The sequence below is a fragment of the Pinus tabuliformis genome, chromosome 5_1, assembly GCF_031772625.1.
Source record: "Pinus tabuliformis cultivar Carrire ecotype Pingquan chromosome 5_1, CPIR1, whole genome shotgun sequence".
Classification (NCBI taxonomy): Eukaryota; Viridiplantae; Streptophyta; class Pinopsida; order Pinales; family Pinaceae; genus Pinus; species Pinus tabuliformis.
Window position 1 is genome coordinate 342919771 of NC_142305.1, and position 72089 is coordinate 342991859.

The following is a 72089-nucleotide window of genomic DNA, read 5'->3' on the forward strand; positions in this document are numbered from 1 at the left end:
CTCTCTCTAGCTTTGTAGTAGTACGAGGTCTATCTTACAAACTAATTCCCCCAAGCGGAGGATCAATCTTTAATGTGCTTATGGCCATTGGTTGAAAACCACTGGTAGAATCGCTCCTATGCCTTCTAAGAGAAGGCTCTCAACTCGCAGGTGAAAGCCCACAAACTCTACGAGACCGCCGAGGTGGTCAGTCAGCCACTTTGAATTATTTTTATAAGATATACTTAAAGACTCAAGAAAATTGAAGGCTAGGCCGACTAGGAGCACAGAACACACATTAAAAATGTCCCTAAAGAATTCAACAATCAAAAAACTTCCAATTATTTCCACTCCGGGTGATTAGGACTGGACACCAAAATACAAGAAAGTTAATAATAAGTGCCTTCCGAAAATAGACTAGGGTAATTACGCCCTAGGTCTACTAGCGAAGGTATCAGAGGAAGTTACGCTGACCTTCAAATAATAGCCTTTGTCAGTGCAAGCCCCCAAGCTTCACAAAGGTTCCCTCCAGAAGTACCCTTGAATGTGATGCAACGTCAACCTCAAGTGCTCTAGGATTCCCATCCACATCCACCTGTTTAGATCCCTAGGATAGGCAACTAAAGATACCAACTCGTATCATAAGCTAGGTAGAATAGTCGTGAGGTAAGATCCAACAAGTAAGAGAGGGGGTACCTCTCGTCCTTCTCTTCACAAACCCTCGTGCTTAACTCCCAGTCACGGAGCTTTCCTAGTATCCCTAACATTATTGGATTTCACTCTTTATTCAGACTTCTATGTTTTACAATTTAGAGTGGCCTTGGAGATTTTACTCTCCTCTCGCCTAATCCAAGGCCCTAAATAAACCTAAAACTTGTTGGTGTATACTGATTGACAATACAAAAAGTTCTAGTTTATTTTATTAAGCGCTTTATTTTAAGTGATTGTTCTTTTAATTCAAAGGGACAATATGGAAATGAGACCGATGGTGTTTGTATAACACAAAAGAAATTAATGAAAAACTAACTTATATGCAATGCACTTGTTTGTTCTTCGATGAAAATAAATTTCTACTTGGTGTTACCGGGAAAAGTGTCTATTTAGAACTGCTCTATCCCACTAAGGTGTGACAGCTGCCTTAGAAACAAACAGAGAAAACTACTTTTGTATTTCCTCTACGAACTATAGATAGAGAGGAATAGGAAGAACCAACTTGTGTCTTTCGCTAATCCTTTGATCCAATCTCTCTCTCCTTTGACAGCTTTCAGCTACCTGCTCCCTTACTTGCCCAGCTTCACCAAGTACCTGTAAGATCACAGAAGAAGAAAATTATACAAAGACATGGATCTATATTCATAAATAACTTAGGATCAGATTTAAGTTAACCATACAAATGTAACAAGCATCAATGATACAGAAGCATGGAGGAGAAACTCAAATAGTTTTTATTGATAAATAAGAAGATCCAGGAGGAGTTACAACCGATGATTCCTGACCGAGCATCAACCTCCCAGCAAAGAAACCCCTCTTCACCTCCAACAAAGCATAGATCACCCAATTCTTTGATGTTTGTCTGAAAACCAACAACAATTCCTTACAATGTGCAAAATTCCAGCCTCTGGATCTCTGGGATGAGGGATCCATATATAGATGTATGCAAGGAGGATGAGTCAGCTTGTGATTTGATTAGTGTCTTCTCTCTGTCAGTTCTTGCTTCCACTTGGAGACTGAAGGCCTCTTACTCATCCTTGGTCGAATTCAGTGAGGAAAGTGTCATAGGAGAAGATTCCGGAAGCTTCCATTGTCTCTCCACCTCGTGGAATGACACTGCCATTTGTCATTTCTTGCTCAACGCACCCTCATAGTGCATTTAGGTGCATTGCAACGCACCTAGCCAGTGGATTTAGGTGCTATGCGACGCACTTAGCTAGTGAAGCAGCTGAAATGATCCTGTTTTGACTTATTCTGAGCAGTTCTGGTGGAGAACTTCTAGGAGAAGCTGTAATTTGTTGACCTTGTTCCTTTAGGGGTTAGAACAACACTTTTAGGGACTTAGGAGCCCTTGGTTTACGGACATTTCATGCTTGGAGCAATAAGGCACAAAAATGTCTATAACAGTTGCCCCCTAAAGTATGAGGCCGTTAATCAGGTGAAATGCTTTATTATGAGGATCCGAAGTACTTTCAATGTTGGGAGGAGACCTGTAATAAGATACAATACAATACATTATCTTCAAACTATTTTCATGATCTAGCTGAGGCGGGCATTCCCATGCTCAGCTTTATAAATTCATTTTCATGTACATAGGACAGACAAGTGTCTGATGGTAGACTGATGATTCTGATAGAGCCATCATCCTTTTGGTAGGATGATTATCTGTGCTGCAATTGCTATACATTTTAATGTTTTTATTTTCCTGAATATATATCGCAGCCCGGATGGATGAAACTAGATCCGGGGTCTTCAATCTCGTCCGATCTTCACTCGAAGTACAAGTCGATCCATGTGAGAAATGTTTTGAAGTCGAACACAGAAAGACATCGCTTGATTACCAGTCAATGATGTAAACTGTTAACAAGCGCGAGAGGAATCACCGATAATGATAATGATACTCAAGGTACTACAGTACAATTCACGTGGTGTGAATAAAGGACTTGGCGTCAAACACCACGCAAAATCTTTCGGTCGAAGGTCATTGATGTAAACCTGTCGCCAGAAGTGAGAAACTTGCCATTGAGGCATGCAAGCTTCAAAGTACTGAATGGGTGTTCCTAGACCAACTTCTTGGATAATGAGCTGATGTCGACAAGAAGTGATCCGTCATAGGAGGGCCTTAATGAATCCCACATCAATGACATGGAACGGAGCAAATGATTTTGATGGAGGTGAAAACGATCTGATGATATACGGTTCAGGGTGGCGGTCATGAAAGAATGGAGTATAATGTATGGTAGTGGGTGGGACACAGGTGGCCTTTCTGGATGACTTCTCTTGAACATGTCGACGACACTGATGTGATGGATTGGTAGCATTAACCCCAAAAGTGGATGGTATGGTGTGACCATGGCGATGTGACCGGTGAATGAAACAACCCAACCCGACTCGGGCACGGAGTGGAAGTGTCATGTTCAAGAGCGACTTGCTACCAATAAAGATTCTTTGAGTTTTCTTCCCAATTTTTCCCCAGTCATTGCTGACCAGTACCTCTTTATTTTTGTCAAGCTTGAGGAGGATAACATATGCTTGGTCTATAATTTTCCCTTCGGGCAAACCCATCGCTATGTTTTAACGAGCCTAGCGATAGTGAAACTCGTTCTCGTCTAAAGACAAGTTTTTCGCTATTAACCTTTTTAACGAGTTTAACGACAAAGATAACTCGGTCCTTTTCATTTTTAGAGACTCTGAAAAGGTACGTAAAGGTAACTCCAAAATTCCTTTTTCGTCATCTAATCCCTTAAGTCCGAAAGAGTATAAAACAATACAGAAGGGATGAATTTTCGATAGCTTTAACGAGCCGAACAAAACAAGCGCTCGATCTTTTTGTGCAATAATCCCTCAGGTCCAAAAATATTAAAATATAGATGAAGGATAGCACTTCCTATCCCTTTAACAAGCTGGAAGGCCAAGGACTCGGCAATCTTTTCATATTTTACGAGTCAGTTGAAAAGATCTTAAAGAAGACTCGTCTTTTGAGGAACGAGTGATAAAATGGGTAGCAGCTGATTCCAGGTAAGGTTTGGAATTTTCCAATCACGGTAGTGTCACAAGGATGGCTATTGAAATCACTCTTCGCAGCTGTTCCTCAAAATGGGTAAACAATCAAATGGAGGTGAATGATCGGCCAATGAAAAAGTGGAGGTGACGGTGCAAACACGACCAAGGCTTTAATGGCTGAAGTGCTACATTCACGGTGGTTATTTACCAGGGAATAGTTCATTTTTTAACGAGCTTAAACGCGGGTGGAAACATTTGCTCAGTGTGGGTTTATTTTTTAACGAGCTTCAACCTTGCGGTAACACTGCTCGATTAATCCAGTCATATGATAAGAATGTCTCATATAAAACGGAAATTTTTAGAGTTTTGCCCCACATCCTTTCTTCATGCAAGTTAGGTGACGACCAATCCTACGAGTTTAAAGGGTTAGAGGTCCTAAAAATTTTAAAAAATAAATAGTTGTCCATCGCTTGCACTCAAAAAGGTTTGCATGCCCCCAGGTATAAAACAGAGTTTCAAGGTTACCTCTACTTCTTTCCGCTAAAACATTTGTTTTACCAAGAGAGGCCTACCTCTTACAGGTCACCCAAAGATTGTTCTATTTCCGGCGCAAACAAAACACTTCTCCGGCGATGTCTACTGAGATAAACAAGGTGAGTGGCGACGCTCGCCAACTCACATAACTTTTGACAAGAGAATCCTGTACTAGAATAACCCCCTCTTCCAATCACGGACGGGGATACAGACTAGGCATATTCTCCCGCGGAAACCTACTCTATACCTGAAGTTTTCCTGCTGAAGCAGACCAGGATGGATGCCCCCTGGGTTTCAGTCATATCCCTCTGAATTACTCGCGCTCATCGGGAGGACGGACTGGAGATTGAGACATTTCTTGCGTGAAAAGACCATTCAGGGATGGTATATGACTATTTGCTCTGTATGATCCGGGAAATGAAAGTTGGTCCATGAGCTTGACCACTCTTCCTTCGTGCGGAAAACACATTACTCTAAAGAGTGAGGAGACAATTGTCCCCATGCAATAAATATAGTCTCGTCCAAGGAGTAGATTGTAATCCAGGGGTCCTTGAACTACCATTACGTTCATGCGAACTGTTTTCCTTCTCAATGTTATGGGCAGATCGGGAAGGATCCCTAAAGGTCGACTGGTTCCTTTATCAAAGCCCGTCAGATTTCTCATCTCAGGCAAAAGCGATGGCGAACCAAGCGCTTTCCAAGCAGTTGAGGAAAGGATGCTCACAGAAGCCCCCTCATCTATGATGGTACCAGCCATAACCATTCTGTATATTTGAATGATGATTCAGAATGGTACACTTGCTGGTAAATGGGGTCTGCCTAGTTGATTCCAGTCGAAGGAGACAACTAGGTTGCTTGGAGGTGGGACCGAATAGACGGTCGGGTATGGCTCTGACGAACTTCCTTCCTGCGGTAAAGGATCAGGTAAATTGCCCCCATGTTCGTCGGAGTCTGTGTTTATGAAGAGAATTTGGACAGTGTCATCCTTGTTCTCTTCAGTGACTGTATCATCTGAAGATAAAACCTCTAAAGGCAAGACCGGGTCAAATGCCACCTCGACCTTTTGACTTTCATCTGGTATGGATCCGGATGGTTTATCTTCAATATAGGTGCTTCAGCCGACCACCTGAGTGGGCCAGCTGGATTTTCAACTAATAACGGACTCGGCAAGAGTTTTTTATATCCAGGAGGAAGTCGTAACGGTGAAACCAGACGATCATCCAACACTCTTTTAGCTTCGTCTAAGAAGGGACAATGGTGGATGGCATGATCGCCTTCGCACAGTTTACAAGGAAATCTACATTTCCCTTTTTGTCCTGGGGCTTCACTTTCACTAGTTGACGGTGTGCTTTCAACTTGATCATCAGAGGTTGACGACACCGGGTTGTGCAAACGAGGAGACCAGTCCCTTAATATCTGAGGGATGCAAGGACAATCTCTGTGAAAATGGTCTCCTTTGCAAATGACACATGGCGATTTAGGCCTAGTCGGTGCAGTGTGTGGATTTTCATTAGACGACACTCGTTTTCCCCCATTCGCCTTTGGCTCCTTCTTCTTCTTCTCTTTCTTCTTCTTTTCCTTCTTCTCCTTAGGAACTTGACTTTTGGCTTTACCAGCCCCATCAAGCAAAGAGGAAGGAGGAGAGGAAGAATTAGAGGAAGTAGAAGGCTGGTGGGCAACTCTGGGCTCGTCTAATTGTTGATTTGATTGTTCAGGAATAGTGGTGTTCTAAACGACAGAGGTTGAGAAGAGCCATACAGGCAAACCAATTGTCAGCCCTGGAAGTGACAATGTGGCCATATGGGGTGCACCAACATCTCCCCAAGAGGAGAAGGGACTAGGATTTCCACCAAGGGGAATTCCTTGGTTGGTAGACTCCATTTTATCAACCCAAGATCAATGTAGGAAAGGGGTATGAATATTACGTTTAAAATAAATTTTAATACGCTTTGACACAACTTGCTTTTTCAGTTTTTAAGAGTCGAGAAAAAAAAAAGATGACTCTAGTCTCCTTCGATTTTTAATGAGCCTGAAGTGACAAGTGCTCAGATGGACCTTTTCCGTTAAGGAGTCTGAAAAGGAACGAAAGGGACTGCTCTGGAGGTCTAGATAGAGGGAGTACCAAACCAATCACAAAACTGCAGAATACTTTTTACGGTACGGCAGTCAATCTTCCCGAATGCTGTGTTCAGTGCATTGCAATCAGTAGGGCGGCCGACACGGCTTCCTATGGATAAAGGATTTAAGCCTATAGGGGTCTCCCAAAATATACTCGACGGCACGTGGGAGCACAAGTCCATACTGGCACTTATCGTCTCAAAGTGGAGGAATCACCCAACCATCAGTGAGGACAACAGTTACCAGGCTTTACGACGCCGGAATACGTCTCTAGTCTAGACCTCTAAATGTTGTGCGTTAAGTTCCAAAGCGTTGTTAGATTCATTAAATTTACTTTAATTTGATCTTTCTTATGAAGTTTGCCTTTTGGTTTCACCACGAGATGTAGATGTAATTCCTAAAATGCAATCTAAAGATGATAAACAAACTTTTATCTCTTTTCGGCAATGAAAATCCTAGCTACTAGGGGAAAAGAAAGACACAATCTTTTCTCAAAGAGCAAAGAGCACACTGTAAATGCACTTTCCTAAATCAAGCCAAACAGACTGTCTATATGCAAATGCACATGCATGTATTTTTTTTTCACTTTCTTAGTATTGATGCTAAAAAGAAAGTTGATGTACAAATCTAAATTTTCTTTCAAGCGACAAACACAAACAAGCTTCTTTTCGAAATCAAAAGGTAGAGATGATTACGATACTTTATGATTTTGAAATAAATACTCGTTTTGACACTAGAAAGTCACAAATTCAAACCAAAGGCAATAGTAAAAGCATAATCGACCATCAACAGCAAATAAACATTCTCCTATGATCGAAATCGACACTTGCAACAGATGTAAATCAAAGGACGACAGCACGATTATTATACTTTTGCAATGGAAAACTATAAATGACTCAACAAACACACAAAAACATCTACAGTTCTTTTGTACAAATGAGGCAGAATATCAGTAAGGAAAAGGGGTTTGAAACAGTCATATACTGATCACAGGCTGCAAAATTCAGAGACAAAACTGGAAAGAATGAAGCACAAGAACCTCAGCTGCACAGGGCTAGGCTGATCAGTGCACCTGTTACACAGAGAAACTGCATTGCAGTGCAGGTTGCCCTTTCGGGAAGTGCGTTGAAATGCAGGATCTCTTCACAATACCTGCGCTGGGCCAGAAACGAGAATTCTATCCGGGTTCTGGGTCACAGTTTGCAGTTTACTCTTTGGTTTTTGGCCGAGTAAAAGCAATCAGTAATGCACAATCAGGGGTAGATCTAAGGAGGGTCTAAGAGCTATCACAAGGGCAATCAGATAGTCTGTGAATCAGCTGTTCAAATCATAAACAAATTCAGTGAATGGATTGAAGCAGTAGATGTCTATTTTGCATTTGTTATGGCAAATGCAGTTCGAATGCTATTTATAAGTTTATGAAATAAACAACGAGAGATACACAAATAAACTAATTACACATTCTCCCCAGTATGGTCGCGATTTTGTTACCGGGAAAAGTGTCTATTTAGAACTGCTCTATCCCACTAAGGTGTGACAGCTGCCTTAGAAACAAACAGAGAAAACTACTTTTGTATTTCCTTTACGAACTATAGAAAGAGAGGAATAGGAAGAACCAACCTGTGTCTTGCGCTAATCCTTTGATCCAATCTCTCTCTCCTTTGACAGCTTTCAGCTACCTGCTCCCTTACTTGCCCAGCTTCACCAAGTACCTGTAAGATCACAGAAGAAGAAAACTATACAAAGACATGGATCTATATTCATAAATAACTTAGGATCAGATTTAAGTTAACCATACAAATGTAACAAGCATCAATGATACAGAAGCATGGAGGAGAAACTCAAATAGTTTTTATTGATAAATAAGAAGATCCAGGAGGAGTTACAACCGATGATTCCTGACCCAGCATCAACCTCCCAGCAAAGAAGCCCCTCTTCACCTCCAACAAAGCATAGATCACCCAATTCTCTAATGTTTGTCTCAAAACCAACAGCAATTCCTTACAATGTGCAAAATTCCAGCCTCTGGATCTCTGGGATGAGGGATCCATATATAGATGTATGCAAGGAGGATGAGTCAGCTTGTGATTTGATTAGTGTCTTCTCTCTGTTAGTTCTTGCTTCCACTTGGAGACTGAAGGCCTCTTACTCATCCTTGGTCGAATTCAGTGAGGCAAGTGTCATAGGAGAAGATTCTGGAAGCTTCCATTGTCTCTCCACCTCGCGGAATGACACTGCCATTTGTCATTTCTTGCTCAACGCACCCTCATAGTGCATTTAGGTGCGTTGCAACGCACCTAGCCAGTGGATTTAGGTGCTATGCAATGCACTTAGCTAGTGGAGCAGCTGAAATGATCCTGTTTTGACTTATTCTGAGCAGTTTCTGGTGGAGAACTTTTGGGAGAAGCTGTAATTTGTTGACCTTGTTCCTTTAGGGGTTAGAACAACACTTTTAGGGACTTAGGAGCCCTTTGTTTATGGACATTTCATGCTTGGAGCTGTAAGGCACAAAAATGTCTATAACACTTGGGTTCTAAGAAACTTCTACAAAGCAAAAAAGTTTTCTCTTTTCCTTTCTTATAGAAAACTTCACACTCACAAAAACTAAAAATACTATCGATGCTTTAATAATGCAAACCTACTCTAATGCAAGGTGTACATGATAATGCAAAAATCTAGATTACTCTAAAAAGAGATGAAAGCAATTGTTTAAAACTTTTTAATAACCCAACTTAAATGTTTGAAGAGAATGCAAGTTTCAAATACAAATTTTCCTCCAAATAAGCAAGGAAAATCTCGAAAAATCACAATTCACTTTCACAAAACCAAAGAAACCAAAATAAAGTTTGACAAAAGAAAGCAAAAAAAATGTTTTTCAAGAACTTTTATTTTTCAAGAAGCAATGAAAACAACTTTTCAAAAGCACTCAAAATGCCACCAAAGACTCAAAGATCGAAAGAAAAGCAAAAGGAAACTTTGTAAGTTACCAATTCAACACAAAGGAAAACTTGAACAAAAAAGGTGTTTCAACTTGCACTAAATGATCCAAAGCAGCAAAAAGAGCTTTGAGAAACTGATCAATAAATCAGGAAAGACACACTTTCAAATTCATCAACAAGAAACTTTCAAAAAACAAGAAAAAGTGTATGGCCACAAAAATAATGGGAAGCAAAGAAAGCAGACCAATAATGAAGTTTGACACAAAGATTGTAAACAATCTTCTATTCTGGAAGACCAGAACAATCAAGAACCTCTATAAGAAGCCTTGTGTGTTCAAACACAAATCATAAAACTCACTCTAACGCAAACTGAGGCCAAAACTTTTCAATGCGGAGAGAATTCGTAACAGTAAGCTCACTGAATAATTAAATTCTAAAGACAGAAACTGACCATTCAGAAACCACACAGACCAAGAAACAAATCTTTCTGGACAGAAAGATTTGAAAAAAGCATGCAAAAAATTGTATACGTGACTGTGTCCCTACACAGGTGCGTGTACACGCGCTTCTACCAAAATAAACTCGCGTATACACAGTTTCAGTTCACATAAACAAGCGTGTGTATGCTTTTGTAAACAAAAAAAGGTGCGTATATGAAGTTTTACAAGAAAAATAAAAAATGAGGCCTGATGAAAAATATTAGACTCGAAGTCTGAGTTTCTACAGGAGCAGTAAATACTGTCATAGCAAGAAGAGCAAGAACTGAGCCCTGATTGACACTAAACAACCAAAACTAGGAATAACAACATTGTTATCCCCAGTGTAGTCGCCAATTCTGTTAAGGGAATAAGTCCCCTAGGGCTTTGGGTCAGAACCCTAACAGAGCAAGAGTAATCTAATGCAAGAAACATGCATACAACTCAGGAAAAATGCTTAAATAAACTAACTATGTGAGGATGAACATACTCGGATGTCCTTCGATTGGGAAGTTCCAGCCAGGGTTCAAACCCTCTGCAACTCCTGATGATCTTCGAATCTACAGATCAACCAATTTGAATACACATAACAACATATAGATAAAGAATCTTAGTGAAATCAACTTTATATGATATAAGTAAATGGTTAGTTATACATCAAAAAAGTTATTCGTATATAAACCATAACAATAACATCTGATACATAAACAAAGTCGATCTCAAGAACAAGACAATGTTTCTTTTTATTGTAGAAAACTATAATAAACATGGAAAGAGTTCACCTCAGTCTTCCTCTTCTCGCTCCAAGCGGAACCGTCCTCCAGGTCCGTCTAGTCCCAGTCTTCAACGGCCACCTTCAATAACCAATACCATGATATCTCAAGCAAGTGGGAGAATATCAACACTCAAGGAAACAAGGGTTTCCTAAACTTGGGGAAGTGCTTGAAGCACAGGGATACTTCAGACTCAATCAATGGATAATTTCAGTATAGTAATTCTATCAAATTTCTCCTCCTTAAGGCCTTCCCATTGAAGTCTTTTTATACTTCTCCCAAATTAGTTTTTTAGTTGGGAAACAATTGGGGCATGGGCAGTAGGAGGTAATCAACAGGTAAAACTGGTCATCTCCCATCCATAATTAAGGACATTTAATTTTTTAAGTGTTTTAACGCATATATGCGGGTTGGGTATAGACTAACCTGCATGTGCACACTTTTATCACAGGGAAAAGTAGTGTACAGGAAGTAAAACACTACTTTTTAAAATATTTGGACCAAGTCTGGAAGGAGGGGTTGCCCTAAGCCATAAACCAAGCATCACAAATACCAAGGGTGATATTTGGATCTATAACAGATGAGCCAAGATTTTTGGAAGGAGGGCCTTAAGAAATCCCACATCAGTCCAACACGAGCAATCCAGTTTTATCTGAAAACAAAGTTTTATTAAGAGGACCTACTGACCTGTAATTTTAATGAGCCCAGGGTTGTCCATGCTCACCAGATTTCATTTTTAGAGAGTCTGAAATACTTGGAAAAGAAGAGTCCAAGGGGGTTCCTTTTCCATAATTAGTCCATTGGGCATGGAAAAAGAGATAAGCCTATACCCAATAGACATTCCTCTCATGTTTTACCGAGCATGAGGAGGAAAAAAGTGAACTCATTATGTCAGTAGGAAATCAAGAATATATAGTGGAAGGAATGATCCCTTCTCTCACCATCTCCATCTCTCTTTTCTTCAAAATTTATTCCACAAATTCCTCCTTAGACTGGGGTTTCTGATATAACTTGATTCTGTGCCCATTCACTAAGAAGGTAACATTCCCATCATCAATGGTTTTAACCCATGCATATCCATTATCAAAAACTTTCTCAATTTCATAAGGGCCCAACCAATGTGTGCTAAATTTTCATTTAAAGTTCTTAAATTCAGGATCATACAACAATTCCCAGTATCCCTCTTTGAAATGCTTCTTTTTAATGTATCTGCCGTGCCATTTAGCTCGTTGTTGCTGAATCTAGTTAGTATGCTGAAAAGCATCTTGCCTAATTTCATCCAACTCATTGAGTTGCATGATTCTTTGCTGGTGAGTTTCATCAAGGTTTATTCCCAAATCTACTGCCATTTTAAAATTTTTTATCTGGAATTCAATGGGCAATAAAATTTTCTTTCCATACACAAATTCATACGGAGAAAAGCCAGTGGTATTTCTCCATGTAATCTGGTAGGCCCACAATGCTTCAAGAAGTCTGTCAGATCAATCCTTCTTCTGTAATTGCATTGTCTTGGTAAGGATTGTCTCCAATACCTTATTTTTTGAGTCCACGTGCCCATTCTCCTGTGGATGATAAGGGGTGGACTTCTGATGAGTAATCTGATATTTCTGCACAATTCCATGTATAAGATTTGGTACAAACTGAGTACCTTGATTAGTGACTATTTCTTTAGGTACCCCAAATCTTACAAAAATATCAAAAAAAAAAAACTTTGTACCAATGTTTTCTCTGTTGCTCTAGGTAATGCTCTTGCCTCCACACACTTCGTAACATAATCAGTACAAACTAAAATATTCTTCTTACCTTTGGACATAGGGTTGACGGGACCTACAAAATCAAGAGCCCACCTCTGAAAAGGTTCTATAACAACCTATTGTTGCAAAGGAATCTCATCTGATTGTACAGGCCACCCCATTCTCTAGAAGCTGTCACACTTCCGGACATACTACCTTGCATCTTTGAAAAGACTTGGCCAATAATAACCTGAGTGGAGGATTTTGTAAGTTGTTTGCTTATCTGCAAAATGTCCTCCACATGGTTCATCATGACAGGATCTCAAAATGGCATAGATATCATCTTCCCGGACACACTTGCGGATAATTAAATCAGGTCCAATGAAAAAAAAATCTCCCCTAATTCAAGAGTAATCAACACTTTTTGTAATAATTCCCTTTTTCTGATTAGATGAAAAATAAGGAGGCAACTTTCTTGTAGCAAGGTAATTGGCCATGTCTGCAAACCAAGGCATTTTAATAGAAATGTCAAACAAATTTTCATTAGGAAAGCTATCATTAACAGGAACATCCTAACCTACATGGTTGAGTCTAGATAAGAAATCAACTACCTGATTTTCCTTTCTAGGCCTATCCAATATCGTGATGTCAAATTATTGTAGCAAGAAAAGCCACTTAGTAGTCCTAGCATTAGTAACTGGTTTATTCATGAGATATCGAATGGAAAAGTGATCGGTGTGTACAAAAAATTCATATCCTGTGATGTAATGTCTAAACTTATTAATAGCATAAATCACAATAAGGAATTATTTTTTAGTTGTGTATAATTCAGTTCTGCAGGAGTTAAGTTTTTACTAACATAATAAATGTCACAATATGCTCCTATGGCTGAATCAGAGGCATCAGTGGAAGTACGAAAAGAAAATTTCCAATTTGGACCTCTCAATATGGGTGCTGAAGAAAGTTTTTGCTTGGGTGTATCATATGTAGCTTGACACTCATCATCCCAATGAAATTCAGCTTTTTTAGTCAACAATTTAAATAATGGAGAGGTTACTTTTGTAAAATTTTCAAAAAGCCTTCTATAGTAGCCTATATGCCCAAGAAAACTTTGGACTCCCTTGTTATTGGTTGGTGGGGGTAGCTTTGCAATGACTTCAATCTTTGTCGGATCAACTTTAATTCCTGTGTTAGAAACATGATTACCCAAAACAATACCTTCATTCGTAATCATAAAACATTTTTGATGACTTAATGAGAGGTTAGTTTCTCTACATCTCTGCAAAACATTTTCAAGATTATGTAAATCTTCTTCAAAAGTATCACCCAAGATTGTAAAGTCAGCCATATAAACTTCTACGCAATCATGCAAAAGATCAGAAAAAATACCAAAGACCACCTGTTGGAATGTGGCTGGTGCATTGCATAGACCAAATGGAAGTACCCTATATGCATAGGTGCACTAGGGACGTGAATGTAGTCTTTTCCTCCTCTTCTGGAGCTATCCTAATCTGAATATACCCGCTGAACCCATCTAGGAAGGAAAAACATTCTTTTCCTGCCAAGGTGTCCAGCACTTCATTTATAGAAGGTAAGGGAAAGTGATCTTTCAATGTGGCCTTATTTAGTTCCCTGTAATCTACACACACTCACCATATAACATTCTTGTTTGGGACAATAACTAACAAAGATACCCAATGGCTATCCAAGATAAGATAGATGAACCCTACATTTAGCAATTTTTGCAATTCATCTTTCACACCCTTAAAGTGAGTTCATCCTCCTTTGTGCTTGTCTCATGGGCCTGGCATTGTCTTCTATATAAATATGATGAATGCATGTGTCCAGGTGAATTCCTCTCATATCTGTGTATTCCCAAGAAAAAGTGTCTAAAAAGTTTTTTAATGCTTGAGTTAAATTTTTTTCCTGTTCAGGGGTTAAGGTAGAATTAATATTCATAGGTTCTCCAGGAAAAAATTCAACCACCTTACTCCCCCATTTAGTGATGGATTATGCAAGAAATGTAGATAATAAGGCTGAATGTATTTCAGTTGCTGTACTATATTCATGAAAATCCTGTAGATTAGTAATGAGATCTAAATTATGAGTAGACTGCCTTCCTTCTTGTTGTGGAAAATCAGGATTAGAAATACAACAATTTATCAAATTTTCTTCTAAATTTTCTTTAAGGCTCATGGCTTGGGAAATTGTCAAAACTGGTCGAGCACAGTTAGAGTCATTCTCTTCTTCATCAAACCAATGTGTATTTTCTAATCTCAAGAGAGGTTGAGCAGGGGGATACAAATTAATGTGATTTGTTTCATTCCCATGAGTGATGATCATATTTCCAGACCTACACCCTATATAAGCATTTGTCGTGGCTAACCACTGTCTCCCCAAGATCAAAGGATGCCATCCTAAGTTAGTTTTTGGTTGAAGAACATAAAAATCTGCAGGGTACTTCTAGGAATCTATGAGATGACAATGTCTTCTAATACCCCCTCTGGCTTTAACTTAGACCTATCTACTAATTCTAGCATGGTAGGAGTAGGAATTAAGTCAAAGGTTCCTATTCTAGATAAGGTCTCCATATTCATCACATTAATGGTTGAACCTAAATCAATTAAAGTATTTTTTTATGAGTTGTCCATTGATAAAGGTGGTAACCACAGGGATTCTAGGGTTTGTATATTTTCTAGTAACAAATCTGGTAGACATTAAACTTGCAAGCTTTCCACCTACCTGAATTGTAGAGAGTTTTTTCTTTTGTCTTCCTAGTATCTTGGTACATAGCTCGCTTGTTGTTTTAGCATATATTGGGATATCTTTAAGTGCTTGCATCAAATGATCTTAATGCATACATTTCTCAATTCAGACACAAGATCAAACTCGGGCTGCTTTAGTCTCATTTCCAACCTCTCTAGAAAAGGAGGCTAGATTGTATGGGATGATGAAGGTTCTTGTGGCCTTGAAGTAGGTTTTTCTGCAGATTCAGGTGTGGTTTCAACTTCACGCATTTCTAGAGAGCCTTCCTCTATAGTCTCTTCAATTCTTCGAGATTGATTCACCACTTTTCTTTACCTCAGCTAGATTTCCTGTAGTGACACAAGTAATTCTTGTAAAATAGGAACACAAATTTCCTGCAGTGACTGTGGTGCAATACAGTAGGTAGGAAAAGTGGGATAGGTGACAAATCCAATGTTGTGAGTGGATTGGATGGTTTTATTATTTGGGTTAGGCACTGGCTGGGTAGGAATTTGCATAGGACGAGGTTGATTTGGTGGGGCACGAAACTCAAGCTACTACTGTTGAGGTTGAATCATCTGTTGTTGTGTAGGCTGTGGAGGATAAAAAATTTGAGAAGGAAAATTATGAGTGGTAGGGTAAGAAAATCTCCCCTGCGGAGGCCGTTGTGGAGGCCAAGTCTTCCACAACATTGGAATATTCCACATCTGATTTTCATTATAAGGAAGTTGAAAATGGAATTGAGCCATACCTACAACACGTGGTAGTCATGGTCCTTGAGGTGCCATTGCATAAAGTGCGTTTATAGCACCTTGATGAGCTAGCTATGTTGCTTTGATTTCAGAAAGTGATAGACATTGATCAGTAGACTTTTTTGCTTCACAGATTTAGCATATCTTTATGCTATCTGTAGGACATTCCCTCCAGGCATGTTTCTTCCTGCATTTCAAATAGAACACGACTAGGGATTTTTCTAGTTCCTCCTGCTTTTCATGTGTCTTCTTAACCTGCAAAACATCCAATTGAGAAGATAATGTGCTAAGAATATAGGTCATCAAATTTTCAAATAATTTACCCATTTCAGCTCTAGTTACTTTAGCTCCAACAACTGACCTGACAAGCCTGGAAACAGTATCTCTTATTTCTCCTCCAACTTTCGAATTTCCTCTTGAATATCGACGACATATCTCACATACTTCATCATATCCCAACTCTGATATGTCACCTCCTCCCATCACATTCACGATCTCCAAAGATTCTAGTTTGATCACTCTGAGAAAAATTGTTCTTTTATTATCCTTGCTTAGTTGATTCATTTTTGACCTCTGCATATTATATTGAAATATCTCCACCAAGTCCTCAAGGCTCCCCACCTCCTTTTAATTCATGCCAAATATTTCCTCTCTGAGGTCCCTAGTCTTGCAATAATCTTGATACTTTTTTAACAATACCCTTTTAATTTCCTCCAAAGTTGTAATGGAGTTTTAAGCCAACCCCATGAACCACCTAAGACTCATCCTTCAATGTTGGAGGAAACATCTTCAACTTCTGAGCAATGGAATAATAGTCATAGCTCTTGTATAACACATCGAATTTGAATAGAAAGGCATCAAGATCTTCACTGGGAACCCCATGAAAATTAGGCAAGGCTGAAGGAGGAATATTCTTCATCTGAGTAGCTCCACCAACCTCCCTGATAGGGAATTCGAATGTGACCAGTTCTTCTTCCTTCTCATCGTATCCAATTGTGTGACCGCTACCCTCTTCATGGGCCATTTTGGACCAAAAGGAAATGGGGTCATTGTAGACTGTAGATCCTATGGAATCGATGGTTTTGATTTCTAGTTGTGGAATAGGATTGCCAAAGAATTCCTTTTCAAATTGACCACTAACAAGAGATGTTTTTCCCTTGTCACAGGAGATTCAAAATGGGCAGCAACATAATATTTTCCTGCAAAAGTTGCCACAGTAGAAGCAGCCATATGTTCTAGGCTCTTTTCTAGATCACATACCTCCTCACCTGACTCTTATTCTCTTGTTGCATTATTTATTGCAGACTTATTTTTCCTTGCCAGTGTATTTAGTAAATTAAGTGGTGCTCTCACCACCACAAAAGACATTTGTAGATCTTATACCCAATCATCTACTATGAAAATAAACTCAGAAGAAACTACTAACCAAACAATGAGGATATGGCTTTAGCGAACTTTTGACCTCCTCCGGTGTGTGGGCTTTGTCCTTTGTCTTATCACATCGACTCCCCTAGTCCTAAAAAATTCCAAACAATGCATGTAATAAAAACACTTCAGTATTATCCGTTTAGCACCTCCCTGGCAAGGGCGCCAAAATGTTGAGCCAAATTATAACATTATAATTTGATTAAACATAAATCATGAACTCGAGCAGGTAAGCTTGTGAGATGCATGCAAATTATATGCAGGCCTAATACTGTAAGTGGTGATTAATCTAACTAACCAATCATACAAAACCGATGACTCTTTCCCACATCAACCACTTAGCAGCAAAGACTATAGAGTGGGTCGAACTTCCCTCTAGAGCTCTTAAGATTGCTGATGATGATTAGGAAAACATATAAAATCACTTACAAAAAATTAATAAATTCAATCAACATGACAAATCGAATCTTCATTAACTGGATCCCACACATAAACAAAAACTAATTCATTTCATCCAGTGCTACTAATATATTAGAAAGGGTACATTAACTGTAAAAATGAATTATTACTAAATAATAGAAATAAAAATGCATAAAAACTAACTATGGGAGTTGTGAGCAAAGGGGGCCCTCCGCTACTCACAACCCCTTCAAATTAGAAGAGCATGCTCACTACAATGAACATAACATATATCTTTAAATTAATTTGAAAATGCAGTCAAGTACAATCTGATACAAAGTTAGTGCTGAAACAAACCCAACACTCTAACAACCCCTATCATCAAAACTAGGACATAATTTATACATTGACAAAGTCCATATATGGCTCGAAATAAAGGAAACTACTAATCTAAGACTTAGGCTAACAGATATTTTACAATATATGATTTTTAGCCATAATAGGTCTAGTCCATGACTGAGAGCATGGACAAGACGAAAACTCATTACATGGCTATAGTTGTTCCTCCAAATGGCCAATGAGAGAAGACTTCTGAATTTGGGCGGTGTTGTTGGCATATCTGAGAAGGCCACTAGGATAGCAACCATATGTGATATATCTCCCGCAAAACCCATGTTCCTGTTGGACATAGATATCCATTGAATATGGCTAACCGCCGATGTTATTGCAGGAAATCCATGCAGTTACAGGAAATCCATGACTGTAATAAATCTGGAGTGTCTGTAGGAAATAAGATCGCACAACTGTTTTGTAGGAGCTATGGGCCTGTTTCTGAATCAAAGAAAATCTGCATAGGAACTGAAGATTAGTTGGCATCGTAATAAAATAATGAACAACTAGCTAAGGAATATTGAAATTTAATGTAAAAGATACATTTTAATATTAATTTGCATACCTTTAGCCTACGACACCCTTTTGGAAAAAACACAAGTATTATAATCGAGTTAGGCATAGTAGGGGTTAAAGATAGTCAAAATGTGCGAGGGAAAGTATAGAAAAAGGTGTCAAAATAGGAAAAACCAAGCCCCAACAAATCCTTCTAGTTGTTCAATATAAACTTCCTCTTCTAAATCTGCATTAAGAAATGAATATTTTACATCCATTTGATACACTTTTAATTTTCGAAAACTTTAAATAGCAAGAAACATCCTTATGGCTTCAAGTTTGGAAACAAGTGCAAACGTTTCTTCAAAGTCTATACCTTCTTGTTAAGCATACCATTTACAAACAAGTCTTTATTTGTTTCGAATAACCTCTCCATTTTCATTCAACTTATTCTTGAATATCCATTTTGTTCCTATAACATTTTTATCATGCGGTCTAGGAACTAATTCCCAAGTATCATTCTTTTCAATTTGATCAAGTTCTTCATCCATGGCCTTAACCCAACTTTTATCTTTGTTGGCTTCATTAGGATTCTGTGGTTCTATAAAGGATAGTAATGCTAGATAAATATAAGTTCCTGCAAGAGTTCTTCTTTTCTGTACTCCAAACCCTTTTTCTCCTAGAATTTTAGATTCAGGATGATTCTTTTGAACATACCTGGATGGAGTGTTTTTCCTATCAGTTGTATCTTCTTCTAATGCTTCATTGGTTTCTTCCTCTATATCATTTTGATTTGATACGGGAAATAATTAACTATATTACTCATTGTTATCTTCCTTTGTTGATTTCATATGTTATGGATTTCTGCATGCTTCATCAATTACTACATCAATGCATTCAACAATTTTTTGAAGTATCTTATTATAAAATTTATATCCTTTACTTCTAGACAAATAACCAAGAAGAATTTCTTCATCTGGTCTTGGTTCAAACTTACCAAGTTTTTCATCAATCGTTATGATGAAACATTTGATTCAAAAAAATCTAAAGTGTTTTGCAGTAGGAGGCTTACCATACCAAAGATCATATGGAGTTTGATCACTATTTACTAGAACATTAGCTTTGTTGAAAATATTTACAACAGTAAATGTACCTTCACCCATGAAGGTGGCAGGATTTCCATATTCATCAAGCGTAGCTCGAGCCATCTGTTGAATTGTTCTGTTCATTCTTTCCACCACGTCATTTTGTTGAGGGTTTCTGGAAACAGAGAACTGTCTTTTTATTCCATGTTGCTGACAAAAATAAAAAAATTCATCTGATGTGAATTCTCCCCCTTGGTCAGATCTGAGACATTTACTTTTTCGATTTGATTCATTTTCAACTAAGGCTTTGAAGGCTTTAAAATTTTAAAAAGCCTCGTCTTTATGCTTTAGTAAAACTATACAACATATTCTAGAAAATCATCAATGAATAAAATGAAGTATTATTCTCCAGGAGGTGACTTTTTCCTTCTTGGCCCACACATATCAGTATGACTAAGTTCAATAGGCTTACCTATTTATCCTTTTTTCTCATTGAAATGAACTTTGGTTTTCGTACCAAATTGACATCATTTGCAAATGGTATTTTATGGGATGTTGATATCTGGAAGATCATGAAATGCTTTGAGCTTGCATTCTTTTCTTATTTGAGAAAAGCTTAGATGCCCCAATCTTTTGTGCCATAACTAGTTCTAGTCTCTTTTTCTTAGATATCATTTTTTTTTACCTCCTTTTATTATATATAGATTGCTGGGAGTTCTTGTACCTTTTATTATGGTCTTTCCTGTATCAAGCTCATGAACCACACATCCATTTGATCGAAACACAAATTCATTTCCTTGATCACACATTTGACTAACACTCAACACATTATGTTTTAAACATCGACATACATAACATTTCCATCTTTAACCTTTTCTTTCAAACAAACAAAACCTTTACCCTTAATGACAGCTGGTGTGTCATTTCCAAAAGAGACATTATTTTACTTTTCTAAAGAATTATATGAAAGGAGTTTATCTTTATCACCTATCATGTGTTTAGAGCATCCAGTATCAATGTACCACTGGTTTTCTTGTCCCTCTATAAACAGAGCTATGCCACATCTTTCTGATTGAAATTCCCTCTTTCTCCATACCTTGGAATTTGATGATGTTTTCTCCTTTTGAATTGTTGGCCAAAATTTGCTTCTACATTCAGATTCTTCATGATCAAAGTTATTGAAAGATGAACATTCAATTTCATCTTCAAGAGGAGAAAAGTTGTTATAAGTAATTTTCTTGATTCATGTCATGCTCCTTTGTTTTCAAGCTTCTCTAGTCATGATAGTTTTGTAAGCAACACATTGAACAAACTTATGCCCAAAGTTATGGCATGAAAAGCATTGTCCGTTAAAGAAGTTTTTGTGATCATAAAATCTTTTGGTGTTGTTTACCTTTTGGTTGATGCTTCTATTGATGTTCACCCCTGGATTAAAATGAACATGATTTAATTGAGGAACACTTTTAGGATTTTGCTGAAGATTGAAGCACTGTTCACTAGTCTTTGATGCACCAAGATAGCTTCTAGTGATGGCTGGCGACTTTTGTGATTTGGATATTTCTTCAATATATCCAAGATTGGTCTTTATAAGAGGAGAGCACTAAACGTTGATGATTTCATCTAAAGTTTCTGATCCTTTAGCAAATATAAGATTAAGATATTTTGTCTTCTCAAGTTATTTTCTTAGACCCACTACTTCACATTCTAACTTTTCATTTTTTTTTCTGTTTGAGTGAGTTGATGTGTCAAAGTGTCTATGACCATATTCTTTTCTTCCAAATAGATTTTGAGTTTAATGATTTCTTCAAGAAAATCTTCCTCTTCTAAGGCATCCATAAAATCATCATTGTCATAAGCCACGAGTAGTTTAAAATCTTGTTCATTTTCATCTTCATCACTATTAGACAATCCATCACTATCTTCAAGAGTATCGCAACTTATTCTATTAACAAATTGTTTTCTATTACTTTTTGCAAATTCGTTTCTTTTTCATTATTTTCTTTGTGAGGTCATTTTGTAGCATAATGGCCAACTCTACCACAAGCAAAGCATTTGAATGGAAGATTACCTATGAATCTTCTGGAACCCCATTGAAGCTTCCTGGCAAAGTTTACTTCATCTTCTAGTGAACTATATTATGATTGATCGAAATCTTCCTTTTCTTTTCCCTTTGTTGAAGAATTGAAAGCTACTTCTCTAATATCTGATGGACTTGATTTCCTCATTTCAAAGGTAGTTAAAATTCTATGAAGTTTAACAATAGTAATTGGTTGAAGATTCTTCTTTTATTCTATGGAAGATGCTTTTGACTCAAATTTAGAAGACAAAGATCTCAAAATCTTCTCTACTAAAGTAGCTTCTTTTATTTCTACACCCAGATTCTGTATACCATTTACAATATCATCTACTCATAAAAAGTAACTAGGAATACCTTCATCACTATGAATCTTGAGAGTTTCATACTGAATTCTAAGAGATTGGATCTTAGCACGTTTTATCTGGGAGTCTCCTTCGTAGCTCTGAATGATTTTATCCCATATTTCTTTAGCTGTCTTGAGCTGCATGACTTTGACAAATTCTGATTCTAATAGACTTCCCAATAAAGTATTGATTGATTTGTCATTGGTTTCGTATAACTTCTTTCCTATTGTATATGTAGGTATTACTACTGGAAATTGGCATCCCCCTTCCACAATTTTCCAGACATCAGCTCCAAGCGACTTAAGATAGGCTCTGGTCCTTATCTTCCAGTATACTAAGTTGTTCCCATTGAAGATTGGTGGTCTGATAGATCTGATGCCTTCGTGATTATTCATCTTGAAAGATCTCCCTTCAAGCGATCAAGATTCTTCTGAAGGACCTTCTCTAATACTAATTGTTGGAAATAATACTGGGAGGGGGGGTGAATCAATATTTACAATTCAATAACTCTTCATTTCATAATCATATTTATATACGCTACTTCAGTGAAATGAACTCGCCTATGCACACAATTGTTATCAAGGAAAAAATGTATACCTAGAGAACTTATGATTCAGTTAATTCATCACGTATTGATCTTTAATCAGTTAATCAGTACTTTATTAAATAGTAAATATGTGCAGTAATGACAAAATAAACCATCACACATAAGCAACAAACATGAACAGCAAGATTTAGAATATTATTATCCACCTATTATTTATTTTATGACTCTAAAATTATGTATTTATTTATTTATGTTTTTTTTATATGAATAGGTTTAAACCAAAAAAATGATGATAATAATAATATAAATAAATAAATATATTTTTTGGTCAATCCCTAACCTATTTCCACCCTTAGTCAAACTAGTTGTTACTCAATAATGGCTAGTTAGCATCTCTCTTCATTTATTTATTACATTGCCTATATCTTATTCCTCATCTTGTTGACGAGATTTTCTCCTATGTGATTTTTCTCGAAAGATGTTGTTAAAATTATTATAGATCACAGAAGTCTTAGCTGAAAAATTGGAACAATCTCAAATCCCTAGGAAATTGGTGGGTGGGGAGCCACTTACCACGAACCTAATTTTTTAAATTTATGAAATAAAATTTTCTTATATATAAATTAATGTTATAAATAATAAGTATGAACTTATTATAATTGGAATAATCTCAACATGGAGGAACTTATTAAAATTGGAATACTCTCAAATCCCTAAGAAATTGTTGGGTGGGCAGCCACTTGGCATGAGTTTAATTTTTTTAATTTATTAAAAGTCAATGCAACCTAACAAAATTTGTATATGGTGAGTATATTTCCATGAGAATCAATCTTAGTCGTCAATTAAGAAAAAGGTCAAGAAACATACTTCCATCTAAAGTTAATATATATACACATATCGACAAATTATTATGTTTATTCTTTAAATGGGAATATACATTTTTATTGTAACATGTTAAACATAAATTATATTGTTTTTATTACCAATGTATATTTATTTAAGCATGTCTATGGTATGTGCTAAGAGGGATCAAACCTCTTTCAATGCTAACCTCTTTTAGATTGCAAAATTTGAAAAAATAAAATACATCTCTTATTCCTTGATAGATCCCAACGAATGGTTATGTGTGTGTGTGTGTGCACACACACACACACACACACACACAGATATATATATATATATATATATATATATATATATATATATATATATATATATAGAGAGAGAGAGAGAGAGAGAGAGAGAGAGAGAGAGAGAGAGAGTGTGTCCGTGTGTGTGTGTTTTCATTATTTAAATTGTGTTTCTTTTAATGCTATATAGAGTACATAAGATAAACTTTTCAAGAAAAAAAGTTATGTGTTGGATTTCAAGGAAATTTGACAATAAAATATATACCTAGAAAATGATCATAATGTCAAGTCGTGAAATTATCTCAAACATATTAACCATAAAATGTTTTCTTTTTTCAATTGATTTATATTGTATATACATAATATTTTTAAAACAATATATAAGATATATATAGTTCGCATCAAAACATTTTACATGACATGGGCATTGATACAAGTTATCAATGAACCATATTGCCCACATTAAAATGACTTTTTTTGTTATTCATATATTTCTAAGTATATGTTAATACTACCCACATGTGCATTGTGACATCTTATCTATGAACTACATTGTCCACATTAATATGAACTATATTAATATTACTTAATCCTCTCTATTAAAATATTTTAGTGATGGCCCACATTGAAACTTTTATTATTATGAATATTTTTAAATATCACATATTAATTCTATATTAAGAGTTGAATGAATTACACATCTCCATATTATTAATTCTTATGAGGAATCTCTCTCTCTCTCTCTCTCTCTCTCTCTCTCTCTCTCTCTCTCTCTCTCTCTATATATATATATATATATATATATATATATATATATTCTTTAAACCATAAATATTTTACTATATATGGCATTAAAATATTTTATTAAATATTAAATATTAACTCTCTATTGTCTATTAGGAGTTGAATGAATTACATGCCTCCCTATTATTCAATCTTATTAGAAAGTCTCCACCTCTCTCTCTTTCTATATATATATATATATATATATATATATATATATATAATAAATTTCAATCACTTTTTTTAAATCTTGAATATCTAATTATATATAGCATTAAAATATTTTATTTTAACATTTTCTTTTTATATACAGATATATGTGATTTTGAATATAACCTAAATTACTTTACCTAGATATTTAAATAGTTTATTTAAATCTTGTGTCATATTATTTTTGAAAAGTATACTGTTTGAACATTCTAAGTTCATTATTTTTTTACTTATAGTTACATTATAAGTTGACATCAAATTATGTTACGTATTATGTCATGTGGATGACTTGGACTAAGTAATATCATTGAAATATGGAGATCATTGATATTTTATAGAACTTTATTAAAACTAACCAAATATAATTATATAATTATAGATGTCCCTCATACTGGGCTAGAGAATATGGCTCTTGGTGTAATGTAAATGTTATAAGGTGAAAACAAAAATAATTGTATTATTTTTTCTTTTCATTAGATGTTAATATTTGTAACATTATGTTTAATATTACTTCAGTAGGGTTAAAATGGTTAAACAAAGTTATGTCTCAATGGCAGTTACGAATGGTTAAAATGGTCCAACAAAGGTGACTTTTACTAACCATTGTCAAACTAGTCGACATGGGTAACCATAAATTATAGTAGTCAATCATGGTAGAACATAGTCGACATGGTCAACCTTGTTTGACCAGGGACAAAGACATGATAAATCATACCCAACCATGCTTGACATTGTCTATCATGCTCAATATTTATATCCATGGACATCCATGGTAAATAAAATTTCACATGGGAAACTATGGTCAAGCATGTTCAACATTCCTGAACTAGGTGCAACCATGGTCAACCATGGGAAACCATTCTCATCAATGGTGTACCAGAGACAACATGGTCAAACATGTTGTTATAGACATTTTTGTGCCTTACAGCTTTGAGCATGAAATGTCCATAATCCAAGGGATCCAAAGTCCCTAAAAGTGTTGTTCCTACCCCTAAATGAACAAGGTCAACCAATGACAGCTTCTCCGAGAAGTTCTCCACCAAAAACTACTCAGAATCAGTCAAATCAGGATCAATTCAAATGCTCCACTAGATGCCTGCATTGCAAAGCACCCCAGTACACTAGCTAGGTGTGTTGCAACGCACCTAAATGCACTACCAGGGTGCGCTGAGCGAGAAATGCCAAATGGAAATGTCATTCCGCAAGGTGTACAGACAATGGAAGCTTCCAGAATCTTCCTCAATGACACTTGCCTCACTGAGTTCGACCAAGGATGAGTAAGAGGCTCTCAGCCTCCAAGTGGAAGCAAGAACTGACAGAGAGAAGCCACAAGTCAAAACATAAGTTGACTCATCCTCTCTGCTTACATCTATATATGGATCCCTCATCCTAGAGATCCAGGGGCTGGAATTTGGTACTTTACAGAGAATTGTTGTTGGTTTGAGATTGAGATTAGTGCATTGGGTGATTTATGCTTTGTTGGAGGTGAGGAAGGGATTCCTCTGCTGGGAGGTAGATGCTAGATCGGGACTCACTTGGTTGTATCTCCTCTTGGACTTTCTTATCATATCAATAAAACTATTTGAGTTTCTCCTACATGCTGTGTATCAATGATGCTTTGTTATATTTGCATGTTTAGCTTAAATCTGATCCTAAGCTAGTTATGAATGTAAATCTGTCTTTTGTGTAGTTTTCCTCTTCTATGATCTTGCAGGAACTTGGTGAAGCTGGACCAGTAAGGGAGCAGGCAGCGGGAAGCGAACAAAGAGGAGAGCGATTGGATCAACAAACTAGCGAAAGACACAGGCTAGTTACATCCTTCCTCTTCATTTACATTTCATAAAGAAGAATACGAAAGTAGTTTTCCTTGTTTGTTTCTAAGGCACTGTCACACCTTAGAGTGGGATAGGGGCATTCTGAATAGATACTTTTCCCAACAACAAAATGGCGACTCCGCTGGGGATCGTGTCTAGTTAGTTTGTTTGTGTTTCTCTTGTTGTTTGTTTCATAAACACAGAAGTAGCAATCGAAATGCATTTGCCATTATCAAATGCAAAGTAGCTGCTACTTCAATCCACTCACTAGGATTTGTTTATGATTTGAATAGCTGATCCACAAATGCTCTAATTGCCCTTTGTGATAGCTCTTAGTCCTCCTTTAAATCATCCCTCTGATTGTACCTTACTGATTGCTTTTACTCGGCCAAAAACCATAGATTAAACTACAAACCGTGACCTAGAACCCGGATAAGAAGTCTCGTTTCTGCCCCAGCGCAGGCTCTGTGAAGAGGTTCTGCATTTCAACGCAGGTCCCGAGAGGGCTACCTGCGCTGCAATTCAGTTTCTCTGTGCAACAGGTGCGCTGATCAGCCTTTGCCCTGTGCAGCTGAGGTTCTTTGCTTCATTTTGTTTAGTTTTATCTCTGATTTTTGCAGCCTGTTATCAGTGTGTGTACCTATCTGAAAACCCCTTTTCTTTGCCTTAATTCCACCTCAGTTGTATAAAAGAAACTGTATTTGTTTTTGTGTATTTGTTACGTCATTTACAGTTTCCCATTGCGAAAGTAAACTAGTCATAATGTCGCCCTTAGATCTAGACCTGTCGTAAGTTTCGTTTTGATCTTAGGAGAAAGTTTATTTACTGTTGACAGTTGATTGCACTTTTACTTTTGCCTTTGGATTGAATTTGTGAATTTCTAGTGTCGAAACAAGTGTTTACTTCAAAATCATAAAGTGTTGTAATCTTCTCTACCTTTTTGATTTCAAAAAGAAACTTGTTTGTGTTTTTCACTTGAAATCGAATTCAAATTTGTACAACAGCTTTCTTTTTAGGCATCAATATTAAGAAAGTGAAAAACAAATACATGCATATGTGCATTTGCATTTTCACAGTTTGTATGGCTTGATTTAGGAAAAGTGCATTTACAGTGTGCTCTTTGCTCTTTGAGAAAAGATTGTGTCTTTCTTTTCCCCTTGTAGCTAGGATTTTCATTGTTGAAAAGAGATAAAAGCTTGCTTATCATCTTTAGATTGCATTTAGGAATTACATCTACATCTCGTGGTGATCCAAAAAGGCAAACTTCTAAGAAAGATCAACCTAAAATAAATTGAATGAACTTAACAATGCTTTGTAACTTAACGCACAACATAGAGGTCTAGGCTAGAGACGTGTTCCGGCGTCATAAAGCCTGGTAACTGTTGTCCTCACTGATGGTTGGGTGATTCCTCCACTGTGAGATGATAAGTGCTAGTACGGATTGTGCTCGCACGTACCGTCGAGTATATATTGGGAGACCCCTATAGGCATAAAACCTTTATCCATAGGAAGCCGTGTCAGCCGCCCTACTGATCGCAATGCACTGAACACAGCATTCGGGAAGATTGACCGCCCGTACCCTAAAAAGTATTCTGCAGTTTTGCGATTGGTTTGGCACTCCCTCTACCTAGATCTCCATAGCAGTCCCTTTCGTTCCTTTTCAGACTCCTTAACAGAAAAGGTCCATCTGAGCACTTGTCACTTCAGGCTCATTAAAAATCGAAGGAGACTAGAGTCATCTTTTGTTTTTTCTCGACTCTTTAAAACTGAAAAAAAAAAATTGTGTCAAAGCGTCTAAAATTATTTTAAACGGAATAATCATCACCTTTCCCTCGTTGATCTTCGAAGTTAGTCTCTCTTCATCGCAAGTTCTTGTAGAATCGCTAGGAAATATTTTGGATAGACTAGATATGTCTAAACAACTGTCGACATCCAGGACTGTGTCGTCCGATACAGCAGTGGCACAGCCTCCTACTGCTACTCCAACGATGTTCGATGGTATACCATCTGTCCCGACAAGTTATCAACAACAAGCCAGAGTCCAATCAAGGACTGCTTCGACGACATGGTTAGTTCCTATTTCTTCATCCGGATTATCATCTGGTATTTCTTATGATGAAACTCAACAAATTGATCCAATGTGTCTTCAAAGGCCAATCTACCCTTTAAGTACTGGATTGCCACCATATGGAGGGCAGTATGTCTTTTCATTGTTCCCTCCCGGAGAACAACCATGTGGGAGTTTACAACAAAATTCAGGTCAAACTGGAATTACATCCAGTGGTTGGGTACCAATACTGCCTCAACAACCAAGGGTTTTATATTCAATGCAACCAGTCCACCCTGTGTCGGATATTACCACTATACCTGCTATGGTGACTGCATCGCAAGTACAAGCGCTACCTGTTGTATGTCAACCCCACGTTTCTCAGGTTGCAATACAACAGCCTCTTGTCTCAACTACTCAATCACAACCTCAGGTTAGTGACTCCTTATCTAGAGCGACTCGGGCTCAAACAAGTACTATGACTCCTCATCTTGGTCAATCATCCAGTATTGAACAACAGCAAATGGTCCAACAACCAAGGATGGTTCAATCTCAACAACCGCAACTCCAGCAATCATATCAAGGACCTGAGCAACAAGTCTTTGTAAGTAATGGGCAACCGCATTTCCAAAGCGGTTATCAACAACCATATTATAACGGTTATGCCCATCAACCTTGTCAAAGTTGCCAGCATCAAATACATTATGCTGGTATGCAAAGACCCACTGCTCAGGCGATTCCATCTTATCCTGGGTATGCTTCACCTAACCTGAATCAACAGTTGTCCTTTGTAGCAACTCTAGAATTACCAGATCTAAACCGGTTGACGAATGATCCAATTGCTTATGCCCCTTGGTGGCCAGCGATTCCGCATAAAATTCCGTCAGATATTCCTAAATTTAATGGAAATCTGGGTGAAGATCCGTCGAATCATGTGATCACATTTCATCTGTTGTGTTCATCAAACACCCTAAACGATGATTCGATTAGGCTTCGCCTTTTTTAGAGGATGTTAACTGGTCCGGCAGCAAAATGGTATATCGAATTGCCTAGAGCTTCATTCGACAACTTCAGCACCCTAGCCACAACCTTTTTAACCCATTTTAACCGATAAGGTACGAAACGGGAACCGAACTTCTTACCAACTTCAAAAAAACGACGGCCACTCACATATCTGATCATATACATGAATGGCGACGTCGTCGTAGAATGGTGAAAACGTATGTTCCTGATCAGCTTTTAGCTAAATGGTTTATTAAGTCATTACTGCCTTCCATCACGGAAGATGTGGAAAAAGGGGGAGTCGTCACAGAAGAGCAAGTTATCGCTCGTGCGCAATATTTGGACTTGATTTACACTCAGTCCCACATGCTCTACGATAAAATACCTGACGCCCCTAGACTGGAATTCTCAGTTCCTCCTCGTCCTAAATCAAATAATGACTCTCATGCCATCGATGGCGTGATTGGTGCGACAGACACGAAATCAACAAAGGCTACATCTAAAAAGGCCTGTAAGATTTCTAGTCAAAATGCAAATGAGGAACTTCTTGCCTCGGAAGTAAATGTCGTGTCGACTGACAAGGGCAAACAACTAAAGCAACCAGGGGGCAAGAAGAAAAATAAAGGGAGGAAAAGGAAGCAGGATGAGTCATCTCCTGAAAAGCCTTCTACAAAACCTTCTGGGCAAAGGAAACCCCCTGCGGGGTGTCATATATGCGATGAGGATCATCAGACGAGAGAATGTCCATACAAAGCTGAGCTTAAGAGATTCTTTAAAAGTTCGAAAACCTCAGCAGTGTTAACCGATCCGTTTCTGAATCCAGGAACAAATCTGGTTGCTAATCAAAATGCTTCCCGATCCCAAGTGCTTATGTTGTCTATCTCAAAGCAGCAAAATGATGCTTTGGCAAGGAATAAAGATTACGGGAATCCACAGGTGTCGAACAAAAAAGCTAATGAACAACCTAGTAGTTCGACAACAACTTTGACCAAAGTTGTGCCACCCATCATTCCTAAACAAATGATAAAGTCGCCAAAAGGAGTAGTGCACAAATCGACATTTAATCCTCGTGCAAAAATAGCACAGAATTATAATATAATAGAGGACCTGGCCCAATCGTCGTCCGCTATGTGGACACTTGAGGCACCGCAAAATTGCCTCTCCCAAGAGCAAGCTTTATTATCAGAAATAGGTGGGATTGACCCAATGGATTCCAATCTTGTGGCCTTTAATCATAAAGGATATGACCCTCAGTTACCAGCTCAACTAGCTTTCCTTATTCAAGTGAAAGCCCTCAACAAAACTGTTCATCGAACAATTATTGATGAGGGGGCATCTACATGTATTATGTCGATGAGTTGTTGGAAAACTTTAGGATCTCCAACCTTGTCGCGGTCTGTGACGACATTAAAAGCATTCGACGGAAGGACATATACCCCATATGGTATCCTAAATAACTTGAAAGTTGAACTAGGAGGGAAAACAATAGAAATAGATGTTGAAGTCATAGATGGGAATCTTGATTACAACATCCTACTAGGAAGACCATGGATATATGCCATGGCAGCTGTTGTGTCGACCTATTTCAGAAAGATTGTATTTCCCTTTCAAGGAGGGATTACAATCGTCGATCAACAAAACTTCCTCCCCAATGGTTCTCAAGTTACTGGAGGCATTCCAATGATCCATGGAAGCAATCATTCGCTCCAAAATATCGGAGTAGGTCTCCTAAAAGACCCTGCCTTAATGGGTACTTTTGCCCTACCGCCTCCGAGTAATCTGGCAGAAGTGGCCACAGTGGAATATGAAACCTTCTATATCTAATGGATTTGGACTCCGAGGACGGTTCTTATCTCGTGTCAACCTCGTTAAAAAATGAAACAAGGAGTCATGAGGATAGTTCTTTTACTGTGTCAACCTCATTAAAAAATGAAACAAATCCCCCTTTCAAATCTCAAAGGTAAACCTTCATTCCAACCACCGAGTTGAATGCAATGAAGCTTGGGGGGCATGCACCTCAATTTGCGTTATTATGCTGGGGGCATGCAAACTTATCATCGAGCAGTTTTATCACATAGTTCATGCTCGTTAAAAAATAAGCATAAGATCAAGCAGTTTTAGCACATAGTTCATGCTCGTTAAAAAATAAACATAATATCGAGCAGTTTTAGCACATAGTTCATGCTCGTTAAAAAATAAACATAAGATCGAGCCGTTTTAGCACATAGTTCATGCTCGTTAAAAAATAAACATAAGATCAAGCAAATGTTTCAACCCGCGTTTAAGCTTGTTAAAAAATGAACTATCCTCCGGTAAATAACCACCATGAATGTAACATTATCAGCCATTAAAGCCTTGGTCGTTTTTGCACCGTCACCTCCACTTTTCCGTTGGCCGATCATTCACCTCCATTTGATTGTTTACCCATTTTGAGGAACAGCTGCGAAGAGTGATTTCACTAGCCATCCTTGTGACCCTGCCGTGATTGGAAAATTCCAACCCTTACCTGGAATCAGCTGCTACCCGTTTTATAACTCATTCCTCAAAAGACGAGTCTTCTATAAGCTCTTTTCATATGACTCGTAAAATATGAAAAGATTGCCGAGTTTTGGCCTTCCAGCTCGTTAAAGCGACCGGAAGTGCTATCCCTCCTCTAGATTTTAATCTTTTTGGACCTGAGGGATTATTGCACAAAAAGATCGAGCGCTTGTTTTGTTCGGCTCGTTAAAACTATCGAAAATTCATCCCTTCTGTATTGTTTTATACTTTTTCGGACTTAAGGGATTAGATGACGAAAAAGGACTTCCGGAGTTACCTTTACGTTCCTTTTCAGACTCCCTAAAAAGGAAAAGGACCGAGTTATCTTTGTCGTTAAACTCGTTAAAAACATTAATAGCGACAAACTTGTCTTTAGACGAGAACGAGTTTCACTATTGCTAGGCTCGTTAAAACATAGCGATGGGTTTGCCCGAAGGGCAAATTATAGAACAAGCATATGTTATCCTCCTCAAGCTTGACAAAAATAAAGAGGTACTGGTCAGCAATGACTGGGGAAAAATTGGGAAGAAACTCAAAGAATCTTTATTGGTAGCAAGTCGCTCTTGAACATGACACTTCCACTCCGTGCCTGAGTCGGGTTGGGTTGTTTCATTCACCGGTCACATCACCATGGTCTCGCCATACCATCCACCTTTGGGGTAAATGCTACCAATCCATCATATAAGTGTCGCCGATATGTTCAAGAGAAGTCATCCAGAGAAGTCACCCGTGTCCCATCCACTACCATACATTACACTTCATTCTTTGATGACCGCCACCCTGAACCATATATCATCATATCGTTTTCACCTCCATCAAAATCATTTGCTCCGTTCCGTGTCATTGATGTGGGATTCATTAAGGCCCTCCTTTGATAGATCGCTTCTTGTCGACATCAGCTCATTATCCAAGAAGTTGATCTAGGGACACCCCCTTCAGTACTTTGAAGCTTGCATGCCTCAATGGCAAGTTTCTCACTTCCGGCGACAGGTATACATCAATGACCTTCGACCGAAAGATTTTGCGTGGTGTTCGACGCCAAGTCCTTTATTCACACCACGTGAATTGTACTGCAGTACCTTGAGGGTCATTATCATTATCGGTGATTCCTCTCGCGCTTGTTAACAATTTACATCATTGACTGGTAATCAAGCGATGTCTTTCCATGTTCGACTTCAAAACATTTCTCACATGGATCGACTTGTACTTAGAGTGAAGATCGGAAGAGATTGAAGACCCCGGATCTAGTTTCATCCATCCGGGCTGCGATATATATTCAGGAAAAATAAAGACATTGACATGTACAGCATTGCAGCACAGATAATCATCCTACCAAAAGGATGATGATTTCATCAGAATCATCCGTCTACCATTAGACGATTGTCTGTCCTATGTACATAAAAATGAATTTATAAAGCTGAGCATGGGAATGCCCGCCTCAGCTAGATCATGAAAACAATATGAAAAATAATGTATTGTATTGTATCTTATTACAGGTCTCCTCCCAGCATTGAAAGAACTTCGGATCCTCCTAATAAAGCATTTCACCCGATAAGCGGCCTCATACTTTAGGGGGCAACTGTTATAGACATTTTTGTGCCTTAAAGCTTTGAGCATGAAATGTCCATAATCCAATGGATCCAAAGTCCCTAAAAGTGTTGTTCCTGCCCCTAAAGGAACAAGGTCAACCAATGACAGCTTCTCCCAGAAGTTCTCCACCAAAAACTACTCAGAATCAGTCAAATCAGGATCAATTCAAATGCTCCACTAGCTGCCTGCGTTGCAAATCACCCCAATACACTAGCTAGGTGCGTTGCAATGCACCTAGATGCACTACCAGGGTGTGCTAAGCGAGAAATTCCAAATGGCAGTGTCATTCCGCGAGGTGTACAGACAATGGAAGCTTCCAGAATCTTCCTCAATGACACTTGCCTCATTGAGTTCGACCAAGGATGAGTAAGAGGCTCTCAGCCTCCAAGTGGAAGCAAGAACTGACAGAGAGAAGCCACAAGTCAAAACATAAGCTGACTCATCCTCTCTGCTTACATCTATATATGGATCCCTCATCCCAGAGATCCAGGGGCTGGAATTTGGTACTTTGCAGAGAATTGGTGTTGGTTTGAGATTGAGATTAGTGCATTGGGTGATTTATGCTTTGTTGGAGGTGAGGAAGGGATTCCTTTGCTGGGAGGTAGATGCTGGATCGGGACTCACTTGGTTGTATCTCCTCTTAGACTTTCTTATCATATCAATAAAACTATTTGAGTTTCTCCTACATGCTGTGTATCAATGATGCTTTGTTATATTTGCATGTTTAGCTTAAATCTGATCCTAAGCTAGTTATGAATGTAAATCTATGTCTTTTGTGTAGTTTTCCTCTTCTGTGATCTTGCAGGAACTTGGTGAAGCTGGACCAGTAAAGGAGCAGGCAGCGGGAAGCGAACAAAGAGGAGAGCGATTGGATCAACAAACTAGCGAAAGACACAGGTTAGTTACATCCTTCCTCTTCGTTTACATTTCATAAAGAAGAATACGAAAGTAGTTTTCCTTGTTTGTTGCTAAGGCACTGTCACACCTTAGAGTGGGATAGGGGCGTTCTGAATAGATACTTTTCCCAACAACACATGTACAATCATAACCTTTCATAGTCAATTATAGCTGAATGTGGACCACCATGGTCAAACATCAGCATGTTTAAATGTGGTCATCCATGGTATGACCATATTCAAGATGGTCAACCATGCTGAAATTTGGTCAAATCATTGTAAAAAACTGGTTTAACATAAGAAATTAAGGTCAACCAATGTCAAATCATGGTTAACAATGGAAGTCCATTGTTAACATTGTAAAATCCTAGTCTACCATATGTAACATGGTCAACCGTATTCAACCATGATCAATAATAATCATAATATGTAATATTTTACCATAGTAAAATATGGACAACCTATATTACGACCAGTTTTCACAATAGGAAAGAATGGGCTTGGGAAGTGAAAGAAACATATGAAAAAGAAACCAAAAATGTTAGGAGAATTCGAGGGGTATGGTTTCCCAAAGTTTCGCCCAAATGGGGTGTTGGAAACAATGTTAATACGGAGAGGGTGGTGAATTAGTATCAAGGATAATTTTAACTTTTATGCCAATTTTAGATTTATTTTTGAATCTTGCAAATCGTTCATGTTATTCATCACCAACAAAAACATGCAGGAGCAACACAAACCATGACATGAACACATTCCATGAGCAACATACACATATTACATACAACATTTTAACATGGAAACCCAAAAGGGAAAAACCACAAATATTTGTTTTATGATGTAAATATGAGCTCTCACTCTATTACATTGATTTTTTTGTTAGAAACCACTCACATGAAGCAATGTGAAGCACTAACTCCCTTATTGTCTTTGGTAGCCACTACAAGAAAGAAGCCCCAAGTCCCTTGATCGTAGAAACCTATTCAACTTACCTAAACCACCAACTTAAGGATTTTTCCTTCCACCAACTTGGAGGAGGCCCCAAACTCCAAGCTATATTTTGACACATACTACTATGGAAGCCCCAACTCCTTGTTTTCTGGGAAACAACCTCTATTCAATAAGGAACTTGATACTCTCTAGTATTGTCACTCACTCTTCCCTGTTTCAGCTATGTAATCACCAAATTGACAATGTGATCTCATTAGAAACATTTACGCATACTCATAATCTCTCTGCTCATTGTCCCCACTCACTAGATGCATATTGTTCTCAAACTCTCGGCTCATTCAACCCACTCTATAATAGCTCAGTATTCTCTCCTTGTTTGCAACATATACAAAACAATATTTCTCTCCACCCACATACATTCAACGTATTCTATTGTTGTCCTTCTCTTTTTCATAGGAGCACTCGACCTCTCTCTACAATAAACACCAATGCTAAGCACACTCAACACCCAATGTTATTTTCTGCACAGCTAAATCAATGTTCCCAAGTTCTTTTTCTACGCTACATAGGGAACAATGTAGTTTGTCAGCTCATCACTTAGCCCTAGTATACTTCAGTATGGCTCAGCCATATTCAATTCTTTGGTATGGCATCTCATGCTTGTAACTGCACTATTATACAACACTTTGCTCATAAATGGTTTTTCGTCCTATGTTCAGTACTCCATTAAGTCTTTGTGTAATTTTTGGTCCTTACTGTATCAGTCACTTGGCCTTTGCAGTCACCATTTTCCATTACACCAATTCATTCAAATCCAGTTATCGACCTATTCAATTGTTCTTTTCCAACTATAGGGAACTACCAAATATGGCATAAATTCCAAATATAGCACGTATTACTAAATTGGTCACTAAATCGTTCTTGTGATACCCCCACAATTATTGTTTAATACCGAATTCCTTTTAGACATATGTTTGCAGTTCCTGTTTAAAGTTTTAACCCATAGCTCCTTATAATAATCCTAAAGGCTTCAACGCAACACAAGTCACATTGTTTACTCTATTAGAACCTTGGTCACATAATACACAAGACCCCCGCAAACCTGATCCCTGGGCACACATTTGGTTAATTGAAAAAAATTTTAAATGTCGATAACCTCTTCATCCCTTGGATCTGTTAGCTTGGCAATTCATAAAGATGTGCCTTAGAAAATATCTAGGGTAAGACCTCTAGGGTAATACCTTTAGGGTTACATGTCCTGGTGGGCCCACTTCTCAAAACTTCGCACCAATCCATGATCCTCCTAGGAATGTGTGGATTGACACATATCATTATTAGGCAATTCCTCATTCTCACCACCATCTCCCAGCACCTAGTCGCCCGAAGCATTTCGAGCTAAGTTGAAATGAAAACTCCTCGGGAGTAACCTCGAGGGTGATCTGGCAAGGTGGGACCTCCACAGCAAATACGAGACAATCAACACCCTATCAGGGTTACATGTCATATTCATTGTGTCTGGCATGTCACCCTCATGCCCCGTACCCAAGGGATTTTTAGGTGGGCTGCAAAGAAAAAACTTTTGGAATTATCATCTCCCATGATGCGGCAGTGTGAGATCACATTGCACACGCCCCAATGAAAATATTTTCAAGGTGATGTGTATATTCTTGCATGCTGACATGTCTACGACCTGTGTAGACTACCTCGTTTCACGCTATGAGTGCTGCAACGTTTCATCCATTTCCGCCCAGCTTGACCACCTGAAAGTGCCAAATGTGCATGCCGTGTTGGCCTCTCATAAGTCCATGTCTTCTTTATTTCACCATTCCCCATGGCTCCACGTCACCTCTATAACGAAATCACTTCTTTACATGTGGCTTCCACACTGCTAAACTCCACGTCATTGTATGGTTGAAGGGGGTCTGAGGCCTTAGATTTTCACGAAATTTATTTATTATTTATTTTCAGCTAGGACAGGAAGTTCTACTATAACTATTAGGAATTTTCTTGTTTTCCTTACTTTGTCTCGTTAGATTTTTGTACATGAGATCCATTTGAATCTTCGAGGGGAAAAACATCTGTGGTAATGTGTCCTGTGAACTCCCCTACATCATCTCTCATGTGTTCATGATTCAATTTTTCGTCCACTTGCGCACCATCTCACCATGGACCTCGGATCCCTAGAACTTTGGTGTTGCACTACCTTCAAAAACTCCTAGGGAATAATCTTTAGGTTGACATGTCCCATGTGGGAACTACATTGTACTTCCTAAGCTTTGATTTGTCCATTTTGTTGCTTGCATGTGCGCTCACCCCAAATTCCAGATCCTCGGAACTTTGGTCCTATGCTCCTTCGGAAACTCCTAAAAAATACTTTTGGGGTTGACATGTCAAAGTGGGGCCACCAACAACAATCACATTACCTCTGAGCTTGGGTCTTATGCCACCTACCTATGCCACAATGTCTCACTTCTTAGTCACTGCATTTCTTTCACCTCTCACTCCAATGAAAATCTTCAGGGAAAACACATCGAGGTGACATGGTGTGAGGCAATCACTCCTAATTTTATCTTCTATTTCCACCTATCCATTAAGTTCCACCTATATGTTGACTAGACTACATCCCACATGGACAAAACACCAAATCTGACCTTTAAGGTCAGAAAACTTTGGCCATCCATATCTTTCACTCCTGAAGGTCAAATTCAAACTTCAACATACCATTTGAAAGCTCTTTTCAAGGACTATGCAACTATGCCACTTCTAGGAGAATTTGTACTAATCTTTTGAGGTAGAAATTCTCTAAAATACTAAGCTTCCTAACCACCGTAACTCTAATATTGATAGATTTTTCCTCATGATGAGTCATGCTATTGACTTGAAACGTCGAAATTCAAAAATGTGTATTGTGGATGATCTGAGATCTCAAAAGCATAAAAATCCTCACCACAGAAATCTCGAAACTCTTATAGCTTCTTTAATTGATCTACTACTATGATGGATCTCTACTAAAGACAGTAGCAACTAGGAGACTACCTCTATGCCAAACACTCCATGAACATCAATGTAAAGTGCACTATGTGTCTCACATCAATTCGAGACCCATTGAAAGCAATGCCAAAACACTTGATGCCACCTATCATCTTAACAATTTCAACTGTCGAACAGGGGGACATGGGGAAATGTTTCTCCAAGTGTCCCCTTCTACCTAGGGTGTGAGAATTGTGGAGGTGTGGCCCCCACCATGGAGAAAACATCCCTATGGAACATTATGGTCAACCACGATTAACCATAGTCACCATGGTTGACAATGGCTAACCACATTTAAAACAATGGTTGGAATTTATCACCATGGTTGACCATGACTCACCATTTTGACAAGCATGGTTGACCATGGCTCACCGTTTTGAAAACCATGGTTATACATGGTTGACCATGTTCCACCACGATCAAACATGAACAAGCATGCTCAATTATGATAAAATAAAGTCGACCATGGTAACCTCATTGAACATGGACAGCCATAGTTAGCATGGTAGGTGATAGACAACCATGATGAACCATTATTAGCCATGGTTGATTGTGTACCACAATCATCATTGCGGTCAAACATGTACATCCATGGTTAACCATGTTTGATCATATCCATTATGGTGGATGGGAAATGACATTCAACATGGTCAACCATGGTCATGTATCATTACCATGGTTGGGCATGTTTACCATAATATGGTTGATCATGGTCCACTATGCTTAGCAATAGTCACCTTGGTCGACCATGAATAACAATGGTCAACCATGGTCAACCATGTTCCTCCATGATCATCATGGTCAAATATGTCCATCCATGGTAGGTCATATTCTACATGGTCAACTATGCTCACCTATTGTGAACATGGCCAAACATGGTGTACCATAAGTAATATGTTCAACCATGATCAATCATAATATTTGATAGTAAATCATAGTTACCCATGGATAAAAATGGTCACTCTGAACTATATGTTAACCATGATAAACCTTCATCAACTTGAACTTAAACATATTTAACACTAGTCAATTATAGTAAACTAATTGTGCCATAATCAAATATGATATACTAATCGTGCCCCATACACATCTCAACCACCACAACTACATTAAAAATTATTTATATAAGTTTACATACACTATTACTATAATAGCCCTTGTAAATTATTCTAAACATCTTTAATATAATTATGTTAATAATAATGTAAGATTTACGCCATTCAATAACAAATATATATTCCAATAATCTCATATGTCATTAATTATAACCATTAATAAGCAATATAAAATAATCGTCTTTCCTCGATACTAATTCTTTTATTTGCTTACAATTCATCAGCATATTCAAATTGCCTTTGGTTCCTCTAGATTGTAACGTTGAAATGTGTACCAGGAAAATTGTATGAGTAATAAACTCATTTGATTCTCCTAATTAGCAACGAAAAGGGCCTCCAGCTATTAAAGAAACAGAAAAGTCTGGTGTTTAATTAAACATCTCAACGGCACACTTAATGCTAAATAGTTGTTTAAAAGAAGTAAGAATAGAAATATGTGACAATGCCTACTCTTTATCGATTTAAATATTAGCATCAATTTAAAATTATATTACTGAACAACCAAAAGAAGTAAAAATATAAATATGGGACAATGCCTACTCTTTAATGATTTAAATAGTAACATCAATTTAAAATTATATCGCTGAACAGAGCCCTCTCCAAATCAAACAAGTGCTTTATAAAAAATTAATGCAAAAGTTCAATATAGGCTAAACGGATGCATGAAAAGACGGCATAAAAGGCTAAACTAGGAAATCGAAAGAATTATTTATTTTTCTCTTCCTTTAGAACCTAATCCGTCGCTACAAAAGTGAAAAATACAAAATTTGGTTTTTTTTCCTTTTACCAATCCCATTCCGTCGCTACAAAATTGAAAAAAAGGAAAATATAAAATAATCCCATGCGCAAAGCATCTACCCATTCATTTTTTACAAATTGGAAAAAAAATAAAGAATTATAGTGGTTTAACTTTAAAATTTTAGATTTTTTAAATGTGTTTGATGGTGTTGAATTTATTTCCACCATCAAAAAACACTATTCAAACAGTTTTTACAAAAATTTTCGAAATTTGTTTACCTAGATTCCAACCACTTTTAACCATACTGACAATTCCTCTCTAACCACCTGATTAGAAGATTTCTCTAACAAATATATAATAGGCAAATGTAAACACCACAACCTCCTTCTCGGGCCTTTCCCGCGTATCGTCCAGCACTGAGTTAAAACAGTTGATCGCCACTGCTCTTATCTACATTCTATGCATATGTAAACACCACAACCTCTTTCTCCGGCCTTTCCCGCGTATTGTCCAGCACTGAGGGCCGTTAAAACAGTTGATCGCTACTGGCTCTTATCTACATTCTCCGCATTTCCATTGTTTCTGTTTCATACCCTTCGACAAACAAATGCATTACGCTTCTGATGTTTTTTAAATATCTAAACCTAAATATCTTTATCCATATAATATATTTAAAGCAATCCTAATTTCCAGCGTAGATACCAAGTAACATGGCTTTGACTATCAATGCCTTTTAATACATTGTAGTTTTGGTAGCAGAATCCTAAGCTGAAACGGATTCCATCCCCTCCCGATGGTCCTTTATAATAACGACACAGTCAGAGATCATTATCGGGATCATCATCGCAATATTTTAGAGACCACAACCCCAAGTGCAGATGGCCCAATTAGCAGGGATAAGATGCGTTGCGTGTTCAACTTCTTATAGTATTACCTCTTTCAGAAGTCTTGTAAATGTCTTCATATTCTTTTGGTACGTTGGGCCCCATAGAATTCGACAATTTTTATTTAATAAAAGAAATCACCAAGTCTCGTGCACGTCTCATCCTCTATAGTTGACATATCTCACTTTCTGCAACCAGTATCAACTCATATATCAATTCTGATTTTTGTTTGAGTGAGATAACTACGCCTATAGTCTTCTATCATTTATCGCCCTTCTGTGTTTGACATTTGCACCGAAATGGCGCTTCTACAATTAGCGATAGCGTTTTGTTCGTGCTGGATAGCTTCTGCGGCTTATCCGCACCGCTGTTCCCAGAGAGTGGTATTTTTCCAAGGGGCAACGATCACAATCATCAATTGACACGCATCTGCGCAGTCCTTTCCAAAACCACCTTTCCCCGGCACTTAAAGCTTGGTTGAAAGGGACTTTTGGGAAATTGTCGTCGGCTGTCTAATTGAATCAACGGTCGATGTACAAGCCTGCACCATAGAACCATAAATTACGAATTGGAAGTTTCGTTGACTGTGGTTTTTGTCATTAAAGTAATTTAATGATATTTACTATGGTCGTAGAATGTAGGTAAAAGTCTTTTAATTTTTTTATTTTTTTTTAAAGTCACGGAAGTAGCTTTGTTTTTACGGCAGATGTAAAACAAAATGTTATGTCCTGTTTGTTTTTTGTAATGCAATATACTCATAAGCATGAAAGTGGAATGTAATTTTTTTTTGGTTTTCGTTGAAAGAAAACGAAAGGGAGCACGCACCAGCGTGAATGTAATCTCTGTTTGGTGATTAATATCTTAAGGGAAAAATTAGCCACAGCAAATGTAAGAAGAAACTTTTCAACAGTGTTAATTTTTGGAGAAATAGAGTATTGTTCTCTGTTGCAGAGACAAAGTAAATTTTTTATTGGAACTGGTGTAATCTCTTTGTTGGAGGAAGAAGTTTTTTTGTAACAGTCAGTATTATAAATGAATACAAGTTTTTATGTGCATGAGTAAAACTGTCTTCAACAAAACAATTTTTTTTGTTTCCTTGGTTAAAACAGAGTATTTTCCTCTCTTTATTTTGTTTGGAATTACCATTTTTGTGTGCATGAGTAAAACTTTGTCTTCAACAAAACAATTTTTTTTGTTTCCTCAGTTAAAACAGAGTATTTTCCTGTGTTCATTTTGTTTGAAATTACCAGAAATTCCCAACATGGTATCATAACTTGTCCAGGCTCTTTGAAGGTGTCAAAGAAGCTGAAGGAAGGATTTATTGTTGCAGTAGCTTCTCCAGCAGAGTGAAGACTCAGTCAAAAAAATCCAAGGTATTTCTCAAGTTAGTTTTTTTGTTACTGATAAAGACAGTCTCTCATTTAAAAAAAAAAACATAGTCAAGTATTTTGAAGCATAGTTAAGAGTGCAAGAATGGCTGGAGCCAACACTAGCATGGGTATCCGTAATACGCAGCTCCCACAATTTAATGGAAAAAACTATGACTATTGGACAATAGCTATGAAAGCTTTGCTTGCTTCCCAAGACTTATGGGAATTTGTTGATGATGGTTTTGAAGGACCACCGGATGAAAATGAGTTTAATAATCTAACTTAGGCAGAGAAAGACCTGTTGACGAGCAATAAGAAGAAGGATTTTAAAGCTCTCTACTTCTTGTATCAAGTAGTGTATGAGAGTGTGTTTCCAAGGATAGCAGCAGCCAAGAGATCCAAAGAAGCATGAAAAACTCTCAAGATAGCCTACCAAGGCATGGAGAAAGTGAAGACAACAAAACTACCGTTACTGAGGAGAGATTTTGAGAATCTCTGCATGAAGAAGTCAGATAATATTGACTCATTCTTCACACATGTGATTGCTCTGGTCACACAGATAAGGTCTCATGGAGAGATTCTTGAAGAAAGGAGGATTGTGGAGAAACTATTGAGGATCCTACCCTAAAAGTTCAATGTGATTGTCACCACCATAGAAGAGACAAAGGATCTCACAAGCTTCACAATTGATGAACTACATGCATCACTAATAACACATGAGCAGAGATTGAGTAGAAATGAAAACTCATCTCTAGAGCATGCCTTTAAGACCCGGATGTCCTTTGGAAGAGGAAGAGGTCAAGGCAGAGGAAACAAGAAAAGAAGAGGCAACAATCCAAATCAAAACCGAGGCCAAGGCAGCAGCCAACAAAGTGGACAACATCATGCTCAAGGAGAAAGATATGATAAATCCAATATCCAATGTCATTATTGTAAAAAATATGGGCATGATGCTAATGAATGTAGGAAGAAGCAACATGATATGAATAATAGAACTAGTGCAAATTTCACTAGAGAAAATATCACCCAAAATAATTTGTTTTTAGCTTGTAATATGGCTGAAGGAAAGAGTGAAGATGTATGGTTCCTAGACTCCGGTTGCAGTAACCATATGCCAAGAAACATAGCCCTGTTTTCTATGTTAGATCAAAGTGTGAAGTCACAAGTCACACTAAGGACTAATAACATAATTTCTTTTATGGGGAAAGGAGAAGTAAATGTCTTAACAAGGAAAGGTGAAAAGAAAACCATAACAGATGTTTATTATGTTCTTGGAATAAAATGTAATCTCTTAAGTATTGGACAGCTTGTTCAAAAGGGGTAAAATGTTTTCTTTTTGAATGATTTATGCATCATCATGGATAAAACACACAACAAACAATGTATTGCCGAAGTGAGGATGATAAGGGATAGGATTTTCCCTCTCAGTATGAAAGCAGATTTAAAAAATGAGGAATAAATCGCAGCAGTGATTCAAGAGGCTTTCCAAAGCGAACCAAAAGATGAAAATTGGTTGTGGCACTTAAGGTTTGGACATCTCAACTTTGGAGGTCTTAACTTGTTGAATAGAAAAGGAATGGTAAGAGGATTACCGTTGATAGAGAAACCAGACAGCCTTTGTGAAGGTTGTATCTTGGGGAAACAACACAGAGAAAGTTTTCCATCTGGGAAAGCATAAGGGCAAAAGCACCCTTAGAGATTGTCCACTCAGATTTATGTAGACCGATGCAAACTCCATCACTTGCAGACAGCCACTATATAATAACATTTATTGATGATTTTACTAGAAAAACATGGGTTTATTTCCTGAAGAACAAAAGTGAAGTGTTTGAGAGATTTTGCAATTTCAAGGCACTTGTAGAAAACCAAAGTGGGTTGCATATCAAAGTTATAGAGGAGGTGAGTATATCTCCAAAGAATTTCTACGTTTTTGTAGAGAAAATGGAATTTATAAGCAGTTTACCACTAGGTACACTCCGCAGCAAAATGGAGTTGCCAAAAGGAAGAATAGGACAATCATGGATATGGCAAGGAGTTTGTTAAAGGCAAAGCATTTGCCAAATGATTATTGAGTTGAAGCTGTACACTGTGCAACGTACATTTTGAATAGATGTCATACGAAAGCAGTGATGAACAGAGTGCTAGAAAAAGCATGGAGTGGGACAAAGCAAGGAGTCACCCACATGAAAGTTTTTGGATGTGTGGCTTATGCACACATTCCAGATCAGCTAAGGAAGAAGTTTGACAGCAAAGGGGAGAAATGTATTTTCATTGGATATAGTGAGGAATCCAAAGCTTACAAGTTGTATAACCCATCCACCAAGAAGCTTATTGTGAGTAGAAATATTCAGTTCATTGAGGAGGAACCTTGGGATAGAAGCATAGAGAAAACACTGAATGTTAAAAACTCTTTGTCTCATGATGAAGATGATGAGGAGAATGGCTGAAATACATCCCTAAACAGCAGCACCAACACAAGGGCAGTAAGGGACACCCTTGAGGAGAAATGAAAGTGCTTCTTCAAGCACACCACAAGGAGGAAATTAAAGTGCTTCTTCAAGCACTTGTACACCAAATGAAAGAGGTAAGAAGGTCAGAAATTTAAATGACATTTATGAACAAGAGGCAACAAATAATGGTATGAACTCTTTGTTTTCTTTATATTGTCATGTTGATGACCCTGTTCATTTCGAAGAGGTAGAAGCCAAAACAGAGGTGGAAGAAACAGTCCAGCAAATGATCAAGGAAGAAGCAGAGTATGTGGCAGCTACAACAACAGTGTGTCAAGCAATTTGGATGAGAAGGATGTTAAGGAGCTTATGCTAATAACAAACGAAAGGAACTGTGATTTTTTGTGACAATAGCTCAGTTATTGCATTATCCAAGAATGTTGTGTTTCATAAAAGAATGAAACACATTGACACAAAGTTTCATTATATGAGAGAATTGGTAAACAGTGGAGAAATTGTTTTACAACATTGCAGAACTCAGGAGCAGGTTGCAGATATTCTAACCAAATCATTGGGGCAGAAAAGCTTTGATTTTTTGAGGAAATGTCTGGATATGACCGATAACCCAGCAGTTGAAATTAAAGGGAGTGTTGAAATGTAATTTCAACTGCAGCGCCAGTGACCACAAACAGTTTTTGGAAATCGCCTGATTTCCCTGCACCGCTCTTTGCCGCACAGTGGTATTTTTCCAAGGGGCAACAATCACAATCATCAATTGACACGCGTCTCGGTAGTCCTTTCCAAAATCATCTTTCCCGGGCGCGTAACGCTTGGTTGAAAGGGGCCTCCGGGGAATCGCCAACAACTGCCTGATTGAATCAATGGTCGATGTACAAGCTGCACCATAGAACCATAAATTGATTAACGTGAAGTGGAAGTTTCTTTGACAACTGTTTCTGTCATTAAAGTAATTTAATGATATTTACTATGGTCGTAGAACGTAGGTAAAAGTCTTTCAATTTTATTATTTTTTTAAGTCACGGAAATAGCTTTGTTTTTACGGCATATGTAAAACAAAATGTTATGTCCTTTTTGTTTTTTTTGTAATGTAATATACGCAGAAGCGTGAAAGTGGAATGTAATTTTTTTTGGTGTTCGTTGAGAGAAAACGAGAGGGAGCACACAACAGCGTGAATGTAATGTCTGTTTGTTGATTAATATGTAAAGGGAAAAACTAGCCACAACGAATGTAAGAAGAAACTTTTCAGCCGTGTTAATTTTTGGAGAAACAAAGTATTGCTCTCTGTTGGGGAGACAGAGTAAATTTCTTTTTAAAACGGGTGTAATCCCTCTCTGGGAGGAAGAAGAAGCTTTTTTTTTTTTGTTGTTGTAACAATCAGTATTATAAATGAATACAAATTTTTGTGTTCATGAATAAAACTCTATCTTCAACACAACAATCTTTTTTTGGTTTCCTAAGTTCAAACAAAATATTGCAGTGATGCCTCGGGCACAATGGGTATGTCTACCATGCCTGAAAACCGTTGAATGTCTATGAGGATAGTTATAACCTCAAAAACATTCAATTGATTTGGTGGTTTCGCTATTTTATTAACGGTATGTGTAATGCGATATATTAGCTAAGTAATTGCATGGTGTAATTTTGACAGGTGGTGCCTGCGGATACACTAATTTGTATAGCAAAGGGTACGGGACAAACAGTGCAGCCCTGAGCACTGCGCTTTTCAACAATGGACTTACTTGCGGTGCCTGCTACGAACTGAAGTGCGACCATGACAAAGAACCTCAGTGGTGCTTACTTGGCACTGTGACCATTACGGCTACAAACCTTTGCCCACCGAATTATGCACTTGCCAATGATAAGGGAGGATGATGCAGTCCACCTCTACAACACTTCGACATGGCTCAACCTGCTTTTCAACAGATTGCCATTTTAAAGCGTGGCTATGTTCCCATAATGTTACGAAGGTAATTAATGTTTGTTCTTCTTCTATCAACGTTCTCCTCTACCTCTTCGAATTATTTTCTATACCAAGTTCACGGTAACTGGAATGAAAGACTACCATTTAAAATTAATGTTAATGCGTGCAGAGTACGATGGTGAAGACAGGAGGAGTTCGATTCACAATGGGCGGGAACAAATATTACATTACGGTCCTCATTACGAACGTAGGAGGTGCAGGTAATGTGGTGGCTGTTTCCATCAAAGGTTCCAACACTGGTTGGCAAGCAATGTCCCGCAACTGGGGACAGGTTTGGTCTACCAACAACTACCGTTTGTATGGGCAGCGTCTCTCCTTGCAGGTCACCACCAGCGATGGAGCAACGATCATTTCCTACAACGTCTCTGATGCAAACTGGCAGATCGACCATACCTTCGAAGGACTACAAATATAAGTTATGTTCACTAACTTGACCATACGTAATGCAGAAGCGATGAAGCCGAGGCGGTTGAATAATATATAATGTTTGCCACCAAGCGATTACTACTCTCAGAATTTTGTTGAGTTGAACTTGGGATGCGCAGTTTGCCGCTCGCTTTTGATTGTTATTGCTCTATGTAAATATTTTTATCACTACGCTCGCGTCCGACTGGCGGGTCCTGTCATGTACACGGTTGTTCCCGTTAACATAACCTCGCAATTAGGGAACATATCCTCGCAATTAGGGTTAGAATTTGGATTTTTTCTTTACTTGTTATAGAAACTTTTTTGACTTTTTGTAAACTTAGATTTGTCATTAAATAGAGTTCTATTTACTTGTTATAGAAACTTTTTTGACTTTTTGGAAACTTAGTTTTTTCATTAAAAAGAGATGTATTTAAAATTTTGCATGTTCTTAAATTTTGCATTCATGTTGAAGATTTGGGATTCGTCAGAAACGTTGAGAAAAAATAGTTAAACATTGACGTTGAGGATTTGGGATTTGTTAAAGACACCCTGAATAAAAAGCCGTCTCTCGTTAAAATTAATGAACATTTGAATTAGTCAATTTGATATTCAGTTTACCAACTAATGTGAATGTTCGTGTCTACACCATGAACTTTTAATGAAATTAATGAACAATTTAAATGTTGGTGTTACAGGCGACTCTTATATCTAACTCTATAGCAAAATTAATGCAGCCTGACATGCCTACTCGATACTAGATATAACACGCCACGGTGATAACTAAGGGCAAAAGAAACAACTTGATATATTGAACTATCGATGTTATATACTAAGGGCAAAAGAAACAACTTGATATATTGAACTATCGATGTTATATTGGAATATCGAGCAACCATGTTAAACCGCATTAACTTTACTATAAAATTAGAAATAGCATTTCCGGTGTTTACACCAGAAACTTTTAATAAAATTAATGAACGATTTGACACTTAATTTTATAAATTAATCTCAGTAATAGTCTGGGTACCGCGTACTTTTTCAATTAAATTAGTTAACAATTGAATGAGGAATTTTTGTTAGAAGAAGAGAAAGGACTGACGCTTTTTATTAAAACACTGGCGCTGAATGAGCCAGTTTGTTATGAGATCGCCTCATTATTAAATTTCTCAAACTTCTTGTATTTTCGCTAATGATTTGATTGATTCTGATAATAAATTCGAAAGCCTTAGAAATTATATTCCATCTGAAGGCAATTATATAAATTAATATTAATATAATTTGTTTAAATAGACAAATTTTTAGGGACAAACTTTTAAAGTAGTCTATTTTTTTCAAAATTTCTTCAACATTGTTTGGGATCAATTTTATTTGGAACATATAGTTACAAATTACAAGTTTAAAATGTGTGACTTGTATAATAAAAATGTTTATAGTTAGTTTTGTTTGGTAGAATGTTAAAATTATTTATTTATCGGTGAGTTTTATATTTTTATGTTAATGGAAAAACCTGTGAACAATTTATGAAACCAATGTTTCGGACTACCTAGATAAGTCCATCATTAGGGCAATGAGATCTGTATTTTGAGAAGAGAGAGACGAGAGAATTATGAAGCTATTAATAAATGAATAGAAAGATATCTGATATCTTTTATCTTTTTCAAAATTTCTTCAACATTGTTTGGGATCAATTTTATTTGGAACATATAGTTACAAATTACAAGTTAAAATGTTAACTTGTATAATAAAAATGTTTATAGTTAGTTTTGTTTGGTAGAATGTTAAAATTATTTATTTATTGAGTTTTATATTTTATGTTAATTTGAACAATTTATATTTTTTACCTAGATAAGTCCATCATTTGAGATCTGTATTTTTTATGAAGCTATTAATAAATGAATAGAAAGATATCTGATATCTTTTAGCTTATAATATTGATTGATTTACACTTATTAATTAATAAATTAATTAATATTTATTATTATTATTATTTATTTTTTTTTATTTTTTAATTTATTTAATTTAATTTTTTATTAATTAATTAATTTATTATTATTGATATTTTTTTTTAATTTTTATTTATTTTTTACAATTTAAACATTATTCTTATTATTAGTTATTTATCAATTAGTTTATTATTGTTATACTTCTTATTATTATTATTATTATTATTATAAAGATATTATATATATATATATATATATATATATATATATATATATATATATATATATTTGTTATTTAAATGATGTGATATGTTATATAAATGAGTTATTTTTTATGAAATAGTTTGAATTGAAGAAATTATTAATAGTATTTATTTATTTAATTAATTATGTATCAAATGTTGTGAAAAGGGAGTATAAGATTAATTTAATGTTTTTTTCATTTTATTTAATAAGGGTTTTCAGGTACTACTTAATTTAAGACCATCGTCCCTATTCATGTTATTCTTATTATTAGTTATTTATCAATTAGTTTATTATTGTTATACATATTATTATTATTATTATTATTATTATTGTTGTTGTTATTTAAATTATGAGATATGTTATATAAATGAGTTATTTGTTATGAAATAGTTTGAATTGAAGAAATTATTATTTGTATTTATTTATTTAATTAACTGTTTATATTTTGATTTGTCAAATGTTGTCAAAAGGGAGAATTAGATTAATTTAATGTTTTTTCATTTTATTTAATAAGGGTTTCCAGGTACTACTTAATTTAAGACTGTCATCCCTATTCATGTTATTGGAGGATTTCTCAATTTCAATTGCCTCTTTTACTCTTCTTTTTAAATAGTGGTCTTCCTTATAGATTAATTTAGCTTGTTCCATACATATATAGTGTGAAGAGAAACATGCGTGCTCTGCTAGACCTAATTTTTATGACCTATTTCTAGTAATATCATTAATGTGTTCTTTTAATCTTATTCCAAAGGATCTCCCTGTTTCACCTATATAAACTTTACCGCAAGAACAGGGAATCGAGTATACTCCTTTGTGATTTTCTGGGTCTATTAAGACTTTAGGAGACTCAAGCATGTTTTTTAGGGTGTTAGGGGGTGTGAAAGCAACCATAATATTATGCTTAGCAAGAACTCTGGCAATTTTATCTATGTTTCCTTTAATATAGGGTAAGGAGATTCTAGGGTTTTCAAGAGATTTTCTTTTATGTTTATTGGTTATGGAATCTTTAATTATTTTATGGATAGTGTGATTTTGATAGCCATTGTTTATAAGGACCTCATGGAGATGGTTAAGTTCTTCTTCTAAATGTTCAGGGTCAGAGATTCTGGAGGCTCTGGTGGCTAGGGTTTTGATGACACCAAGTTTTTGCTTCAGATGGTGGTGGGAGTTTGAATGAAGATACCTATCAGTGTGTGTCTGCTTTTTGAAGACCTGGTGGCTTAGCTTGCCATTTTTCTTGGTAAGGAGGACATCTAAGAAGGGGAGCTGGTTGTATTTTTCAATTTCAATAGTGAATTTTATGTGTTTAGAGAGGCTATTTATATGAGATAAAAATTCCTCCAGTTTGTCCAAACCATGCCTCCATTTAGCAAAAATGTCATCTACATATTGTTTCCATTCTTCAGGGGTAAAGGGGAAATACCTAAGGGTCATTTTCTCAAAGTGTTCCATGTATAGATTGGCAACCAATGGTGATAATGCAGAACCCATTGCAACGCCATGAGTTTGCTCATAGATTTTTCCCTTAAAACTGAAGTATGAAGACTTAAGGCAAATGCTTATTAGTTCCACCGTTTCAAGGTCTGTAATTTTCTTCAATACTTCTAAGGCTTCATCCATAGGAATCATAGTGTAGAGAGACACTACATTAAAGCTAACCATTAGGTCATTGTCATTAAATTCTAGGTTTTTGATCTATTCTATGAAGGAAGCGAAATATTTGATGTAAGAGGGAGTGTTACCAGATAAAAGTCTAGGTTTGCTCGCAAGATATTTAGCTAACCAATAAGTGGGAGATCCTATAGTGTTTACTATAGGTCTTAATGGAACACCCGTTTTTTGGATTTTAGGCACTCCATAAATTCTAGGGATAATGGCATTACTAGGGATTAATGTGTTCTTAATGGTGGCATCAAGAGAGGAGCTTTTAATTTTGTTACTTACTTGGCGAAGGATGTTGCTGCTAGGATCTTTGTTCAAAACTTTATAACAACCACTATTGTTTAAGTGTTCTTCCATTTTATGCTCATAATCTGTCCTATCCATGATAACAGTGGCATTTCCTTTGTCGGCTTTTAAGATTATAATGTTTTTGTTATTCTTGATGTTTTTTATGGCTATGGCTTCTTCTTTGGATATGTTGCTGGGGGGAGGTCTGGCATTTCTAAGAATTTTGGAAACATCTTGTCTTATTTCTTCCGCTGTATTTTGGTCATTGTTTTTTATAATGACTTCAATGTTACTTATGATGTCAGTTATAGGAATTTTGGTTGGGGATAATGCAAAATATAAACCTTTTTCAAGAAGCATTTTTAAGTTGTCGTCTAACACTAGCTGAGAAAGATTAACTACTATTGATTTTTTGATAAGGTTGTTAAGCGAATTCGTGGAGTTCTTAATATGACCGTAGGCATCTGCATGAGAAGCATCGCTATTTTTCTGTGTAGAGCTATTTGAATGGGCGATGGAATTATTATCTTTAGCTGTCCCATGAGACTCCAGCAAATCTTTGTTTGGTGCATGCTTAAGCTCTTGCTGCGTGGGGACAAGCTTTTGTACATTCTGCGTAGGATTGAGACCGCTGCCTCGGTATACAATTCTGTCAAACTGCGTGAGGGTACTAAGCGTATTGGCAGATACGTTAAGTTCCTTCTGTGCATTGTTGTTGGAGGGACTGCTGCCGAGGTCCGAGTTTATGTGCGGATGCGTGAGGGGACACGGCGTCTTGGTAGATTCATTAATTTCTTTCTGTGCAATGTTGTTGGAGGGACTGCTGCCCAGGTTCGAATTTATGTGCAGATCCTACGTGTTGTTTATATCACAGATATGAGGATTGGGAAGAGCGCAGTCCGAATACAAAGATAAGGGAGAGTGATGATGGGAGGGGCTGGGCATAGCCTGGGGATAATTAGAGCTGGAATATGAGATATGTTTTTGGCGATTTAAAGGGGAATCTACATAATTACTTTTGAGGTCAAATTTTCTCAAAGCGTTAAGCTTTTTGGTTTTATTGGCAAGAGTAAAATCAAGAAATCTCTCAGCTTTGGCAAAAGTGAGGGCGTCTAGGTACTGCCAGAGATCAGAGCTAAGAGTTGAAGACAGTAGAAGGTGTAAACCCAGAAGATTTTTAGATATTTTAATTAATCGAAATCTGGAAAATTTGATCTCATGTTTTATGAGGATTTTACTAAGATTATTGAAAAGAGAAATGTTTCTACCACGTTTAAGCGGATGGCTGCATTTGGCGAAATTTGGAGTGAGGTTTTCATCTCTGCATTGCTTTAGAAATATGAGATTGGATAGGTTTCTAGCTCTTGAAATTCTCATCTTCTCAAAATTTAGAGCATTGTTCAGAACGTCCCTTCCATGGTGGGAGTTAATGGTGTTAAAGAGAGATTCCATACAGGCTGGCAGAATTTTTATGCTAATGGAAAAATCTGTGAACAATTTATGAAACCAACGTTTTGGACTAGCTAGGTGAGTCCATCATCAGGGCAATGAGATCTGTATTTTGAGAAGAGAGAGACGAGAGAATTATGAAGCTATTAATAGATGAATAGAAAGATATCTGATATCTTTTAGCTTATAATGTCGGCCTGATTGATTTACACTTATTAATTAATTAATTTTTATTTTTTTATTAAATTATTTAATAAATTTTATTTAAGAGATTATTTAATATTAATATTATGATTAAATTTTAGGTTTTAATGATTGAAATCTGAACGTATTTGTTTGATATATATATTACATAATCTTATGTGTTAATCTATATATTTGAATTATATTATTTAATTTAATTGTATATCATTTATTTATATATATATATCTATCTATATATATATATATATATATATATATATATATATATTATCTTTAACTGTTTATTTACTAATTTAATTACTTATTATTCATTTACTTACCTTTTTTTTGCTTTTATTAATATTAATATTATTATTATTTTATTTATTTATTTTATTTATCATTATTTCTATATTTTTTATTTTAAATTTATTTATTTTGTTTTTATTTATTTCTTTTTATTTTTTATTAATTAATTAATTTATTATTATTATTATTATCGATATCTTTTTTATTTTTTTATTTTTTAATTACAATTTAAACATTATTCTTATTATTAGTTATTTATCAATTAGTTTATTATTATTATTATTATTATTATTATTATAAAGATATTATATTTATATATTTTTTTTTATTTTTTTGTTATTTAAGTTATTATTATTCTTATTTATGATTATTAATATTATTATTATAAAGATATTATATATATATTTTGTTATTTAAATTATGTGATATGTTATATAAATGAGTTATTTGTTATGAAATAGTTTGAATTGAAGAAATTATTAATAGTATTTATTTATTTAATTAATTATTTATCAAATATTTTTTTTTTCTCGTTGAAACTAATCTATTATTTATAGTATCAAGAAAAACAGTTACATTTACAATATCATTTTACCAGAGGCCAATTGTGGCACTTTGGAATAGGAGTGACCAAAAAGAATAGCCCTCGCAGGGGCACCATATCTGAGAGAAACAACCCTCGCAGGGGTGCCATACCAAAAAAAGAACAGCCCTCACAGGGGCGCCGAACCAAAACAGTTCATCCCTCGCAGGGGCACTAGCAGAATTTCAACATTATCCCTCTCGGGTAGTACAGACATAACATAAACAAACTCTGAGCCAACATAACATAAATAGTAAAACCAAAACAAGACCTGAGCAGCGATGGAGGTCATGATTCCGAACAGATAGGCGACTATTCGTCCGGCTCCTCCTCGACCACCCTACACCATCCATACTTCTCAATTTCCTCTACAGTGGGAAAGGAGTCCATGTTGACATTTTCCCCTTTGCTAGTCGACACCTCCTGAGCCTGAGGAAGATTAGATATGTTCTCTGGAGCATCCGCAGGCTTCTCCATGACTTCCTCTGAGCTGCCACCAGGTTGCTTCCCCTTACTGTATTGAACATCGCCACCATCCGGAGAGTCTTCGAGGAGGAGAACCGATACATGGGCACTGATTCGGGGTTTATTCAGAGAGCTGCTAAAGTTGAAAATGGCAGAACCGAAGGCAGGCTTAGGAGCCGGGTCAGAATCAGGGGTGCTTGAGTCCAGAAATTGGCTAGTTTGAAGGGGGTTGGCCTCAGAGATTCGATGACAATGGCAATGGCAACAGTGGGATTGGGATGCATCAACTGGAGGAAACGAAGACCCACTCCGGGCAGAGCCTCGACGTCTGAGCAATCGCTATCGAGGCCTTACCATATTTGTAGGAAAACCAGGGGTATGGAGCAACGCGAAATATAATAACCGTTCAGACTTAAGACTTCCCCTAACAGTCAGGGAAATGGCTTTGACAGCAAGAGTTGTTGCTTGAATAACGATAAACCAAGCAAGAGCTTGAACACCAAGAACTAGGAACTGAGTGTGAACCAGTGCATGGAGAGCCGACCCACCACCTCTTTTAACCTCCCCACCACCACCTCGAATCCCGTCTGCCATTACTGCTTGCTTCATTCGAACCAGTGAGCCAGACAGAGCATTGAATTGCTTCTGAAGAACTCCCATTCTTTTATTCCTTGGCGGCCAGTGACCTTTCAGCTCGTATGCTTGATCCTTGAGGTAGCACATGGCCTGCATGTGTCCCTCCTTAAACACGCGTCCCGTCCATCTTGTCACCCGCATCCGGGGAATTATTTATCAAATGTTGTCAAAAGGGAGTATAAGATTAATTTAATGTTTTTTCATTTTATTTAATAAGGGTTTCCAGGTACTACTTAGTTTAAGACCGTCGTCCCTATTCATGTTATTCTTATTATTAGTTATTTATCAATTAGTTTATTATTTTATACATATTATTATTATTAATAATATCATTATTATTATTATTATTATAATTAATATTATAATTATTATTATTCTTATTCTTTATGATTATTAATATTATTATTATAAAGATATTATATTTATATTTTTTGTTATTTAAATTATGAGATATGTTATATAAATGAGTTATTTGTTATGAAATAGTTTGAATTGAAGAAATTATTGTTTGTATTTATTTATTTAATTATTTGTTTATACTTTGATTTGTCAAATGTTGTCAAAAGGGAGAATTAGATTAATTTAATGTTTTTTCATTTTATTTAATAAGGGTTTCCAGGTACTACTTAATTTAAGACTGTCATCCCTATTCATGTTATTGGAGGATTTCTCAATTTCAATTGCCTCTTTACCTCTTCTTTTTAAATAGTGGTCTCCTTATGGATTAATTTAGCTTGTTCCATACATGTATAGTGTGAAGAGAAACATGCGTGCTCTGCTAGACCTGATTTTTTCGACCTATTTCTAGTAATATCATTAATGTGTTCTTTTAAACTTATTCCAAAGGATCTCCCTGTTTCACCTATATAAACTTTACTGCAAGATCAGGGAATCGAGTATACTCCTTTGTGATTTTTTGGGTCTATTAAGTCTTTAGGAGACTCAAGCATGTTTTTTAGGGTGTTAGGGGGTGTGAAAGCAACCATAATGTTATGCTTAGCAAGAACTCTGGCAATTTTATTTGTGGTTCCTTTAATACAGGGTAAGGAGATTCTAGGGTTTTCAAGAGATTTTCTTTTATGTTTATTGGTTATGGAATCTTTAATTATTTTATGGATAGTGTGATTTTTATAGCCATTGTTTATAAAGACCTCATGGAGATGGTTAAGTTCTTCTTCTAAATGTTCAGGGTGAGAGATTCTGGAGGCTCTGGTGGCTAGGGTTTTGATGACACCAACTTTTTGCTTCGGATGGTGGTGGGAGTTTGAATGAAGATACCTGTCAGTGTGTGTCTACTTTTTGAAGACCTAGTGGCTTAGCTTGCCATTTTTCTTGGTAAGGAGGACATCTAAGAAGGGGAGCTGGTTGTCTTTTTCAATTTCATTAGTGAATTTTATGTGTTTAGAGAGGCTATTTATATGAGATAAAAATTCCTCCAGTTTGTCCAAACCATGGCTCCATTTAGCAAAAATGTCATCTACATATCGTTTCCATTCTTCAGGGGTAAAGGGGAAAGACCTAAGATCCATTTGCTCAAAGTGTTCCATGTATAGATTGGCAACCAATGGTGATAATGGAGAACCCATTGCAACGCCATGAGTTTTCTCATAGATTTTTCCCTTAAAACTGAAGTATGAAGACTTAAGCCAAATGCTTATTAGTTCCACCGTTTCAAGGTCTGTAATTTTCTTCAATACTTCTAAGGCTTCATCCACAGTAATCACAGTGTAGAGAGACACTACGTCAAAGCTAACCATTAGGTCATTGTCATTAAATTCTAGGTTTTTGATCTATTCTATGAAGGAAGCAGAATCTTTGATGTAAGGGGGAGTGTTACCGATAAAGGTCTAAGTTTGCTCGCAAGATATTTAGCTAACCAATAAGTGGGAGATCCTATAGTGTTTACTATAGGTGTTAATTACACACCAGTTTTATGGATTTTAGGCACTCCATAAATTCTAGGGATAATGGCATTACTAGGGATTAATATGTTCTTAATGGTGGCATCAAGAGACGAGCTTTTAATTTTGTTACTTACTTGGCGAAGGATATTGCTGCTAGGATCTTTGTTCAGAACTCTATAACAACCACTATTGTTTAAGTGTTCTTCCATTTTATGCTCATAATCTGTCCTATCCATGATAAAAGTGGCATTTCCTTTGTCGGCTTTTAAGGTTATAATGTTTTTGTTATTCTTGATGTTTTTTAGGGCTATGGCTTCTTCTTTGGATATGTTGCTGGGGGGAGGTCTGGCATTTCTAAGAATTCTGGAAACATCTTGTCTTATTTCTTCCGCTGTATTTTGGTCATTGTTTTTTATAATGACTTCAATGTTACTTATGATGTCAGTTATAGGAATTTTGGTTGGGGATAATGCAAAATATAAACCTTTTTCAAGAAGCAGTTTTAAGTTATCATCTAACACTAGCTGAGAAAGATTAACTACTATTGTTTTTTTGATAAGGTTGTTAAGTGAATTCGTGGAGTTCTTGATATGACCGCAGGTAACTGCATGAGAAACATCGCTATTTTGCTGTGTAGAGCTATTTGAATGGGTGCTGGAATTATTATCTTTAGTTTTCCCATGAGACTCCAGCAAATCTTTGTTTGGCGCATGCTTAAGCTCTTGCTGCGTGGAGACAAGCTTTTGTACATTCTAAACAGGATTGAGACTGCTGCATCGGTATACAATTCTATCAAACTGCGTGAGGGTACTAAGCATATTGGCAGATACGTTAAGTTCCTTCTGCGCATTGTTGTTGGAGGGACTGCTGCCCAGGTCTGAGTTTATGTGCAGATGCGTGATGGGACACAGCGTCTTGGCAGATTCATTAATTTCTTTCTGCGCAATGTTGTTGGAGGGACTGCTGCCCAGGTTTGAATTTATGTGCAGATCCTGCGTGCTGTTTATATCATAGATATGAGGATTTGGAAGAGCGCAGTCCGAATACAAAGATAAGGGAGAGTGATGATGGGAGGGGCTAGGCGTAGCCTGGGGATAATTAGAGCTGGCATACGAGATAGGTTTTTGGCGATTTAAAGGGGAATCTACAGAATTACTTTTGAGGTCAAAGTTTCTCAGAGCGTTAAGCTTTTTGGTTTTATTGGCAAGACTAAAATCAAGAAATCTCTTAGCTTTGGCGAAAGTGAGGGCGTTTAGGTACTGCCAGAGATCAGAGCTAAGAGTTGAAGACAGTAGAAGGTGTAAACCCAGAAGATTTTTAGATATTTTAATTAATCGAAATCTGGAAAATTTGATCTCATGTTTTATGAGGATTTTACTAAGATTATTGAAAAGAGAAATGTTTCTACCACGTTTAAGCGGATGGCTGCATTTGGCGAAATTTGGAGTGAGGTTTTCATCTCTGCATTGCTTTAGAAATATGAGATTGGATAGGTTTCTAGCTCTTGAAATTCTCATCTTCTCAAAATTTAGAGCATTGTTCAGAATGTCCCATCCATGGTGGGACTTAATGGTGTTAAAGAGAGATTCCATACAGGCTGGCAAAATTTTTATGCTAATGGAAAAACCTGTGAACAATTTATGAAACCAACTTTTCGAACAAGCTAGGTGAGTCCATCATGAGGGCAATGAGATCTGTATTTTGAGAAGAGAGAGACGAGAGAATTATGAAGCTATTAATAGATGAATAGAAAGATATCTGATATCTTTTAGCTTACAATGTCGGCCTGATTGATTTACACTTATTAATTAATTAATTTTTATTTTTTTATTAAATTATTTAATAAATTTTATTTAAGAGATTGTTTAATATTAATATTATGATTTAAATTTTAGGTTTTAATGATTGAAATCTTAACGTACGTGTTTGATATATATATTACATAATTTTATATGTTAATCTATATATTTGAATTATATTATTTAATTTAATTGTATATTATATATATATATATATATATATATATTTATATATATATATATATATATATATTATCTTTATTTACTAATTTAATTATTATTATTCATTTACTTACCCTTTTTTTTATTAACATTATTTTTATTATTTTTTCTAATTTTTTATTTTTTTTTAAATTTTTTAATTTTATTTTTATTTATGTATTTTTTATTTCTTTTTATTTTTTATTAATTAATTTATTATTATTATTATTATTGATATCTTTTTATTTTTCAATTACAATTTAAACATTATTCTTATTATTAGTTATTTATCAATTAGTTTATTATGTTATACATATTATTATTATTAATAATATCATTATTATTATTATTCTTATTATAATTATTATTCTTATTCTTTATGATTATTATATATATATATATATATATATATATATATATATATATATATATATATATATATAGTTATTTAAATTATGTGATATGTTATATAAATGAGTTATTTGTTATGAAATAGTTTGAATTAAGAAATTATTAATAGTATTTATTTATTTAATTAATTATTTATCAAATGTTGTGAAAAGGGAGTATAAGATTAATTTAATATTTTTTCATTTTATCTAATAAGGTTTCCAGTTACTACTTAATTTAAGACCGTCGTCTCTATTCATGTTATTCTTATTATTAGTTATTTATCAATTAGTTTATTATTTTATACATATTATTATTATTATTAATATCATTATTATTACTATTATTATAATTAATATTATAATTAATATTATTATTCTTATTTTTTATGATTATTAATATTATTATTATAAAGATATTATATTTATATTTTTTGTTATTTAAATGATGAGATATGTTATATAAATGAGTTATTTGTTATGAAATAGTTTGAATTGAAGAAATTATTATTTGTATTTATTTATTTAATTAATTGTCTATATTTTGATTTGTCAAATGTTGTCAAAAGGGAGAATTATATTAATTTAATGTTTTTTCATTTTATTTAATAAGGTTTCCAGGTACTACTTAATTTAAGATCGTCATCTCTATTTATGTTATTGGAGGATTTCTCAATTTCAATTGCCTCTTTACCTCTTATTTTTAAATAGTGGTCTTCCTTATGGATTAATTTAGCTTGTTCCATACATGTATAGTGTGAAGAGAAACATGCGTGCTCTGCTAGACATGATTTTTCCGACCTATTTCTAGTAATATCATTAATGTGTTCTTTTAATCTTATTCCAAAGGATCTCCCTCTTTCACCTATATAAACTTTACCGCAAGAACAGGGAATCGAGTATACTCCTTTGTGATTTTTTGGGTCTATTAAGTCTTTAGGAGACTCAAGCATGTTTTTTAGGGTGTTAGGGGGTGTGAAAGCAACCATAATGTTATGCTTAGCAAGAACTCTGGCAATTTTATTTGTTGTTCCTTTAATATAGGGTAAGGAGATTCTAGGGTTTTCAAGAGATTTTCTTTTATGTTTATTGGTTATGGAATCTTTAATTATTTTATGGATAGTGTGATTTTGATAACCATTGTTTATAAAGACCTCATGGAGATGGTTAAGTTCTTCTTCTAAATGTTCAGGGTGAGAGATTCTGGAGGCTCTGGTGGCTAGGGTTTTGATGACACCAACTTTTTGCTTCAATGGTGGTGGGAGTTTGAATGAAGATACCTGTCAGTGTGTGTCTGCTTTCTGAATACCTGGTGGCTTAGCTTGCCATTTTTCTTGGTAAGGAGGACATCTAAGAAGGGGAGCTGGTTGTCTTTTTCAATTTCAATAGTGAATTTTATGTGTTTAGAGAGGCTATTTATATGAGATAAAAATTCCTCCAGTTTGTCCAAACCATGGCTCCATTTAGCAAAAATGTCATCTACATATCGTTTCCATTCTTCAAGGGTAAAGGGGAAAGACCTAAGGGTCATTTGCTCAAAGTGTTCCATGTATAGATTGGCAATCAATGGTGATAATGGAGAATCCATTACAATGCCATGAGTTTGCTCATAGATTTTTCCCTTAAAAATGAAGTATGAAGACTTAAGGCAAATGCTTATTAGTTCCACCGTTTCAAGGTCTGTAATTTTCTTCAATACTTCTAAGGCTTCATCCACAGGAATCATAGTGTAGAGAGACACTACGTCAAAGCTAACCATTAGGTCATTGTCATTAAATTCTAGGTTTTTGATCCATTCTATGAAGGAAGCGGAATCTTTGATGTAAGAGGGAGTGTTACCAGATAAAGGTCTAAGTTTGGTCGCAATATATTTAGCTAACCAATAAGTGGGAGATCCTATAGTGTTTACTATAGGTCTTAATGGAACACCAGTTTTATGGATTTTAGGCACTCCATAAATTCTAGGGATAATGGCATTACTAGGGATTAATGTGTTCTTAATGGTGGCATCAAGAGAGGAGCTTTTAATTTTGTTACTTACTTGGCGAAGGATTTTGCTGCTAGGATCTTTGTTCAGAACTCTATAACAGCCACTATTGTTTAAGTGTCCATCCATTTTATGCTCATAATCTGTCCTATCCATGATAACGGTGGCATTTCCTTTGTCGGCTTTTAAGATTATAATGTTTTTGTTATTCTTGATGTTTTTTAGGGCTATGGCTTCTTCTTTGGATTGTTGCTGGGGGAGGTCTGGCATTTCTAAGAATTCTGGAAACATCTTGTCTTATTTCTTCCGCTGTATTTTGGTCATTGTTTTTTATAATGACTTCAATGTTACTTATGATGTCAGTTATAGGAATTTTGGCTGGGGATAATGCAAAATATTTGTATAGTTTTATATTTACTGAATATTTGTATAGACAGGTTCATTAGAGTGTTAAATTTATGGAATATTTATATGGGACATGTTTATTTAAGGGCTAATATATAGCTAAGTTCATTTTAAAGATATTTTTTTGCTGGTTTAATTATATATTTTGATTAATTATAAAGTTTGATTTGGAAAGTTGGTATAAAATTAAACTTGTAACTTTTAAATCGTTAAAAAAAAATTGATTAGTTAAATTGATTCTTTAAAATAATAAGTTTTTTTACACATTTTAAATAACTAAAAATTATAATTATAATTTACCACATCAGACATAAACAAACAAATTTATTTACTTCCAACTTTTTAGTTTAAAAATTAATGTTTTATACCCGTTCTGTTGTGATGGTTTAGTATGATGGCGACCGAGGCTAGAGAAAATGAATCCGATGAAAGGTTCGTTTAACTCTGTTGGATTTGAAGCGTATTTCGTAAACACGGACGAAGAACAAATATCACATGAAAGTTATAACAGAGAACCACCGATGAAAGGGTCGTTTAACTATCGGATTTGAAGCGTATTTCGTAAACACGGAGGACGAACAAGTCTACACCTGAAGGTTATAACAGAGAACCACCGATGATTCATAATATTCGATATCTTTGACCGTCCAAAATAAAAATGGCTCCTCCATCTCATTGACTTATTCCATAATTTTGATTTCCGCTTATGCTGTTTGCATTCTCCGGCATATAACACGTGTTAGAGCTGAAATATTTCCCATTTCCCAGCACAGTTAACTGTTATTTGGTTCTGTATGCGTACTTCTGTGTTGCTAAAAACCCAATAAATTAGATTTAATTTATTTGCAGTTTCGCAGTTTCGTGGCAGTTTCCTCGAGCCAATTCGCAGTTTCGTCGCAGTTTCCTCGAGCCAATCTTGCGCTGGGCGGCCGGCATTGTTGGAAATATTAATCCGACTCGATCCAATCCTGAGGTGGGCCGCGGACATTGTTGGAAGTATTAATACCAACGACGGCTTTAAATACACTGATAAATATTATGTTTGTCCAGTCAACTACTGCAGTGTTGTTATTTTGTTTGCAAGGGGAAGTTTGCGATTTTGTTGGCAAGCTGAAGGGCTACAGTTTGAGCAGAAGTACAGTGCTGATTATTCCGCAACACAGTAAAGAGTAACCCAATGGAGGAATTTTGTTAAATGCCTATGCCTTTGGCCTATTCTTTGCAAGGTGGAGGGCAAAAGTTTTGACCAGAAGTAGGGTGCTGCCGATCATTCACAACACAATAGAGAGTTTAATGCACTTAATGAATTTTGGTAAATACGGATGCCTTAATGAATTTTGGTAATACTTATGGACAAACATTCACTCCCCGACAATTGCCTACGCTCCACAGCACCTGTAAGTTAAAACCATTTATTGTGTAAGCAATGTTGAGCAAGTAGAGAGGAGTAGAGTGTGTAAGTCTCACAGGTAGTGTGTAAGTGTGAGAGGTAGTGACCAGAAAATCATGGAGGAAATATTGGTGGGCCAGTGTAAACAATTTTTACAACCACTTACTCCACATCCCATGTGAAGCGTAAATCGTAGTAAGTTTAAATAATAGTAAGTTTTTTGTGTTTTTACTTGGAGCAGCAACCTCCAATTTATCATGGAAATGTATTTACATTTGCTTTATAATATAATCCAATGTTTGGCATGTATTTACATGTGATTTATAATATAATCCAAACTTTGTTATTTTGCAATGTGGCCTTAAACCTTTATGAGTAGATTTACCGCAACCTTTTTGGTTTCTACTCTATTTTGTTGTGTGTTTAATTTAATTTTCAATTAAGCCTTTATTAGTTGCGATGTGCTTGCCACAATTGCAATTTTGAGTTTTGACTTGTGGAAACCAATTCCTTTGCCCCTCTAAAATTTTCTAAGGAAACAAATTGCAGCAGCATACAATGCCTTATCTAAGAAGAAAGGAATTTGTTGAGGGACAACAGGAAGAAGGAAGAAGGATGCAAAATCCCTCTTCTACATTTTTCAAGCAGTTCATGAAAGTATTTTCCCAAGGGTTGGAGCAGTAACAAATCCAAGCAAACATGGGACATCCTCCACACAGCCTACCAAGGGATGGCAAAAGTGAAGACAACGAAGCTACAAATGCTAACGAGAGAATTTGAAACACTTTGTATGAGAGAGTCTCACAATGTAGACTCATTTTTTACACATATAATAGGACGGGTTACTCAAATCAGGTCTCATGGTGAAACGCTTGAGGAATGGAGAATAGTTGAGAAAGTTTTGAGAAGTCTTCCAGCAAGGTTTGATGCCATTGTTGTGGCTATAGAAAAGACAAAGGATCTCTCACAGCTCTCAGTGGATGAACTTCATGCATCACTGATTTCTCATTAACATAGACTGAATAGAGCAACAAGCTCCACATTGGAGCATGCCTTCAAGACACACGTTTAATTTGGTCAAGGTAGAGGCGAAGGAAGATGATATGCTAGAGGAAGAGGAAGAAGCCCATGCAGAGGTGGAAGAAGCAGCCCTTCAAGCTCAAGTGGAAGGGGCAGCAATCAAAATCCAAGTCAAGACCCAAGCAAAATCAAGCACAAGGTAGGAGGTATGATAAATCTCAAGTTCAATGTCATTATTGAAGGAAGTATCGTCATTATGAAAATGAATGTACAAAGAAGTAATATGAAATTAATAACAAACCAAGTCTAAATTTCACAAAGGAAAATCAGAAACATGGTAGCATGATTTTAGCTTGTAATGTAGCACAAGAAAAACAAAGTGATATATGGTATCTAGATTTAGGGTGTAGCAACCACATGTCAGAGAACATAGAAATGTTTTGGAATTTAGATGAAAGTGTGAATCTAAAGTGACATTGGGGACTGATAGCAAAGTCTTTGTCATGGGAAAAGGAAGAGTTAATATCATAAAAAATAAGGGGGAGAAGAAGTACATATGAGATGTTTACTTTGTCCCTGGTTTGAAGAATAACCTCATAAGCATTGGTAAGCTCATGTGAAATGGTACAATGTCTTTTTCAAAAATAATGAGTGCACAATTTTGGATAAGCCTCCAAGCAGATAGCTAATTGCAAAGGTTTAGATGACAAACAATAGAACATTTCCCCTAAAGATAAGATCATATTTGAAGGAAGAAGGTGCACAAGCACAACTATGAATGAACTCACAAGAGGTTGAAAGAAAAGTTGTAGTTGTTACACAAGTGAACTATCAGCAAAGGTCAAAGATGAAAATTGATTATGGCACTTGAGATTTATTCATCTCAATTTTGGAGGTTTGAATTTTCTGCATAGAAAAGGCATGGTGAAGAGGTTTCCACTGATAGAAAAACCAAATAGCCTATGTGAAGGATGTATCTTGGGCAAACAACATAGAGAGACATTTCCAGTAGAAAAGTCAATAAGGGCAAACGAACCTTTGGAGATTGTCCATTCAGATTTATGTGGACAAATGAAAACACCATCAATTGGTGGCAGCCATTATTTATTGGCCTTCATAGATGACTACACAAGGAAGACATGGATCTATCTCCTAAGACCAAAAAGTGAAGTGTTTGAGTGCTTCCACCAACACAAGGATCTTGTTGAGAGGAAAAGTGGACACTACATCAAAGTCTTGAGGACTGACAAAGGTGGCGAATATATCTCAAATGAATTCCTTCGATTTTGCAAGGAGCATGGAATTCAAAAGAATTTTACAACAAGGTATACACCTTAGAAAAATGGTTTTGCAAAAAGAAAGAATAGGACCATTATGGAAATGGCATGGAGTATGTTGAAGGCAAAGCAATTGCCAAATTATTATTGGGTTGAAGTTGTTGCTTGTGCAGCATATATCATATAGATTTCCAACCAAAAGTGTCAGGGATGTAGTTTCTGAAGAGGCATGGAGTGGAAGAAAGCATAGTGTCATTCACATGAAAGTGTTTGGATATGTGGCGTATGCACATGTCCTGGATAAGTTAAGGAAGAAGTGGGACAACAAGGGGGAGAAATGAATATTTTTTGGATATAGTGATAAATCCAAAGCATAGAGGCTCTACAATCCATCAACCAAGAAAGTCATAATTAACAGAGATGTCCAGTTCATATAAGAAAAATCATGGGATGGATGTTTAGAGAAGATTCCTTCGATTTTGCAAGGAGCATGGAATTCACAAGAATTTTACAACAAGGTATACACCTTAGAAAAATGGTTTTGCAAAAAGGAAGAATAGGACCATTATGGAAATGGCATGGAGTATGTTGAAGGCAAAGTAGTTGCCAAATTATTATTGGGTTGAAGTTGTTGCTTGTGGAACATATATCATATAGGTTTCCAACCAAAAGTGTCAGGGATGTGGTTCCTGAAGAGGCATGGAGTGGAAGAAAGCATAGTGTAATTCACATGAGAGTGTTTGGATATGTGGCGTATGCACATGTCCGGATAAGTTAAGGAAGAAGTTGGACAACAAGGGGGAGAAATGCATATTTTTTGGATATAGTGATAAATCCAAAGCATAGAGGCTCTACAATCCATCAACCAAGAAAGTCATAATTAACAGAGATGTCCAGTTCATATAAGAAAAATCATGGGATGGAAGTTTGGAGAAGACAGTCAATGTCAAAGCACGTACACCACATGACAACAAAGAGGAATTAATACTAGCAAGAAGTTCCTCAGCATTAACTCCATATACTCCTATTCAAGTGCAACAAAGCAGGGAGAAAGTAACACTATCAACAAAATATAGGACAATGTCACGCATTCAAGAAAGTGTTTCTCCAAGCATGCCACAAGTTACAACACCAAGTGAGATGTCAAGCCCATCTTCCACAAGCATAAGAAGACCAAAATTCAAAAATATAAATGAGATTTATGAGCAAGATAAAGTCGATAGTAGCACTGGTCCAAATTCCTTATTTACATTATTTTGTGATGTAGATGAACCAATCCATTTTGAGGATGCAGTGAAAGAATAAAAATGGGTTGTGGCAATGGAAGAAGAAATATAAGCAATAGAAAATAATGACACATGGGAGTTAGTGGACCTTCCGCAACGAAAAGAAGTCATTGGAGTGAAGTGGGTTTATAAGACCAAGAGCAGTGTTGACGATAAGATTGAAAGGCATAAATCAAGGCTAGTTGTCAAAGGATACAAGTAGCAACATGGAAGAGCTTATGCAGAGACAGTTGTGCCAGTTGCGAGGATGGAGATAGTGTGTAGGGTTGTGGCGATTGTCACGTAAAATAAAAGGAAAGTGTATCAAATGGGTGTAAAATCAACGTTCTTTAATGGAGTGCGGAAAGAGGAAGTGTATGTTGTGCAACTGCTTGGTTATGAGGTAGAAGGCTAAGAAGACAAAGTGTATCGGTTGAGGAAATCTCTTTATGGGCTAAAGAAAGCACCGTGTGCATGGTATAGTAGGGAAAATGTTTACTTGGTGGACAATGGTTTCGAAAAATGTGACGGTGAGTCTACTCTCTATATCAAGGAGAATGATGATAATATTATTATTGCCTTTTTATATGTAGATGATTTGATTTTTACAGGGAGTGATGATTTCCTCATAGTTGATTTCAAAGAAGTCATGAAGAGTGAATTTGAAATGACTCACTTGAGGTTGTTAAGGTATTTTTTGGGCATAGAAGTGAAGAAAACAAAAAATGGTATTTTTATTTCTCAAGAAAAGTATGTGGCAGACATTTTGGAGAGGTTTAATAACAAGCCCACCCCAACTCCAACTATCATGGGGTTGAGTTTCAGCAAATAATATTGTAGCTACAATGTAAATTTGGCATTATGCAAAAGTATGATAGGTAGTTTGATGCATTTGGTTGCCACTAGGCTGGATATAATGTATGCGGTGAGTTTGGTGTCGATGTTCATGGAGACGCCCAAGGATACACATTGGCAAGCAGTGAAAAGTATTCTAAGGTATGTCAACGGGACAAAACAATATGGTATTTTGTACGCCGCAACAGATTATTTCAAGATATTTGGTTACACTGACAGTGATTGGGCAGGAAATGTTGATGACAGAAAGAGCACGTCAGGACTTTAAATTCATTTGGGTTTTGGAGCCATTTCATGGGCCTCCAAGAAGAAACCAATAGTATCACTGTCAACAACAAAAGTTTTATATCTCGCCGCAATAGCAGTAGGATGTCGGGTAGTTTGGATGAGAAGGATGTTGAGGGATCTTCGCCATGACTAAGAATAAACGACAAGTATTTTCTGTGACAACACTTCCGCAATTGCATTGTAAAAGAATTCTTTATTTCACAAGAGGACCAAGCACATTGATTCTAAATATCATTTTATTAGAGAGTTGATTAAAAATTGTGAAATTTTGTTACAGCACTACAGGTCACAAGAGAAATTTGTTGATATTTTCACAATTCCATTTGCATGTGAAAGTTTTGGTTATCTCAGAGACTATTTGGGAATCATCATTGGTAGCAGTTATGCTTAAGGGGAGGTGTTGGGCATATTAATCCCAACCACCACCTTAAACACACTGACAAACACCATGCTTTCCTATTCAACTACTGTAGGGTTACGATTTTGTTTGTAAGCGGAAGGACTAAAGTCTAAGAAGAAGTACAACGTTGACCATTCCGCAACACAACAAAGAGTTTAAGGCACTTAATGAAATTTGGTAAATATGTATGGGAAAACATTCACTCAGTGACAATTACCTACACTACACAACACCTGTAATTTCAGAAAACCATTTATTATGTAAAATCACCCATCCTCTGTCTTCATGATTTTCTTTGTCATGTATTAATGTCAAAAATGTATGTTTGGATAAATATGAATGTAAAAGTCATTTGCAATGTTGTGAAAGTAGAGAGGAGTCGAGCGTGTTAGTCTGAGAGGTAGTGAGGAGAAGATCATGGAGGAAATATTGGTGGGCGAGTGAAAAAAAGTTTTACAGAGTTTTATAGACAGTTACTTCGCAACCCTAGTGAAGCGTAAATCGCAGTAAGTTTTTTGTGTTTTGAATTGGAGAAACAACCTCCAAATTAACATGCGAATGTATTTACATGATTTATAATATAATCCAAAGATGAGTCTTTTAGGATGTGGCATTAAACCTTCATGAGTAGATTTACCGCAACCTTTTTTGTTTTTACTCTATTTTCTTGTCTGTTTAGTTTATGTTTCAATTAAGCCTTTGTGTAGTTAAGATGTGCTTGACACAATTGGAGTTTTGACTTGCCGCAATTGATTTATGAGCCAGACTCCTCTCCTCTGCCCCTGTAAAATTTTCTAACATGGTATCAAAGCATGTTAAAACTCTATTAGTCTAAAAATAGGTGGCTTTATTAGGAGTAAAAAAAAAAATTGTTTTGAAGGCAGTTTGTTTTTATTTTCGACCTTATTTACGAGCAGGTAGAATTTTTTTCACTCAAAAATGGCAACATCAAGCACAAGCTTGACTAATCCTCAGACACCACAGTTTAATGGAAAATTTTTTGATTATTTATCTTTTACAATGAAGGTCATGTTTTCTTCTCAGGACATTTGGGATTTGGTGGAGAATGGTTTTGAAGAACTAGCACACAAAACAACATACAATGCCTTGTCTCAAGAATAAATGGATTTGTTGAGGGACAACAAGAAGAAGGATGAAAAATCCCTCTTCTACATTTTTAAAGCAATTCATGGAAGTATTTTCCCAAGGGTTGAGTAGTAACAAAGTCTAGGAAAGCATGGGACACCTTATAGATAGCCTACGAAGGCATGGCAAATGTGAAGATAGCGAAGCTACAAATGCCAAGGAGAGATTTTCAAACAATTTGTATCAGAGAGTCTAAGAATGTAGACTCAGTTTTTACACATGTAATTGGACTGGTTAATCAAATCATGTCTCATGGTGAGATGCTTGAGGAAAGGAGAATAGTTGAGAAAACTTTGAGAAGTCTGCCATCAAGATTTGATGTCATTATTGTGGCCATAGAAGAGACAAAGGATCTCTCAAAGTTCTGAGTGTATGAGTTTCATGCATCACTGATTTCTCATGAACATAGACTGAATAGAGCAATAGGCTTCGCATTGGAGCATGCCTTCAAGTAAAAACTTTCATTTGATTAAGGTAGAGGCAGAGCGAGATCATATGTTAGAGGAAGAGGAAGAAGCCCACACAGAGGTGGAAGAAGCAGCCCTTCAAGCTCAAGTGGAAGTGGTAGAAATCAAAATCCAAGTCAAGGCTCAAGCCAAAATCAAGCATAACGTCATAGGTATGATAAATCTCAAGTTCAATGTCATTATTGTAAGAAGTATGGTCATTATGCAAATGAATGTAGAAAGAAGAAATATGAAATTAGTAATAAACCAAGTGTAAATTTCACAAAGGAAAATCATAACCATGAGAGCATGTTTTTAGCTTGTAATGTAGCACAAGAAAAACAAAGTGATATATGGTATCTAGATTCAAGGTGTAGCAACCACATGTCAGGGAACATAGAAATGTTTTCCAATCTAGATGAAAGTGTGAAATCTGAAATGACATTAGGGACTAATAGAAAAGTCTCTATCATGGGCAAATGAAGAGTTAATATCCTAAAAAAGAAGGGGGAGAAGAAGTACATCTTAGTTTTTTACTTTGTCCTTGTGTTGAAGCATAACCTCATAAGCATTGGACAACTCATGCAAGAGGGCTAGAATGTCTTTTCCAAAACTAATGAGTGCACAATTTTGTATAGTCCTCCAAGCAGACAAATGATTGCAAAGGTTCAGATGACAAACAATAGAATATTTTCCCTAAAGATAAGATGATATTTGAAGGAAAACGGTGCACAAGCACCACTATCAATGAACTCATAAGATGCTAAAAGAAAAGTTGCAGTTGTTACACAAGTGAACTATCAAGCAGAGGTCAAAGATGAAAATTGTTTATGGCATTTTAGATTTAGTCATATCAACTTTGGATGTTTTAATTTGCCGCATAGAAAAGGCACATTGAAGAGGTTGTCACTCATAGAAAAATCAGACGACCTATGTGAAGGATGTATCTTGGGAAAACAACATAGAGAGACATTTCCAACAGGAAAGTCAATAAGGCAAAAGGCACCTTTAGAGATTTTCCATTTAGATTTATGTGGACCAATTCCAACACCATCATTTGGTGAAAGCCATTATTTATTGGCCTTCATAGATGACTACACAAGGAAGACATGGGTCTATATCCTAAGACAGAAAAGTGAAGTGTTTGAGTGCTTTCGCCAATACAAGGAGCATGGAATTCACAAGAAATTTACAACAAAGTATACACCTCAACAAAATGGTGTCACGGAAAGGAAGAATAGGACCTTTATGGAAATGGCAAGGATTATATTGAAGGCAAAGCATTTTCCAAATGATTATTCGGTTGAAGTTGTCGCTTGTGAATCATATATTAATACGTATCCAACCAAAAGTCTCAGGGATATGGTTCCTGAAGAGGCATGGAGTGGAAGAAAGAATAGTGTTGCTCACATGAGAGTGTTTGGATGTGTGGCATATGCACATGTCTCAGATAAGTTGAGGAAGAAGTTGGAAAGAAAGGGGGAGAAATGCAATTTTTTGGATATAGTGATGAATACAAGGCATACAAGCTCTAAAATCGATCAACCAAGAAAGTCATAATCAGAAGAAATGTGGAGTTCATAGAAGAGGAAGCATGGGATGGAAGTTTAGAGAAGACAATCAATGTCAAAGAATGTATACAACATGATGACAAAGACTAATTAACACCCGCAAGCAATTCCTCAACAATGACTCGCTCTATGTTGGGTTGTGTTATATTCTTTCCACGTAGTTAATAGGGGGGTTTGAAGGGCACTCGTAACCCCACTTTATGGGGTCCGGGGCAGCGCCCCAGAAAATTTTGGTTTTGGACCATATGTTAGGTTGGGCGGACCCACCTATGGTTTTGTGCATGATTTTCGCACATGTTTTTTGGACGCGATGGTTTTCGGTCCATGGTATTGGATGCTTCGGCATGTATAAATATGTACTGTAACATTGAAAGGAACATAATGAAAAATCAAGCTGGTAGTCCCGGATTTGGGATCCAGGGAAAAATCTTTGTGCATATGTGTTTTTTGGGTTATGCTCTCGCATTGTTTATTTTCTTTGTTTAAGAATTCGTATGCAG

General features: G+C 36.3%; 1 pseudogene; it reads left to right on the forward strand.

Annotated features, from left to right (window-relative positions):
• Positions 1–17403: 17403 nt before the first annotated feature.
• LOC149164854 (expansin-A8-like) lies at positions 17404–47489 on the forward strand (annotated as a pseudogene).
• Positions 47490–72089: the final 24600 nt, after the last annotated feature.